The sequence below is a fragment of the Silene latifolia genome, chromosome 9 (genome assembly GCF_048544455.1).
Source record: "Silene latifolia isolate original U9 population chromosome 9, ASM4854445v1, whole genome shotgun sequence".
NCBI classification, from domain to species: Eukaryota; Viridiplantae; Streptophyta; class Magnoliopsida; order Caryophyllales; family Caryophyllaceae; genus Silene; species Silene latifolia.
In genome coordinates this window covers 167,021,262-167,093,350 of record NC_133534.1, presented here as the reverse complement: position 1 = coordinate 167,093,350, position 72,089 = coordinate 167,021,262, and the positions used below count along the sequence as shown (strand labels likewise).

The window sequence follows — 72,089 nt, the reverse complement described above, 5'->3', positions numbered from 1 at the left end:
ACCAGTAACTATATCCTCAGACTCCGTCCTGGAGAGGCCAAGACAGTCTAGATATATTCCACGCCACCCCAAATGAAATTTTGGTATAGCCGGTATGGCCTCAGCATCCCATCCTCCCAGGGCAGAAAACTCTTCCGGTAAAGGGCAGATCTCCCCCTCCGGAAAAGCAAAGACATGATTACGAGGATCCCAATAGCTAAGGCAGTGTTCTAGCAAAGCGGGTTGAAGGCGGATCTGGCGTAAGGGAAGTAATTGCGCCAGTTGAGCGGTCTTTAATTCTTGTCTCTCTGAGACAGTGAAGTCTGTCTCCCATGCTCGCATAGCACTCACTAGATTATTCATAATGATTTATGTCGTTTGCACCAGTTTGGGAAAGCAGAATAATTTTTGTTTCTTGCAGTGCAACTCCTCCTTATATATAAAGAAGTATAGGAGGAAGGAAACACCTAGGGTGAATCCCCTAGGGTCACGTTTTTTTGCCGTGTGGGCCTCGGGTCGCGCGCCTATTAGGCCCGCCCCAGGTCACACCAGTCTTTAGCACGATGCGTCGGGTTTTCGTTCATTCATCGCATCTTTTGGCGTCAGAATGGCCAATTTATTTTTTTTACCCCCAACAAGTCTATAATTGAATTTAAACTCGTGCACACTTATGGTTTTATTTTCTTTTTTTGTTTTACGGTAGCGGGCTACGCCCCCGTTGTTTACGGGTCATACAGAGTGTCTGTGTCACGTTTCATGCTCACCCATCAAGGTTCGATTTCAAAATTTCAAAATTTCAAAATTCCAAAAACTTTTTGCGAATTGTGAATAGATGATCCAAGTAGTAGAATCTTTGCGGGTCGATGGCCCAATCATTCAAAATTTTCAAATTCAATTTTCGGGTCGATGACCCAATCATTCAAAATTTCAAATTCAATTTTTAAGGGTCGATGGCCCAACATACCAAGTGATGTCAAATTCAAACCTCGGGTCGATGGCCCAATTATTCAAAATTTTCAAATTCAATTTTCGGGTCGATGACCCAGTATTTCAATGATCCAATTTCAAGATCGATGATCCAAATGTGCTTATGTGATAATTATTGCTTGTACATTTTCTGTGTTTCAAATGTAGTAGGATATGCTTCAACTGGGGGCTCTAAAGTCTTCGACTTTAGAGCCATTGCAAACTGGGGGCTCTGAAGCCGTTGGCTTCAGAGACCATTATCAAGATGTAAAGGATGATATCCACCAAGAATTCAATTCAATACAAGAGTATGAAATGGAAGAATTCCGTAGCTGAAAGCAAATGATGAAAGCGGCGGCAACCTCCTTGGAAAGTCCCGTCCCATTCGGACAAGTGCCAGCAGATGATAAATTTTGGGCAAATATCAGCAGATGATGAATTTTGGACATACGCCAGCAGATGATAAACTTTGGGCATGTGTCAGCAGTTGCCGAACTACGACGCGGGTTTGATTCCGTCAGAAACGGATACGTAGGCGCCTAAGAATAAAGCTCAATCCATCATATATGCAACTTTGTGGGTCGACGACCAACAACGATAATTTGACACAACAGAAGTAAGAGTTAATCCCCAACGAAGTTTCAGGTATGATCTCTTCTTATGGCTGGCGAGCTTATATACGCAAGTCTAATGGACTATAAACGACCCGCGGAATCCTCAGGTCGAAAGGGACCTGGGGTATACTTTGACATTCGCCTTGTCCAAGCCTCAGTCAAAGTGGGGGCTCTGTAGATACCCGTATCCGTCGATATTGGAATTTATAGAGAACCCGACAAACACTCGATGATGATAGGATACATGTATTTATTAGTTGTCATTGTCATTATTTGGGTTCGTTTTACGATGTAGAATGAGCGTTGTCGACCGAGTATTTTATTAATTTAAATGTTTTTTTAAGTGAATTCATTTTATTGCTTTATTTTGAATTTATTTTCTCAAGTTTATTTTATTGAAAATAAAATAAATAATTGATTTGAAAAATCATTTTATGAGTGTATTTGATTTGAAAAATCATTTATTTTAATGTGTTAATCGATTTGAAAAATCGATTTAAAAATCGAAAAAAGCCCGTTTTAAACACGCGTTTTGGAGCTCGATTATAGCTCGGTTTTGGAGCCCATTTTCTTTACGAGTTGGCACGAATCTCGAGTACACTAACCAACCTAATCCTCTACCCATCCAACCCCAGCTCGAACCCCCTTAACCACGGCCCAAATCCCTTCCCAAATACTCCCCAACAGCCCGCATAAAACACGAGCAGCCCCCTTGTTTTGCGTGCTAAATCCCGAGCCCAAAACCCGCTCCAAATACAACCAAAACCCATGCCCATTAACCCTAACCCATACCTTAGTATCATACCCATATTACCTTAGCTTAACCACCAAGAAAACCCCCCATACAAACCCTAAAAAACCCCACGAATAGCTGATGGGCAGCATCTATGCTAACCGAGCCCGACTGCTTATGGCTCCCTTTTACCCTACTTTAACTCCTTATAAATACCCACCCTTCACCATACATTCATTCCTCTAAGTTCTCCATATATACTACCATCACTTACAAGCTTTAAACTCCAGAAACAAACCCTAATTGCCTCCCAAAAACCCTCGACAAAACCGACATCCAAACTGAGAATCAGTTTGTGTGTCCTCTTTGAAACCCTTCGTTCTCCCTTCAAACCTCCATTAAAATTCGAGTTTCTTATTCCAAATTAACCACACAACATCCATCTACATATTAGACAAAGATTTACGAGCCAAATTGCCCTTGAGAGTACACGAATTCCCTCGAAAAACAGAGTGTTATACACTCTGTTTTTCGTGCTTTTCTGTCTGTCCAGTTCTGTTTGTGCTCGTTTTTCGTGCCCAATAACTCAAAACGACAGGGATTGTTTTAAGATCTCTGTTCTCCTCTCTTTCTAGTTTTCAAAACATCTCTTAAATCGAATTTTCACCGTGAAACGAGAGAGAAATCGCAGTTTGAAAGTTGTTGTCCAAATTTGCAAAAAACGTGTTGTTTGCTTTGTTTCTTCGTCGACGACGGCCTCTCGAGATAAAATCTACCATCGATTATGACCCAAGACGGTGTCAACGATACATGTAGGTTGAGAGTGCATCAAATCCTCCTCTTTCTCCCTTTTATTTCGTTTTTTATGTTTGTTTTCTTATAGTTCATTTTTGTTTGTTTATCATTTTTGTCTATCGATTGTTATCATTAACTATGAAACTAGTTTAGTCCGAGTATGAGTTAAAGTACCACCATGAACACCCGCGTTGACTTGAGATGGGAAAGAAACCTCTACATCAGTCGGTCGTAACCCCCCGTCTCATTTACATATCCTCGTGTTCAAGGTAGGGCATTAATAAAACGAATTCTAACTTCGCTCTTCGCTTTTGACCCCTCTTTTGTTTCGTGTGATTCGACCCACCTTAGGACCATTCACATGTTAGTATGACCTCTGATTGTTAACATATAACTCGTTTAGATGACATTAGATCAGTTTAATAACCTAATTAGACACGTTAGGGTACATCGACATAGCTTTAAAAATCAACTAACAATTCTGTAACTTAATTGAATGCATCTCTCTCTTTCACCTAATTTCTCGCTAGTATAAGAGTGCGTGATTAGCACCGTCTTATTAACACTCGATGATTTAAATTAATTAGCGAACTTGACCTAATTTGACCCCTTTAGGCCGTGTAGAATACGCGTTTACAAGGCATCTTTTCGATCGATCAACGTCGTTTCTAACTTGTTTTCTAGCCCGCTTTCGAACTTGTTTCGCAATCAATTGATCTAACTAATGAACCTGACCTAGGACCTAGGGTAGCCGTGTCTAGAGTGGCCGTTGCTTGGCCGTGTCCTTTGGTCTTTCTTGCTTCGTTTTTTATGAATCGTTTGTTCTTTATTGTTTTGTCGCTTGTAATTTATCGTTTGTTTATCGAGTTGTAATTTTCATGTTAGCTTTCTCTTATCGAGTCAAAACCTCTTCTAAAAACCTTAGTCTTGTTTAGTTAGATGGTTGTGCCCTAATGCATGTAAGAGCGTAGTAAATCGCATGTTGTTTAAAGCAACATGGCCCGATTTATGCTAGTGCATGCTTTGGTGTGTGACCCAATGTCTAATTCGATAAGATTAAGTGAAAGCACACATTACGAGGAGTGACCCAAGGCCGTGAGTCATGTAAGCCGTGGGCCACCCCCCTTGTGCACGTTTTCCTAGGCCGAATTGGCCATGTAATGCGTCATGTACAGTTTTGTGTATAGCGTTGTATTTTAGATCGAGTTGTATCTTTAATTTATCGTTGTGTCGGCATGAAATGCCTGGGTTGTAATAGGATAGATCCCAACGGCTCCCCCGTTCCCCCTAAGCCTTGTTTGCTTTGTTTTGTATGTTGTTAGATCAATCAACCCACATGCTAAATTACAACTTTGACAAAGTTAGTTTAGTTGCATCTAAATCGACATAGAAACTTCACATGTTAGGGTTTTAAAAACGATGTTTGCATATCATATATCGTAGTAGCTATGACCTTGTTTGAAATCCGACACTTGACTTAGTAGAGGCCGTTATTGACGGGCGGGGTTAGGTGTCCTTATGGGCTTCCTAACACGTACCCTCACCCCTTACTCAAGATCTATGGTTTGTGGATCCGTCTAAATACCATTGGATTACGAGAGTCATTCAAATCGAGTGATATAGGGTACAAGTCTTTATCTTTAATCACTCGTAGTCGATTGGCTTTATGCTTTTCGATGAAAGGTGTAAAGTTGACTTGAACGGTTCCAAATTCCCAAAAAACTTGGTGGCGACTCTAATTTGTCTTAATTCGATTCGAAAGAACCTCGAGTCGCAAATGCCTAGTGTGGATCCCGAGGACGCAGTTCCCGAGGGCCTTGTCCATAGGGGGAACAATCTTTACAATGAAGCGGGGTTGGTGGAGACCCATATGATCAAAATGTTGCACACGGTCCCATGGAGTTGCTATTGGTTGGAGGAGAGGGGTGTTCAACATATGAAGCTACCATTGAATGGCCCCCTTCCAAGTGGGATGAGAGCCCGGGACTTCTATTGTCCCGCCGAGGGAAACATACCCAACCCGCCCCCACAAAGAGTGCGCAAAAGAAGAGCAATTGAACCATCCCATGGCCCCCAACAAATGGAAGAAAGTGAGGTTGAGATTATAGAGGGGGGATTTCATGCTACCCCACATATTCCTTCGTCCTACCAACCGCCTCAAGACACCCCTATGTATAAGGCCGGGAGTTCCTCCACTCCGACTTTGGAACCATGGCAACATCAAATTTTCCAATACTTTGAGGATACCCGGGGGACTTTGAAGGAGATTAGTGGGAGGGTTGAGAGCTCCCATTCTTGGCAACAACAACAAGGGCCAAGATTGGAGAGTTTGGAACAATTTCGTAATGCCTTTGAAGAGCACAAACGGTTGGGAGATGAGGCCGAATTGTCTCAAAGAAGAATGCTTGAAGGGATTGTTAAAAGGTAAGAGGAGTCTTATACTTGGCAACAACAACAAGCCAAAGTTTGGGCGGAGAATCAAGCTATGTGGCAAAGCCAAAACGAGTGGCGAGAGCAAGTGAGCCACCAATTTGGGGTGCAAAACGAAAGGCGCCACCAATATCTTGAAGATTCATACCATGATGCTCAAGCCCAAGAAGATTCCTTTGGCCTCATTCAAGGCCTATTTGGCATGACTCTCCACCAACATGAACCAAATTACCAACCCACCATTAATGAAACCTAAGTTGATGAGGCCTATGTGAGGGCCAATAAAGAAAGAAAGAAAAAGAAGAGAAAGAAGAAGAGGCAACTGGGGGGCATATGAGCAAGGTGAAGGCTCGGGCCCCTCCAACTAAAACCCTTGAAGAATTTGGCACTTCTCCACATTGAGGACAATGTGAGATTTAAGTGTGGGGGAGTGAGTAAGTGTAATATATGTAAATTGCTTATTTTTGTCAATGCAAAGTTAAAAAAAAAAAAAAGAAAAAAAAAAAGAAACGAAAATCCCGGCTAGGTGAAAACCCACAAGGGCGGGCACCTAAGGCAAGATTGGGAAGGTGGCCGAGGACGAAATGAAAACCCGAAAGGGCGTTCTAGGCAAAATGAAAAATTGAGTTGCGAGCCACCATGAGAGGAAAGGAAAAGCTAAGGTGAAAACCCGAAAGGGCACCTTAGGCAAAATGAGGGATTTTCAACAAAAAAATGGAAAAATTGAAAAAGCAACACCAAAAATATGGAGGGACAAGAAGGGAGTGATAAGGAGGGTCTTGGAAGGAGGCTAGGTCTAAGATTTAATTTATTTTTGAGTCACAAAAACTTGTCCCAAATTGGTGGATTTTTGATTTAGCTACTTGTGTTGTTGATGCTTAATGGGGGTTGGCCAACCAAGTAGCACAACTCTCATTGAATGGAGTGATAAGGGGGTGATATAAGTGGAGTAATTTGATGATTTAGGAGGTTGTTTAGACCACTTTGCTATCACCTTGGGATAAGGTGAGAGTGGTCATCTCTTGATAGGTGATATAAGAAGGGCGGTTGTGATGTTAATGAGTCGGAGTTGGAGATGTGTTGTGTCTTGTTTGAGGGAGATATAAGGCGGGGGAGCGAGTGAAGAGTTTGTGTCAAATTTGAGTCAAGTTATTTTCTTTTTAATTGGTGGTTGTTTAAGAGGGAGATATAAGACGGAAGAGGAAAGGGAAGAGTGATCATTCACTCCTACACTCTCTTGTAGACTACATACTTGCTTATTTCGGGTTTTGCTCGGGACTAGCAAAAGTCTAAGTGTGGGGGAGTTTGATAGTAATGTTTTGTGTCGGTCTAAGAGGGTGATTTTATCACACTCGTGTCTTTTAGTATGGGTCGTTAAGTATGCTTTTCCTAGTATTTGGTAATCGGGTATGATGTGGTAACTTGTGTGTTTTTACCTCGGTTTTACAATTGATCTTGATGCATGGAACCCGAGGGTCAAAGAGGACCTTTCAAAGGTCAAGACAAGGCACAAGCGGCTCACATATAGCCTAAAATCCAGCTGGGAGAAGTAGGAGTGAAGATTAGAAGAAATGAGAACAATTGAAGAGGTCTAGCTCTTGGAAATTAGAAGTCCAAAAATGCGACCCCAGGCGCAGGCTGCGCAAACAGGGTGAGCAGCTGCGCACGATTGCGCAGGCAAGAACATTTTTGGCGCAGCCTGCGCAGCTCTGTTTTACGGGGCTTTCTAATCTTCTTTTGGGCTTCTTAAGTGGAAATCTTTTTAGGTTTTCGTGAAGCCCTATTTATACCCAAGAGTTTGAAGACATGAAATCATCATACACCATCCTATCATCTCATCTAATCTTATATTTAGGGTTTTAATCTTGTAATAATTGAGAGGACAATTTCCATTCAAGTTGTAAGCTTTCCTTATTGTTTTCGGTTTTGAAGACTATGGAAGGCTAAATCCTTCCTTGCTTGATGTAATTCATCCAAAGTCTCCAACTTTGGTATTGTAAGACTCTTTTAATTTCTTCTTATTTATCAATTGATCTTTCCTTATGCTTAATTCTTATGTTGAGTAGATGAATGTTAGAATTGATCACTCTTGCATCTTGTTTACCCAACTATTGCAAATTCTAGAGAAATGGTTTAATCTATCTAGGATTATTTGGAGCAAGCTTGTTGTATGTTGATTTGGTTTAAAGGATTCATGCAATAAGTAGAAAATTTCATGGCTTTTCTCATTTGTATGGTTTAATCTTGTGAGAATTGATCCTAACTTCTTGTCTTGGCACAACCCTTAATGCTCATGTTTGATTTGCACTCATGGTTTAATGAATTGTTGATTCAATTTGAAGGACATACATGGATGGTTTAATTTGTGTTAACATCTTGATTTGAAAGTAGTGGGTAGATAATAAGAGGAGAGTTATCAAAGAGTCAAACTTTACTATTGTTGGTTACTAAGGAAGAATTGCACCAAGTCCTCTTAAATATTGAACTTTCTTACTCACCAAGTGTTTGTTATATTGCTTGTTAGACAAAGATTGCAATTTTACTTTGTTTCATGTTACCAATCAACTCAAAAACCCCCCACTTTATCTATGTTTATCTATTGTTTGTCATTGTTGATAACCATTGTTTGTTTATAAACTTGTCATTAGTAGTCAATAGTTTACAATTCAAGTTTTTAGCTTAAAAGTCCTTCTCTTGGGATCGACCCTTACTTGCACTATATTGCTTTATCCATTAGAGCAATCTAGAGTATAGTTTGGCTTATAAATTGTTAATTTGGTAGTTTAATTCTAATATTTAACGACCAAGTTTTATTCTCTATCAATAGCTCTCCAGTCCGCTCGTCCTGGGATCAAGCCGCTCGGATCCTGGCAGTTTGGTACGCTCGGACCATGCTCGGGCCGCTCGGATCCTTGGACAGAGTAGTTCCTTTGTTTGGCTCCTTAACCATCCGCAAGGATTGTGTTGGCTATGCAAGGATCTTTTCATCATTGCCCATTTTACTTTATTTATCTACTTAGGCCTCTAGTGTCGATCTTCTCTTTGATGCTTGGTCATTAGATGCGATCCATTTAGCTCCATTTCACCTCATAAATGCAAGGTTAGCAATCCTTTCCTACCAAGGACACAAAACCTCAAAGAATATGCAAAATGGGAAACTAAAGATAATAAATGATCCAAATATATGCTAGAAAGCATAGGAACGAGGTTAATTCGGGACTAAATGTGCTCAAATATGAGTCACATCAATTTAGATCAAAAAGAGAGAAATATGTCAGAATGTTGGTTCACCATGATATTACGCAAGTCAGCTAAAGGTAAGGTCAGTCGGCCTGATGTGAGAAGGGTGAAGGAAAGGTCCTTCTGGTCCGCTATCCACCCTAAAATACTACTAACTTAGCTTCCGCCCTCATTAGAGTAGTCTATTGTTCATAACAGGTCTGTTCATTCCAATCTTCCGATCTAGGTCTAAATTTAACCAGTTTAATTAATTCAGTTGCATGCATTCAACCTAATAATTACAATTATATTGCTATGAAACAATTCTCACATGTAAACCTCCTAACCTAATTATCGCATCATTGCTTTACTATCATGGCTCCCCTAATCCTAGCATTAGAGAAATTAGCTACGCATAACGATAAATAAAGCAATAACGAAAGATAAAACAAGAACAAACATGGTAAAAAGAGATGTGCAAAAGAGAATTAGATTAAATAGAAAGAGAGTAAGAGAAAGATTACACAAAACGAGATCCGGAAAATAGAAAGCGAAGTAACGTCGAAAAGAATTATTCAAAGATTAGATAAAAACTGAGATAAAAGTCCCCTAAAACCTAATTAAATCGCTCCTATTTATAGGAGAGATATTTATTTAACCTAACATACGATGACAAGATATTAAAATCTTGCGTCAGATAACAAGTTACTCGATCGAGCATATTGAAGTAGCTCGATCGAACAACTTTATGCACAAACCTCTCGATCGAGTACTTAATTTACTCGATCGAGGACCTCCAATTAAGCACCTCTTGATCGAACACAGCAGCGGTTCGATCGAGGACTGTTCACCATCCAAAAGCATTCGATCGAGCATATAGGCCAGCAAAACCTCTCGATCGATGACTCCACTACTTAAGTCAGCTATGACTCGTTGATTTAGCTTCCAAGACACTTTCATGCAACCCAAGGCAGCAGTATTTCCGCTCCAATTCTTTCATCTCCTAAATGCGAGCTAATGGGACAATAAAATGCTCAATTATGCTTCTTTCAGGTCCATTCCTGCAATTAAAGCCAAACGAACCAAAGTAGACTATTCGGGGCATTTCATAGCCTAAAACTATGGGAATTACATGGAAATACGTGCATAAGAGGCTCAAAAAGACTATATGCACTTATCAATGTCAATGCATAATTCTCAGCTACGTAAATTGCAGGTAATGCAAGCTCTTTAGAGAGTTCACGAGGTTGATCAGGTCTTCTGTCTGACAACGTGCTACTTTAAGTCACTGATTCGACAAACAAGAAGCCAATAACTCTTCTCAAGCTCAAACAATGATGCAAGTTGATGCGATGAAGGGTATATGGAGTCTATATGTGACAATTGTGTCACTTTTAGGCATCTTTCTCAAAACTGTAAGAGTCGTGGAACATGTTGCCACGTTTTAGTTTCTTTAGGTAGAATAATAATCCTGTCTCAAACTAGTATAATGAAGAAACAAAGAATCATCCAAATTTTTCGTATCGTAGCCCAAATAATGTTCTTAACCCTACCCCACCTCAACAACAACAACCATATGTGTCACCCCATCGGACAAAGTAGCAATAAGTCTATCAAAAACCAACCACTTTCACCCCACCACAACAAGCTATATAATTCATCGAAACCCGAGTGAAATATCGATTATGATGCAGTCCATGATTCTCCAACTTCAGAAAATTGAGCAAGCCAATGATGCATCGATCAAGTCGTATCCTTATACAAAAATATCCCAAACGGACACTATAAATGCAGAGAGTTAAGTCAGGGTCGAATCACGAGTAAACGTGACAAACTGCTTATTAGTTATGAGTTAATTAAAGATTATTGACATGGGCGAAACTGGGTTTGGGCTTCTTGGGCTAAAGCCCGAGATACTTTCCAAAAAAACAAAAACAAAAAAAAAACACCAACACAAACACGCTGAACATCACAGGACCACAAGTGAGAACTCCAAACCTTTCACATTATTTTTCTAATTTCGACCGAAGTCACTGAACACCAGTCCACTACTGTCTTGACGGTGCCGATACTGATTTCGACCGACCACCAGTCCACCACTAACGTCGCCGGTACTAATTTCGACCACCATCGAGTCGTTGTGGTAATTTCTACTCAAATTGTTCATTATTTTTCTTTTGTAGTTCAATTATACATTTATACCTTTATACTTCTCAAATCCTCAATGGTAGATTTCCCAAAATCAAATTTGACATAATATCACATGAATCCATGATTTTATGTACTGCAATTAAATTGTTGAATTGTTGGGATCATGGTATGACCAGAATCTGGATGCTATATAAAATTATAAAGTTGCGGCCTTCATTCATAATTGGTGACTTAAACACTTAAGTAGCTTTCATTCATTTATTCTATTATAGATTTGTGGAATTGTAGTTCATTATTGATTGATTAGGGTTTAGGGTTAGATAAATGAGATTTTGATTTGCAGTTTCGGACTGTAGTTTTAGAAAGAGGAATGGTAAATGGTCACAGCTAGTAAACTAATACGGCAAAACTGCAAATGGTCAATAGTACAAAAGAGGATTAGAGGAAGGGGTTTCTCCTCAGTACTCATTAGGCAGTAGTTTCATAAAATTGAATACTCTATTACTGTCTTAGATATCAGTAGTGGATTCTTCATTTGTTTTATATCACTTTACATCTTTAACTCATATTTAATTGTTTGATTCATTATTATAACATGGTGGTGACTCTTGTGGGGTATGTATTTGATAAATTTATTGACATGAGATGAATCTTAGTGCCAAACAATTTTGTCTTTTGTATCGCTGGACTGATATTCATAATTGCATAATGTGATATAGGTACATGAAATATAATGACGGATAATCGGAATCCCAAAAGATATAAGAACTTATTCTCATTTTATAAAAGTGGTACTTCATCGATTGACCAAGAAAAAGACGAGCAATATAAAGGGGTTGATATAAGAGATGAACAAGGTGAAGGGTTTGATATAAGAGATGAACAAGATGAAAGGATTGAGATGGAAAATGAGCAAGAGGAAGAGGAAGGGGCTGAGTGTAATACTCCGTATTTATAAGTCTTGGGGTACTCTATCGAGTAGGCCTTACTCTGTCGAGTAAGGGTAAGTTGCGTTTTAGAAAAGTTCCTGACCTGTTGGGTACTCGATCGAGTAGCTGGGGTACTCGATCGAGTAGGGGGGTACTCGATCGAGTGTCCTTGGGTACTCGATCGAGTAGCCGGTTTTACGGGGAATTTTCTCGGGTTTTGTTAAATATGCGATTAAGGTATATAAGCTTTGTCGTCATTATTCTGAATCACTTTTGCAAAACCTAAATTACTGTTTAAGAGAGAAAGAAAACAAGTTCTTCATCCTAATCGCATAATTAGCAATCCCCGGAGTTTGGAAGGTCAGTTCTTAGCGTTGATTATACCGTTGAGTTCCTTACGTCGAGGGTAAGATCTGTATACCCTTTTTATTGTCTTTCCTTTGATTTGGTTAAACCCTAATTTTGGGATTGGGGGTTTTTATGATTTGTTAAGGTTAGATTGTGATTATGTGATTATGTGATAGGAGAAGGATTTGTAAAGGAGAGGTTTTGAGACATTTTGCTAGATCGTCTCGATGATTGTGTTGCTTTCGGTAGGATTTCTACTCGGTATTAGTCCCATAATGGGATGATTGTTGATGTGTTGAGATTGATTGTTTGATATAGTAATTGTATTGTGACTATTGCGATTGTGATTGTAACGTTGATAGATTCAGACGGTTGTTGATATTGTGATTGTGATTGGTTGCCTATGGTTCTCGAGATGCGTTCTCGGTTGAGTGGAGTCACTTGCGGGAGTGGCTTCACGCCTAGTTTCGCCCTTCGTGGAACCCGCCACGGAAGGGGATGTGCACATTAATGGACGGGGTTATCGCTCACTATGTGGAGCGGGGATTTAGTGGGTACGGTGCGGTCCCCCATGGCGGTGGGTCCAGTGGACGATCGATGATTGAGATGATTGGAGTTGGTTGGTTGTGTATGTGTGATGATTAAGTCGTCATTTATCTTATTGTATATATATAGTGAATTGTGTGATTAATCTTGACCCCGTTTAAATGTTTTAAAACTGTGGTGATCCATTCGGGGGTGGTGAGCGAGTTGCTTAGCGGTATATCTTGGATACGCGTGGGATCTAGCTGGGGATGGAGTCATCACATATCGGAGTCTTTAGTCTTCCATTTGTGTTTGATAGGACAGAGTTCCTTTAAGTTGGTTTATAGTTTGAGAACAGTTGTATTTTGCTTACAGTTGGTTTTGTTATGTAATCGCTAAAACTTATTTAATAAAGTATGTTTCTTCATTGTCTTATGATTATCATGCCTCGGGTAACCGAGATGGTAGCATCCTTATACCCGAGTGGTCCTGGTAAGGCACTTGGAGTATGGGGGTGTTACAAATGGTATCGAGCGACGATCCGAAACTCGTAACCAATAAATCCAATGAATATAGGGAGTCAATTAAAATGAACCCGGGGTAAAGGTTGTAGGAGCTAATGCAAAGACTTGGGAGACGTCCTAAAGTCGCGAACTCGCCCTACAATTTTGAACCGGTCACCATAGGATATATGTCGGGATCGTTATGTGCATATTGTGTGCTGTGTGTATCTATGTAGTAGTATGTTGCATGCATTGATGATGATGACGTGAATTGTATGTTGGTTGATTGTAAAGCATGAAAGTATAATGATTGATACATGTAATTTGGCATGTTATAATTATGTAAGGAAAAGTGTTTTGTCTATATATATATATATAAAGCGATGTTTAAGTATACATGTTGTTGTTGTCGTGTTGAGTAAAAGTACAGAATGTTGGGAGTGTGAATTGAACATGTGCTGGGTGAATATGTTGAACGAATATGGTGGGTAAATATGTGGTATGATGGATGAATTAGTGGAAAAAGATGAATCATCGTGGTATGATAACATGGTTCCGGATTAAGCATGTTATATAATGGAAGTTATTTTATAATGTTGTTATGCTAGTAACATGTGAATAGGGGACTTGATGTCGTGTATTTGTGATTTTGTTTACGAAAAGTGATAGAATAAAAACATGTGGGTAAGTCATAATTGGCAAGTTAGATAAATTATGTGCATGATGAATGTTGTTGTTTGGCTTTTGAAAATAGTAACATATGATTATGAATACTGGTTTTATGAGTTTTGGACTGGTTTTGTTTGCTTGGTTGTTGTTTAAGTTGTTGGAAGTAAAATCAAGTAGTTGTGTTTTTCGATTATAAAGAGGTTGTCTTTAAACTGTTATAAATTGAGATGCATAAATGATTTTGATGTGATTCCAATTGGAGGTGATAGCTTGTTCTTTTACGATTCTAACGATAGGTCACACGCCAAAAACGACCAAGAAATGAGTGAGTTATGACTATTTTACGAAAACTGGACAGTGCTGAGAATTGGGGTACTCGATCGAGTATCCTTGGTACTCGATCGAGTAAGGGGGAACTCGATCGAGTACGTTAGTTACTCGATCGAGTAGCTCTGTTGATTTGTTTTACGTGCTTCTGATCTTGACCTACTCGATCGAGTAAGTCCCTTACTCGATCGAGTGGCCTGTACTCGATCTAGTGACCCTTGTTTTGGGTCATATGCTTATCTTTTGACTTCGTTGCATATTATGTTTAATTCAAAGATGTTATTTTACTTCTTTATGCATTGTTTTACATGTATGTTGGTCTTGATACGTAAGTTACCCCATCCTATGGGGTGGTGAGTGGCACCTTTTGGTGAGCATGAGTTTGGTGGGAGGAGACGAGCTATATGTGGTTGTGATAGATAGTGGAAAAAGAAAAGAAAGATCGTTATGGCTTAATTGAGACATAGAGCATGTTTGGTGAGATGAGATGAGCGATATGTTTGTATGTTGAGTAATGTAAAAGTAAATGAATGTGGGCAAGGGATGATGTGAGTTTATGGAACGTGAGAATGAAAAGATTGAAATGAGGGACGCAAATGGTGGCAGCTTGAGATGTGTAAAGAATCATGGAGAGGGATGGTTAGGAGTCGTGTGGGTTAAGAATATACATAGTGAAAGTTCGTTTTAAAGGGGTTGAGAAGAATGGTATATAGTGAACTTTGTGGAGACATGTCGCGAGGTGGATTTGTAGACAGTGAGTGAGTTTGGAGAGATTTGGTTTATTAAGAGGTGAAACCAATGTGTGATTTCCTTGGGCAATTAACGGTATAAAAGAATTTTGATTCCTAGAGATGTAAAAAGGGAGATGTAATTGTTTGAACGTTAAACGTTGATTTTTTTTTATGGACAAATTAGTGACAAGTGTGTGTGAGTGATAGCATAATAAGAGAAGATCCATGGTAAGAAAGAGGGAGATGATATCGATATAAAATAATGGGATTTGAGTTTTGGAGCGATGAGAAGGTAATTGGTGCACTAAAGGGTTAGATAGAAGTAATAAGGAGTTGAGCTATTAAATTGGTATTATTGAGTGTAAAGAGAAAAGAAGGATAAAAGTAAGCTGAGGAAAATATTCACCGGAGTTATGTGATATAAAGGTAAGGAATCATTGAAATGTGTGATAGCGTCACGAGGATGTTAGCTAAAGGTTATATAGGAATTTCAGGACAACATGATTGATAATGAGTTTCGAGGAATTAAGGGAGCAAGAAGTTGGTGGAGTATTGGCACGATACGAGGTATTTGGTGGAGAGTTGGATGACAACACAACTAAGATAGTATTGGGAATAATGTTGAGGTAATTTTGTGGATGGGTTTGATGTTCGTTATTTGGAATGATAACCAAAGATAAGAGAAAAACCGTGTTATTTTGATATGAGTGTAAGAGGTTTGATATACGAGCAGTGGCGGTATTGTGGTGTTGTCACTAGTGGTTAAGAGTGATGGTATATTAGAAAGGTAGCAATTCTAAAGAGGTTGATTTGGTAGGGACCTGATTGTTGTGTATGATTGTGAGAGGGTATAAGATGTGGTTAGATGAGGCGGATGCTAATAGTTGAATAGTAAAGGTATGGTTATATTTGGCAGGAAGTGATGGTTGTGCGAATGGGGGAATATGTTATGAGGGGCATATGAGTTAAACTCGGGCGACAGGTAACCTTTATCGAGTGGTAACTTACGTGGTCAGGATTGACTAGTTGGTTGTGATTACGGGTCTATGATATGTGTAAATGTTTGTGTGAGGTTCTGACCTCACAAGAAGTGGTATGGTGTGATAATTATAAAGTTGTTTTATGAATGTTCTGTAATATATATGTTGGACACGGTAATTTAATTGAATGATATCCAAAAAGGTAATAATTTGATTAATTGACATGGCTAGTTATAATTTTATGTGTATTAATAACACATGTGTATTCCGTGAAATGGTAGAGATGATGTTCATGAGATGCTTATCTGTTTATTCATGTAATATGTTGCGTTGTGATTGAGTAAAGTGGATTTGAGTAAGTTTTCTTGTCCGAAAGGTTATTTAAAGTCGTATTTATGGAATTGTATGTAGTTGTGATGTCTATCGTTGTGGTTGTGGTGCCTCGGGTGGTGATCCGGGCACGATATTTAGTGTTGTGATGCGGGTATTTTCGCACTACGGTGTGGCTGTTGGTGGCGGTGTTGTGATGCCGTCACCGGTTGTGGTGGAGTAGGCGGGATGATTATGATACGAGTTTTCGAAAGTGCATACCAATTATACATAGATTGTTGTTTTGTTTCTTTGTTGTTCTTTGTGAGTTTTGGTTGAACATGTAGACAGTTGTCTTGCTTATTGATGTTTTCTTTACCAGGTTAAGTTAAGAATGAGGTAGAGTATGATATGAAATAGAGTTGAATATGTTTTCGTTGTTGTCATGGTATAATGATATTCTGTTGATGGGACACGGTTGTGAGAGGTTATTCTGATAATTTTGATCTTGTTTTTCGGATGAGACATGGTAAGGGAAAATGATTCGCGGAACATGTGTTGTAATGATCTGAAAGCGGCAGGTAGTTCATAATCTTTTGTTGAGACAGTGAGTGTAGGGTGTTGGGGGAATTAATGTCATATTAAGTTATGTATGAGTTTTGCGGTAATGAAAGAAAGAACTTGAGGATCTAGTGTGCGTGTACGTAACGAGTGCGGATCGTGAGTTATGCTTCTGGGAGATAAGTGCCTTACATAGAGAGGTATGTTGTTTGGCAGTAATAATGAAGAGTAGGTATGGTTATTTGCTACGAGTTTATGGTATAGGTTAGGTGTTATGCCGAATGAGTTGAGGAATGAGAAATGTTTATGTATGGGAGCCTTGGATATAAGAATGGTGAGTGTTTGGTTTATAGACGGTTATCTTTGACATGTGGTGGTACAGAGGATAATGAGATAGAGCTAGGATTTAGTATTAGTGAGTTACGAGGACGTAACATTTGTCTTAAGAGGAGTAGGATGCGATAAAAGAGAGTTTCATGGTGGTGCATGTTGTAATATAATTGGAAGTAGAGTGTTAGCGTAGCGTAAAGGAGGGATTTGTTTTGTGGATGATACTTATAAAAGGCCATGGCCGTGCTTGTAGTAGTGTGATGCTTTAGAGTGTGAGAATATTTTATATAGTGTTGTGAGTTGGAGGATGATGTTATGAGTCTGAGTAAACTTCGAGGACGAAGTTCCTTTTAAGGGTGGTAGAATGTAACATTCCGTTTGATGTTATGAGTATTTTGGTAGTGTATGGAGTTAGTGTTGAGAGAGATATAATGGAGTTGATACGATATCGTGAGCCATGTTGTGGAGGTAGGAATAGTTAGTTGAGTTGGTGTTACGAGTTCATGTTTGGGTTGGAGTTTTGTTTTGAGTTCTTAGTCACGTTGTTGTGTCTTGATCGAGTTAGTATGTTTGTTTTTATGTATGGGTTGAACATCGGGGACGAAGTTCTTTTTAGGAGGGAAGGCGCAATACCGTATTTATAAGTCTTGGGGTACTCTATCGAGTAGGCCTTACTCGGTCGAGTAAGGGTAAGTTGCGTTTTAGAAAAGTTCTTGACCTGTTGGGTACTCGATCGAGTAGCTGGGGTACTCGATCGAGTAGGGGGGTACTCGATCGAGTGTCCTTGGGTACTCGATCGAGTAAGCGGTTTTCTGGGAATTTTCTCGGGTTTTGTTAAATATGCGATTAAGGTATATAAGCTTTGTCGTCATTATTCTGAATCACTTTTGCAAAACCTAAATTACTGTTTAAGAGAGAAAGAAAACAAGTTCTTCATCCTAATCGCATAATTAGCAATCCCCGGAGTTTGGAAGGTCAGTTCTTAGCGTTGATTATACCGTTGAGTTCCTTACGTCGAGGGTAAGATCTGTATACCCTTTTTATTGTCTTTCCTTTGATTTGGTTAAACCCTAATTTTGGGATTGGGGGTTTTTATGATTTGTTAAGGTTAGATTGTGATTATGTGATTATGTGATAGGAGAAGGATTTGTAAAGGAGAGGTTTTGAGGCATTTGCTAGATCGTCGATGATTGTGTTGCTTTCCGGATAGGATTTCTACTCAAAGTATTAGTCCCATAATGGGATGATTGTTGATGTGTTGAGATTGATTGTTTGATATAGTAATTGTATTGTGACGGCTGCGATTGTGATTGTACACTGTTGATAGATTCAGACGGTTGTTGATATTGTGATTGTGATTGGTTGCCTATGGTTCTCGAGATGCGTTCTCGGCTGAGTGGAATCACTTGCGGGAGTGGCTTCACGCCCTAGTTTCGCCCTTCGTGGAACCCGCCACGGAAGGGGATGTGCACATTAATGGACAGGGTTATCGCTCACTATGTGGAGCGGGGATTTGGTGGGTACGGCTGCGGTCCCCCACTGGCAGGGCTGGTCCAGTGGACAGTCAGTGATTGAGATGATTGGAGTTGGTTGGTTGTGTATGTGTGACAGTTAAGCTGTCTGTTTATCTTATTGTATATATATAGTGAATTGTGTGATTAGTGCGACCCGTTTAAATGTTTTAAAACGTGGTGATCCATTCGGGGTGGTGAGCGATTCTTAGCGGTATATCTTGGATACGCGTGGGATCTAGTGGGGATGGAGTCATCACATATCGTAGTCTTTAGTCTTCATTTGTGTTTGATAGGACAGTTCCTTTAAGTTGGTTTATAGTTTGAGAACAGTTGTATTTTGCTTACAGTTGGTTTTGTTATGTAATCGCTAAAACTTATTTAATAAAGTATGTTTCTTCATTGTCTTATGATTATCATGCCTCGGGTAACCGAGATGGTAGCATCCTTATACCTGAGTGGTCCTGGTAAGGCACTTGGAGTATGGGGGTGTTACACTGAGATTGGAAATGAGCGAGAGGAAGGAGTTGGGGCTGAGATCGAAAATGAGCAAGAGGAAGAGGTTCAGATAGAAAATGAGCAAGAGGAAGAGGCTGAGATTGAACATGATCAGGCTTAAATTGAAAATGATGAACACGAAAATTACGATACTACATCACTTGAACGGGATCCCAGAATACGTCTTTCTATAGGTACATATCCTTTAAATGAGCGTGATACTGTTCGAAGAGATTATTTGGTATATGGACCTTGTCAACCTTATTTGGCAGGCTATCCAAGTACTTGGGAAGTAAGTCAGGGGCAATGATTTTGTCACAAGTGGTATAAAGAGTGGAATTGGCTTGAGTATTCACTTAAAAAAGATAAAGCATATTGTTTCCCTTGTTTCTTATTTGACGAATACCTATCCCAGCATCCACCTTTTACTGAATATGGATTTAATGGTTGGAAGAATGTGATGTCTAAAAAATCGAGCATCTTATTTCATTTAGGAGGTGTGATATCAAAACATAATGCTTCAGTACGCAAGTAGAAAAATTTGAGGAATCCTTCTAGACATATAGAGAGAGTGATTAACAGACTATCTTCAAAAGAATTAGCAAGAAACAGAGCTTGTCTTGTCGATTCTATTGAGGTTGTAAGGTTGTTAGCACGACAAGGATGTTCTTTTAGGGGTCGTGATGAATCAGCATCTTCTCTCAATGGTGGCAATTTTGACGTGGTATTGGATTCTTTCATAGGTTTGAACAATGATATAGAAACAGTAATAGACAAAGCTCCACAAAATGCCAAGTATAACTCTCCAAAGATTCAAAAGAAACTTGCAAATATTCTTGGCAACAAAGTTCGGTCTTGATTCGTGAAGGAGATTCTAAATTCCCAATTCTTGTTGATGAAGCTCTTGATGTGTCAAATACGGAGCAAATGGTCATAATTATTTGATTTGTTGATCGTGAAGGAATACTTAGAGAACGATTTTTCACAGTGGTCAGTGTTACTGGCACTTTTCTCAAACATTAAATGATAAGATAATAATGATCTTTACTCAGTAAACCTTCAATTAGAAAATATACGAGGCCAAGGGTATGATAGTACAAGCAATATGAGTGGTCAAATTAATGGTTTGCAAGCTTTGTTTCAAAGAGAATGTCCGTATGTATATTATGTGCACTGCTTTGCTCATTGGTTACAGTTGTCTTTGAATGCTGCCGCTAAAGGAGTACATGATTTATGGCAGCTTTTTTCTACTCTTACTATGATTGTAAAACTTGGACGGTTCCTCTGCTAAAAGACATCCAATATTAAAAGCTCGCAGAGAAGAAGAAATGTCAGATTTAGCGGCCGCGGGTACACTTGAGACGGGGTCGGGAAAAAATCAAGCTACCACTTTGCAAAGAGCAGGAACTACTCATTGGGGTTCACATTTGCACTCTATTTCAAGTCTTCTTAATTGTTCAAAGCTACCCAATCAACTATCGATGATTTTTATTTGAATGGAGTAGACAAAGTGCAAGAAGAAGTTAAGGCAATCGGTAAGGCTTTGAAAAAATTTGATTTTGTGTATTGTTTACATATGATGCATGATATCATGCGTACTACTGATTTTTCATGTCAAACATTGCAAAAAATGGACATTGACATACTAAATGCTATAGACTCTGTTTCAATTGTAAAAGCAAAAGTTCAAGATATGAGAGACAAAGGTTGGGATAATTTAATCGAGAAGATTACATCATTTTGCTGTGATCATGCTATTTCTTTGCCAGATATGACCGCTCCTTTCAAGAAAGGTAGAAGGGATTGTGAAAAGGATATCACAAATGAATGTTATTACTGATTTAACATATTTTATCGTGTGATAGACTTTCAGTTGTCAGAACTTGATAGCAGATTTACGGAAAATTCTAAGGAGATTCTTACTTGTGATGCTTCATTTGATCCACGTCACAATTTTCGAGCATTCAAGCGTGAAGATGTGTGCAAACTTGCAGAGAAGTATTATCCTCAAGACGTTTCTTCAAATGATAGACGTGCTCTTGATTTAGAGTGTGGGTTCTTTGTTGCAATGTTAAAAAAGATTCAAAATTTAAAAATACAACTTCAGTATCTGATTTGTGTCGCCGGATGTTTGAGTTCGATAAGAATTGATTTTATCCTATAATTTATCGATTAATTTGTCTTATCTTGACTCTTCCGGTTTCAACAGCTACACGGAGAGAGCATTTTCAAGTATGACATCGTCAAAAGCAAACTCAGAAATAAGATGAATGATGAATTTCTGGATGAATTGATGGTGCTTTACATTGAAAGGACATTTGCAGATAGTATTAACAATGATGATATAGTATCCGAATTTGAACTCAGTGGATCTCGTAGAGTAAAATTTAGTTAGTTATGTAACTTACGTGGTGTAGGGCGTGTGTGCCCCCATGTTTTTTTTTTTTTTTTGTGGCTCCTAATGTATACGAATAGTTAAAATTTCTAGATAAAATATAAAATTTTATAATTTTAATTTTAGCCCGAGGTACTTGCAATTTCTGGTTCCGCCCCTATTATTGAGTCAAAAGGTTGATTTGAATTAGTTTGTAGTAACTAAAGCGATTGCAAATAAGACGGTCTCAAATGTATAAAACAAGTTTAGGGATTCCGGTTCACAATGAATATCAATCAATTAGAGGATTTTGGGTCAATTAACTAACATAAACGGACTACCTAAGACTATATGTCCGGTTGATATTATATATCCGGCCTTTAGATCTGCACTTAGCATGCGATCGCTGTAACTAAAGGTCATCCTACCTAATTATTGTAAGCTTTTTTTTTTTATCATGCAAAAAAAATTAATTGAAGCGTTAGGTTGTTTCCCAACGTGTCAAACAGCATGCATGCAAAGACACATGCCAAACCCTTCCCTGCATTCATCTTCCCTATCTTGTAACCCTCTTCCACGTACCCACCACACTCTTGAAATATATACAGCAAGATTTCTGTGATCAAACTCAAAAACCAATAAATTATACACAAAAACATATACTAATTTACTCTTAGCTTGTAAAGCAAAAAGTTATGGCGGATCAACACTACACAAGGCAACAACAACAACAATCACCCTTGACTCAAAAACTCTTCTCCTCCGCTCCAACATCCCGACAAACGGTCAAGTTCGTAACGGCGTCAACTATTGGAACTGTCCTGCTAGTCTTATCCGGTCTCACCTTAACTGGAACCATCATATCCGTTATAATGGCGACTCCATTATTAGTATTGTTCAGTCCTATCCTGGTTCCGGCAGTGATCACAGCCTTCCTAATCGCATCGGGATTTGTGTTCTCCGGGGGGTGTGGGGTAGCAGCCTTGTCGGTGTTGTCCTGGATCTACCAGTATGTGACAGGTAAAAACCCGCCTGGGGCGGAGCAGCTTGACGAGGCGAGGATGAGGATAGCAAACGCGGCCCGGGATGTTAAGGACAGAGCTAAGGAGAACATGCCCTATGGACAGCATAGGATCCAGGATGTTACTACTGGATATGGTGGTGGACATGTGACGTACCAGTCTTAATTTGATTGATTTTATGTCATGTGTTAAATGTGTTGTGGTTTGTGGTGGAATAATAGTGTGTGCATGTGCTTTGATTGATATTACGTCTTTGATATTATCAATTTATTATCTTTGTGTATATTACCACCTAGTTTACTTCCCCCGCTTGGTCTGCTCTTTTTTCACGGAAATGCGACCATCATCTCATCTACTCAAATGCCTCGGTGGTCGTTTGGAGTATTGTGTAACATCCTTGAGGCTTTATTCCAATAAATCATCTACACAGATGCCTTGATGGTCATTCTCAGTTATCAGTCTTATAGATGTCATGGATATGAAGCTCGTGCTCAATCTACGGTACTCCAGTACTATGTTGCAATTTCGTGACATTATCTCTCATCTTTCGGTGTCCATTTCTAGGAAACACTACTTTTCTGTTTTACTTGTGTCATTATGAGTATAAGTATGCCTCAGAAAGCCGTACTACTTACTGTTACGTAGAATATTTTCTTTCCAATTGTCTAGAAAAAGAAATCGTGCAAATAGAAGCTTGTTAGATCCACTAATTTCAGGTTAGATAAATGCATCAGGAAAAGTAATACAACGGCCAAAAACCTGGACCACATATGTATGTACCTATTATTATATACAAAAGAGGACTAGTGTACTACACAAAAGAATGGCCTTTACCCTAACTCCTAATATTTCCCTTTTTCACCCTTCTGTAGTTTTTTTTTTTTCCTGTGTTTTGTTTCACTCATCTACGCCCAAGAGCAGCATAAAAACACCTAATACTCGGGCATGAAACAATTTAAAGATACTGATACTACAACTTAAGATTGCCAAAACACGTCAAAGTCAGTACTATACAAAGAGCGATCTTGAATCTCCAAATTCGCGACATGCCAGTTGATCAGTCTAGACTGAAGACATTTACAAAAAAGTAGTCCAGCCGGAAAAATCCACCATTCACTTTCATCCCTACACAGAGCCAGCCAAAAGGTAACTACTTGCACACACAGTGATTAGAAAATGTATAGCGAGTCTTATGAGACGGTTCCACAAGTTGGACCAATTCACATTCTTATGAATTTTTAATTTAAATATCTAATTGGATTGGTATCCAATGTGAAACCGTCTCTAATAAGCTTTTGTGATGGAGTCATGTGGTCAAAAGGGTCGCTTACATGCCCCATGGCTGCAAATAAGGTGATGTTTTGCTTCGAGATGCCTGGGACTTGAAATGGACATAACCACAAATGAATGCTACTGCCTGTTTTCCACAAACATCGAAAATCAGAACACAATATTAAGGGTCAGAGGTCACTAAAGTCACCAAACGGAGAAATACGAACACAAAAAGCACAAAACATAATTTGCTGAATCCACTTGATGACAAGCCAAGAACAAGTCGTAAACCTTGCTGGGAATTTTCTAGAGAATGGCCGCCAAATACAGTAAAAGCATCCTTTCTTATTTCAAGGCCATTTCTATTGCAACTTAGACTACCTAAGGTTGAAGAAATGGAAATTCAACAATAGCAATTGATTGTGCAAGTCTAACTGAGGCACTTACCAATCAATCAGGCGCCTTAGGTGCGATTTTGCACAGTGCCTAGCTCATAAGAGCAGCATCATGCAAATTCCATATTTTCCTTGTTCTACTTTTATTATACGCTTTCCTTTGCCTAATTATACCTAACTTTTATTTCCTTACTCTTTAAAATTCGAAAAGAGATATTTTGCACAAATTTTATTTTTTGAAAAAACAGTATACTTAGTAAGGTATACCGAAAGAAAATGGTGGGGGTGGGAGAGGGAGAGGGGGAGAGGTTGTCACTCACAACGTTGACCACTGATGTAATGTTCCATAGAGCATACAAACGAGCAAGACCGGCAGATCGTCGAGGACCATGACTGAACAAAGCATTAATCCCAGCTGGAAATGGCAGAAGGATGCCCAGTGGTAAAATAAAAAGGACAAGAAAGACATCAACCATTGATACAGAATACAGCTGGAGCAACGTAAGAAGCACCAGACTGAAATCCCCTAACAGCACTATTGAAATGACCAAACCAACAAGATCCTACAAGAGGGAAAAAGAATCAGGTTGAGAACGGCATTAGTAACTGCCTAAAAATTCTGAATTACATTCTACATTAACATACTTGAACTCAACGATCTTAAATGATTACGAGAAGTCAATACCTGATGCCCAACAGGCTTCGTATTATGAAGAATAAGTGAAAAGGGAAAGAAAAAATCTCTCCTTTCTTCAAGACTTTGTATGTTGCTAATTGCCAGAATAGTTCCATATGGCCTCTTCTGCCTTGAGAAATACTCACCTTTTATATCAAATTGGTCTAAGAGAGGCTCTTCCCACTGAAAATCTGATGAATTTCCCCTGTTGAAACCGTTCAAGATACCGGAGAAAGATATTCAGTTTATTTGCAGGATAGAAAATCAACCATAAGTGTAAATAGAGCTGGCAAGTCTAACCCAACCCGAATGAACTAGACCAAACCCAACTCAACAGGACCGAAAATGTCGCAAAATGAAACCGATTCGACCCAATAATGACCCATAACCCAACAAAACCTCATCACAGTAGACCCAAAGTCGAACCCAACTTGAGATGACCCATAACCCGAGCCAATTTGATACCTGTTTCAACCCAACCCGACCCGACCCGCAAGATAACCCGAAATTGATCCCCCAAAGCTGACCCGAAAATAACCCGACGTTGACGAAAAGTCAAGACGATTAAGACCAAAAGACGTCTTGGAAAAACTAAAGAATTTTTGTTAGAAAAAATATTAAAATCCTCCAGAAAATTCCAGCGATGAGCCAAACAAGGTGTTGCTGACGCAAACGCGGCTTGACCCGACAATTTATTTGAATGATCAGGTCCGGTAATGACCCGACCCATCAAGGACTCAAACCTGAGCTAAGAATTGACCTGACTAACATGACCTAAAAGCGACCCGAATCCTACCCGGATGCAGTCATGCCAAGATACTAATCCATGGCTGAATTGCAATTGCTCTAATTTGGGAAAAATGACGAGTCACGCGGAAATAATTTTTTGATAAATTAATTGTACAAATTTTATTCAGTAACTACATACGAAGTATATTGGAGGGTTTAATGGTCAAAGTTGGCTATGGTTGACCACCCAGTGGTGACAATAAATTTGGGATGAAGGTTGTACAATGAATTAACAAGATGGAGTTATACCTGAAAGGTTGATCAGCCTGCACTCTCCCATTTTGACATTCAGTAGGTGAAGAAGGTTCAGTGTTCCTATCAACGGTGTAGACCGACAAACCATACTGATGATACCCAAAAGCAGTGACTTGAAAACAAGCCAGATCAACACGTAGCCCATAATTCCTTAAAGCCGGATTGGCATGACTTTCAAGCCATCTGAGAACATGCCGGAATGATTTCCTTAGATATCCACGCCGAGCCAGTCGTAGATGAGCATTTACACCAGCAACGAGCCGATACCAAGTGGTAGGTGGAACCGACTAAAGACAAACAGAAGGATAAAGTCAGCCAAATTAAGTCAACATCTTTTTCTCTGATAATTCATTATCTGAAGGGCTGATTTGATTTCTTAGGGACTAATACCTGACTCATAAGGCTAGTAAGGATATTATCACTGTGAAGAGTAAGGGGTGCCATATAACTTCCATCGCCACCAAAAAGCACACCCAAAGGAAACCTTTGATGCAGACGCAGAGGAAGATCGCTCCTTTTTTCATCACCGCCAAGGAAAAAGTCCACGTATGCCAGCATCAAGTCAGGAGTAGCAGCAACCTATAGTGACAGAACGGAATCCTCGGAACTCCAGAAAATAACAAAAGGAGTACATAAAAGTTGATAGAAATTGGCAAACACTACTGCATAGAGTACATTTATCATTCACAAATGTAACAAATAACAATTGAAAAACAAGAACTAAAAGCATCCATCAGCAGCAGCTTATCAACAAAAGGCACAACCGCTCAAGGGGAAATGAGGGCTTGTGGAGTGAAGGCACAAAAAGCACACCTATTATAACAAGGCACAATATTTTTGCAAGCAAATTTGTATTCTCAAAATAAAATTGGGCAACTTATACCCCTTTTGTAGGATTTTAAAAAGGGCCATCATATCAAATAAGTATAGGGAAAATGAGGCAAAGGGAAGCACATAATAAAAGACTACTGAGTATTGGAGATTGGTGTGCCTGAGGCGTGTTTAGCAAACTAAGATTGGTGTGGGCGGACTTTTTGAGAACAAAGAATGTAGGCACGCTTTTGAAACTAAGATCAGCAGAAGAAAAGGGACGTTTCCTCATACTAAACCAAAATGTGTATCAAGTATCTGCAAAAGATCACGTCTTTCTCACACCACACAAACTTTTTGAGACAACAGAAAAAAAGGTGAGCACAAAACTTACCTTGATTCCTTCATAAAGAGCACGTGAACGACAAGAACGTAAGCATGCATGATCATACTCTGACCGAACAAACTCACGAAGTCTCTGCAACTTCATTCGGCGGCGCCATTGCAGCCACGACCATGCCAATGGATATGCTAGTACAGAAAGTATACTGCAGACTGATCCCTCCCACCACTGGTATGTAGCTAGAAGGTTAACCTCGTCGACAAATCTATTAAAAGCTCCCTCATACCTGTAAATATGAAGTAGGTAAATTTAATATCCTCAAAGGAGCAAAAATAATATGGCTGAACACTGAAATTTTTATATCCACAGTTTCAGGCACAAATAAAAGAAGGGATCATTGAAAATGATACATACACAATATCTTTTAACTGTTCAGGGGGAGAGTGAGGGAGATGCCATGGTTCACTGAATGTATTTGGGCCCATAAAATACATCCTGTGAACATGGCTTTGAGACTCTTCAGCTCTATTCGTTTCCAGAACCTACAAGACAAGGCGACATGGCAATGTTTCAGAAGGATTATTTTTCTTCGGTTACATTTGTTTCTGCTATGACTTGATTAAACAAGGAATACTAATACAACAATAAATCACTTGATTGCCAACAACAGTCCCATATAAGTTACTATTATATATATCTATAGACCCCATAAATTGGAATGGCGTCAAACCAAAATATCATCCCACCTAGCACAGTGTCACCTCCCACTTGCCACTCCCCGCAAAAGAAAAACTACAACCTCCAACCATCTCACTCTACTGATAGAAGGCTAAAAAGTCTTTTTATCAGAGAATTGGAAAATGAATAAGCACCTCATTGAGTGACTCTAGAAAAGGGAAGGAGTGATCTATCTGTGAACCATGTTGCGTGGGGGCCGGCCCAGGTAGCTCATCTGCACCCACAAATCTCATACGTGCCACACTGAGCACAAGTGCCAATAGTATGAGGAGACCCAACAAAAGAAGACAAAACAACCAAGGTCCACCAAATGTATAAATTAACTCTTCAAGAGCTGTATAACAATGTGGCATATGATATCTGTCTGAAATGCATTTGTATGGACATGGAGCTTCAGTGACACCACCTGTCAAGAGGGATAATCAGATAATTAAGCTACCATCCTTTTAAAAGGATAATTAGAAGAGCAAGGTCAGAGACTAATATGCACTGGCCAATTGCCAGAAGGTCGAAAATTCATCCAGCAATAAATGAAGACATGCAAACAAATGAAACAATCAATGAAGAAATAACAGTTTACCAAAGTCAAGGATGCTGATTTAGTTTTAAACTACATGTAGCTTACAGAGCACAGCATCATAACTACATCAAGAATCATGTCAAAATATATTCTCACCTCTCACGATAATATAAGCAGCACGGTGAGGAAGCTCCAACGACGGACAAGATTTACAAAGGGATTCATCCGATCCAACAACATTTTTATATGTGCCAGAAGGGCATTCCTACAAAGCAAAACACTCAACATCAACAGTAGCAAAACCAGTGTAAAAAGCACACAAAAGGCTGTTTAAAAATTCCTATTAGTAAAATTACGTCAAGAGTCACATGGATCATAGCAAATTCATAATCTACGAATCATAATAGATTTTGCTTAATTCCATTTAATTTCAAAGAACAAGGTTTCTTTGGTTCCATCGCAAAGAATAACACTCAACTAATGTAAATGAACATGAAACACCTATATTAAACCAAATGAATGCCTTGTTTGCTGCCACCCGTCCCAAAGAATTACTCGTTACGGAGAAGGAGGGAGAATTAACAGACAAAAGATAATTATGAATAACGAAATGTAAAAACAACTATGCAACATTGGCAACAGTGATGGTTTTTAGGGGCAATATAATCAAACAAGGAGAGAAATATATTGATAGAATATTTTGTGTTGTATTTTCTATATCAAAACAAGCTAATACATTAGCTATTTATACTAGATGGAAGACCTATAACTTCCACAAGGCTTTAAGGAAGAAGACTAAAACACTTGTAACTCTAGTGACATTTACCATGACACTTACAAAACCTCCATGTAGTAATGTAGGAAGTTTCTCATTGTAATTAGTTTGTAACCTTAGTCCACTAATTGTCATAATTCAACACTCCTCCTTGACAATTAATTCTGACATTCCTAGGCGGTACCTCAGTTCTTCAAACTTTTGCTTAGGTAATGCCTTAGTGAAAATATCAGCAAGTTGATCTTGTGTAGGACAATACTCGAGGTTGATTTCACCTTCTCTTTGTGTGTCTCTCACAAAATGGTACTTAATCTTGAAGTGATTGGTCCTCTTATGGCACACTAGATTTTTTGCAATGGCAATAGCTGATTGGTTATCACAAAGTAACTTGGTTGGAGTAAATTGCTCCTTTCCCATATCTTTGAGAACTTTCCGCAACCAGATCGCTTGATTTACAGCTGCACATGCTGCTATGTATTCTGCTTCTGCGGTAGATTGAGCAACATTATCTTGCTTTTGTGACTGCCATGAAAATATTCCACTTCCTAGAGTATATGCATATCCGGATGTACTTCTCATGTCATCAATAGAACCACCCCAATCACTATCAGTATACCCGACAAGTTCAGAGTTTTGAGTTGGTTTGTACCAAAGACCCAAATGTGTACTTCCTCGAATGTACCTTAAAACTCTCTTCGCAGTGATGTAGTGAAGTTGACTCGGGTTTTGCATAAACCTTGATAAAAGACTTGCCGAGAACATTAGATCAGGTCTTGAAGCTGTTAGATAAAGCAAACATCCAACTATACCTCTATAAGTGGTAGGGTCTGCCTTTTCAGCCCCATCATCCTTAGAAAGCTTCTCATTTACTCCAAGTGGTGTTGACATAGCCTTGCAACTATCCATCTTGAATCTCTTAAGAATAGCTTCTGCATATTTCTTTTGTGAAATAAAGATACCTTCCGATGCTTGCTTAACTTCTAAACCGAGGAAAAAACTCATCAAGCCTAGATCAGTCATCTCAAATTCCTTTTTCATATTCTTCTTGAATTCACTAATCATAGCTTGATTGTTTCCGGTTATAACCAAGTCGTCAACATATAGAGAAAGGATCATCAAGTCTGATTTTGTTTTCTTCACATATAAGGTTGGCTCACTTGGACTTCTTTCAAAACCAAACTTTAATAAATACTCATCAATTCGACTGTACCAGGCTCGTGGAGCTTGCTTCAGCCCATAAAGGGCTTTCTTGAGCCTATAAACTTGATTTTCCTTCCCTTTTATGACATATCCTTCTGGTTGGTCAACATATATCTCTTCTTGGAGATAACCATTCAAGAATCTTGACTTTACATCCATTTGATAGATGTTCCACTTATGTTGAGGGCCCAAAGCAATTAAGGTTCGTATTGTATCATGTCTTGCAACAGGGGCAAACGTCTCGGTGTAGTCGCACCATCTTTGTTGAGAATAACCTTTCACGACGAGCCTTGCTTTGTACTTTTGAACTGAACCATTTGGATTGAATTTGGTTCTAAAGACCCACTTGACTCCAACAACATCCTTATGTTTTGGTCTTCCTGTGAGATCCCAAGTATGATTCTTTTCAATCATCTTAAGCTCCTCCTCCATTGCATCTCTCCATTCTTGATATTTAGAGGCTTCATGATAGTTGTTAGGTTCATAAACCGCAACAAAACATGATTCAAATGGATTCTCTTGTATTGCAACATTATTGTCATACAAATCAGCTACAAGTCTTTTACCTCTCGGTCCCGTAGCATTTTGAGAATCTGGAGAAGATTCAACTTCATTCCTGGAAGAACTTGCTTGATCTCTGTATAACTCTCTCGGAGTTGAAGGTGAATTTTGTGGTGTTCTAGGAGAATTTGGTGGAGACACATGTTCAAAAACATCCTCTTGTTGATTTTGGCCTTGTGAATTTTCATCTTCCTGCATAAAATTCCAAGGTGTTGATTGTTGTTTCACCACCTTCTCTTCTTCCCAATTCCAGTAGGAATTTTCATCAACTTCAATGTCTCTACTAATCACTAATTTTTGAGTCTTCAAGTTTAGAAGTCGATAACCTTTAGATTGAGAGCTATAACCCAAAAAGATGCCTTGTTCGACCTTCTCTTGCAACTTGTGTCTATTTTTTCGGGAACATGTATGTAACACAAAGAGCCAAATACTCTAAGGTGTTTCACAAAGAGGCTTGTGATCTGTCCATGCTTCAAAAGGTGTTTTATCTCACATGACCTTGGTTGGACACCTATTAAGAAGATATCTGTTTGTGTTTGACCTCACCCAAAATCTTTTAGGCATTTTCTTCTCAAATAGCATGCATCGCGTCATCTCCATAATGATTCTATTTTTCCTTTCAGACACACCATTTTGTTGTGGTGTATAACCAACGGTAAGCTGATGTGTTATACCTTCATCTTCACAAAATTTATCAAACTCGTTTGATGTATATTCCGTGCCTCTGTCGGATCTGATTCTTTTCATGCTACAACCACTTTGGTTTCGGCCATAGCCTTGAACTTCTTGAAAACGGTGGGAACTTCGAGCGTTCTCGAAGAAAGTAGACCCATGTCATTCTTGTAAGATCATCAATAAAAAGAATGAAATACCTATTTCTCTCATCAGTTAGTGTTCGCATGGGGCCACAAACATCAGTATGCACTAACTCGAGTTTCTCTTTAGCTCTCCATGCTTGATCTTGTGGAAAAGAATCTCTATGCATTTTCCCCAATTGACAACCTTCACACACGTCTTTTTCAAGATTCACAAAAGGCAAATCTCTTAGCATATCCTTTTTGTGGAGAGTTTGTAAAGCATGAAAGTTGTAATGACCAAGCCTTTTATGCCATAGCCAAGAGTCATTATCTTCTACTCGGGCAACAATTTCTTTTGGGTACGTCCATGAAAGAGGAAAACTTGTGTTCTTCATTTCAATTCGAGCAATCTCCTTTCCATGATGATCATAAATGTTACATGTATTTCCTTCAAAGTTGACATTATAACCATTTTGCATCATCTGGGGGACACTTAGCAAATTTGTGACAAGATTAGGAACTAACAAGACATTGCTAATGTAGCGCGTTCCTTTCTTTGTTTGAACGGCTATAGTTCCTTTGCCTTTTGCCTCTATAATGGAACCATCGCCCATCCTTACCGGAGTCTTCAATGAAGTATCAATATGAGTGAATATACTTTCATTGTTTGTCATGTGATTTGTGCAACCACTATCAACTAGCCACACATCTTTATTGTTTTTCGTCGAGGCTTGACCAGCAACAAATAGATGATCTTCAAAGATTCCGCTTTCGGAAACATTAGCCTTTGCTTGTTGATCTTTAGACCAACAATCTTTTTGTTCATGTCCAAACTTTTTACAAATATCACATGGTGTTTTATCTTTGTTCCAACAATTTTTCTCCATGTGATTAGTCTTTTTGCAGATTCCACAAGGTGGAAATCTTCCTTTCTTTTCGGTACCATTAGTACTCGACTTGTCTTTGGACATTTGCTTATTTTTGTTATTTTTGAAATTTTGGAACTTTTGTTTATGTTTTGCTTGAAAAGCTCCTTCCGATGAACCTTCGTTTCTACCGGACACCTTTGACTCATGGGCTTGTAAAGACCCAAATAATTCTTGCGGAGACAATGTATCAACATCTTTTGACTCTTCTACAGCGGTAACAATGAAATTGAATTTGTTGTCGAGACTACAAAGAGTTTTGTTGACTATCCTCTTGTCGGAAATATCGTCGCCATAAATTTTCATTTGGTTTCTTTGTATCAATGATTCGAGACGTATACTCCTTCATTGATTCAGAGGGTTTCATTTTCAAGTTTTCAAAATCTCTTCTCAAGTTTTGGAGTTTAATAGCTCTTACTTTTTGTGAGCCTTGAAACTCCACCTTAAGAATGTCCCATATTTCTTTTGCCGAAGTTGCATTGACGATCCTTGGAAAAATCGCCTCTCCAATTGCAGGATGTAAGTATGCAATTGCTCTTGCATTCTTCGTCGTCTTCTCTTTTACTACCTTTTGTTCATCGGTGATATCTTTTGTTCAATTTGTTGATTCGGGTAGTTTAAACCCTTGTTCGATAATCTCCCATAAATCTAGAGCAGTTAACAAAGCCTTCATCTTGATACACCAATAATCATAATTTTCACCTACGAAAATTGGTGCGGAAGGCATTGCTGAACTTGATGAAGCCATGCTTCTGTATATACGTTTTTTTTTTTTTTTTTTTTTTTTATGTGGGTGTTTTTGATTTTTGGTCCCGAAAGATCAAAAAATGCTCTGATGCCACCTGATGGTTTTTAGGGGCAATATAATCAAACAAGGAGAGAAATATATTGATAGAATATTTTGTGTTGTATTTTCTATATCAAAACAAGCTAATACATTAGCTATTTATACTAGATGGAAGACCTATAACTTCCACAAGGCTTTAAGGAAGAAGACTAAAACTCCCTCTACATTAAACCTATGACTTGTAACTCTAGTGACATTTACCATGACACTTACAAAACCTCCATGTAGTAATGTAGGAAGTTTCTCATTGTAATTAGTTTGTAACCTTAGTCCACTAATTGTCATAATTCAACAAACAGTCTTCTGGATCATCCAAAAAGGAAAATGACCAGTATCCAGATACCTGATCATATCAGACATACGTGAAAAACACGGTTGAAGAAAAAGCACAAATATCATGAAGATAAAACCGAATTATTAACCCAAAAACCCTAAGAAATTATAAAAGCGGCCCTTATTGATCCCTTTGGCTTACAAGTTACACCAGACACTAAACAGCATCCCAAAAAAATAAGATTTAAGCCTTTAAGGTATATTGTTAATGAGGCAAATTCTAGGTTTGTATAAGACTTTTGTTTCCCTTCCCCTCCAATCAAAGAATTGCTTAGATAAGGAGAATGCTTATGTTTATTAAAGCCTTCCTTTGAACAAGAAATACAAATTAATTGGCATTTGAAACTATAGCTTTAAAGTCAGAGAGAACTCACCTTGCAGAAGGTGCCATAGAGACCCTTGGGACAAGATTTTCCAGTTACGGTTCCGTTTTCTCCAGCACCGCCTTCAGCACCTCCAAGACCTCCCCTGTGTCAAAACAATAGTACATTGATAAGTCACCGTGAGGCCGTATCCTCTGATACAAGCATGGTACATGAGACTGCAAACTCTGAACACACCCCAAGCTAATATTTATAAATCATGCCAAGAGCAAGTAAAAGCTGGGCAGTATTAGCATGAGAAGCTAAATGCAAAATATTACCACAAACGGACAAGCTAGCAAAGTAGGTTATTGGTTTAAATTTTACAAGGACGCACTAAGAAACTCATTATTTTCATGTAAACACGGCAAAATTTAAACCAAATTTCAAACTATCACAGAGCATACAAGGCAACAATAACATGTTCAACAGTAAAGAGACTAAAGACCCCATCAAAGCTTGCAAGCCAGATACAAACCTAGCAAGGATGCTTCCTTTCACACTCGCAATTGGCTGATAAAGATCTCCTGTTGGAATGTTTGACCAGTGAAAATGTACCCTGCCACCAGCACCACCACCACCTCCAAGTGGGCCACCATTCCCACCAAAACTAGAAAGGCTTGCACTGTCGCCAACCATCAACGTTGTCAAAAACAAAAGAACCGTGCCACCAGAACCCCCGCCAAGCCCTCCACTTTGATTCCTGAAAATGGCATAAGCTTCGTGACCATCTTGGTAGCTTTCTCCATCTACTCTCACTGAACCCTCAACAGACAAGCTTGACAAAGGATGTTCTACCGAGCCGATTACTACAGAAACAAAAGAGAGCAAAAAGAATTAGTGAAAGTTCCAATCAAACCATTTTGGGAACATCACGGAAGGAGCATTCAAAATTATCTTAGGCAAGAAACAAATGCCCAAGAAATGTCATTAAGAGAAGAAATAAAAGGAAAAAACAATTAACTTCGGTTAAATTTAGATTAACTATTCGGAGTCCAGAAATTTACTAGCATCAAACAACAATGAAATAATAGGAAGTATGAAATCGCAAGCATTACAACGTGAAGGCGAAGGTAGTATGTCAAAGCAATAACCCAAGGCTTAAAATCCACACCATCACCATGTACACATGGTGGTCAAATGGATCAGATCTAAATACTGTCAGAAGCAGATTACCATTACTGAAAACAGAACAAGATAAGAGTAGCAATTAACATATGTGATACATCAAAGAGAACATTTTCTATTAGAGCTAACGTGATAATATAACATTTCACAGACAAGAGTTTTCCTATAATGCCTTATATTACTTACCAACAATTCCCCCACCAGCAGTGACTCCGGCTATGCTGTCATTTCCACTTCCACTGCCAAGTTCACAAGGCAGGTCTTTATTTCCATATGACACACCACCCTCAGCACAAGTACCATCATAGCATCCAGCCCCACCACTGCCACCATGTCCACCACCACCACTCAGCCCATTACTCAAGACTTTTCCTTTGCCAATCCCACCAATACACCCTGTACAAATGCAGAACAAAAAGCACAGATAAATAATACATGTTTAAAATGAACTGATTACATATCTAGCACCCAGAGATTGTCCAGCGAAGGGGTGATGATTGCTAGCAACACCGTCCTTTACACGACGATTTTCCTACTTGACTTTCTGTGGTCTCCAGGACGACACTTTGACCCTATATTTTAGCATTTATATATTTATTTTTTGGTTGAATATATAATTTTCTGAAAGATTCTTATATAAATATTTTAGCATTATATTATAATTTTTTATATTTTTCAATATATTTGTCTAATACGTAACAAACACATACCCAAGCCAGATGCAGTTATTGCTCCTGAAGGCAAGACATCTATAGTCCTGGCTCTATGAAAATGAACAACTGATCCTGTTACCAAGCCTTCAATAATAACATCTTCAACTCTGCAAATCTGTTGTAAGCCTCCAAGTGAGTAATCAATTTACTTATACAAATCAAGGGACATATGTTTCCCACAAGGTCTACCTGAAGAGTGAAGGACAACGAAGAATTGACATTGCAATCTTCAGGAGGATGCAGTAATTCTCCAGGACACTCAGGACGATCACAGTAAAGCCTTGAAGACCTACATGATAGAAATAGGAATTAAAGTCTGATTCTGTATCAAAATTCAAAATGGTATAACAGTGTAGCTTAAACTTATATTTGCATGCAGCCAAACTTACATATTAGCTTTATCTGCACTCTCAAGAGGACCACGCAATATTGAACCAGGCCCAATCTGTTTAGAAAAAATAAAATTGAAACTAAATTAAATATACGCCAACCAAAATTTATCATCTAAGTAGCACGGACGGAAACAATAAAAACCTTCAAAACTCAGTGAGTCACGAAAGTTAAATAAGATCATTTGGATATTATTATGCATGCATGCATGGCCAAAACTAAGTAATTATCGGTTCAGGTAAGAGTTAACATGGCAACTACAATCAATGATAAACATCACCGGCTGAACAGTTTACTAGAGAGGCTGCAAACGTGTACAACCTAGGACCGCGACTATATGATAAACCCATGATCAACAAGTACAATAACAATGATAATTATGATTATTATATGTACGAATCAAATTCCATCCTACACCAGTATTTTTTTCCCCTTTCCCTGCACATTGACCACACTAATGCCATATCTTCTCCAATCTCAAGGATTACAAATCGTTTTCAATTCCCTTTATCCACACTAATGCAATTTCACCATTGAAATTAGATGATACCCATTTGTTGGAAACTTGAAATTGCACGGATATGCTATTCAAACATTTTTTTACATCAGGAAAGAAGTACAAAAACATGTTAACTTTTGCTTCAAATCATATTTAGCCCATTTAACTTGGTGGGCTCGGACCCTCTTAATTGTTTTTTTTTTTTTTTAAAAAAATATTTGTCCAAACTCGTTAAAAATGCGGGACAAGCCTAATGGGGTGGGGGCCTGGGGGGGTTGACCCGTGTTTCCATGAACAACCCTAGTATAAATTGTCAAATCTTATAATCTTATCCAATTTTTGTAAGTTTCAATCAATTGACTGTATCGTGTACTCGTATTAAATTTGGGGCATATTTGGTACTCCGTCGTCCGTCCCAATCATTTGTTTACCACATGATGGAAATAAAGCCAAAACTTTTGGCATTTTCTAGGCAAATTGTCAGGTGATTTGGTGTGTATTTGACACGTCTAAAGCTTAAGACACATAGTGTCCGTCTATGAGAATTTGTGTTTTAGTTATATGTTACGATGTATTTATTGTGTATTAATTTCAAAAGTTTAATGATAGGCATGCATTACAAACTTAGCTATGTAAACAAAGCTAGTGGAATTCAACCAAGACTAATGAAGCCCATTGCATCATTCATAATCCAATTTTTGCATAAACTCAGTATATACCCACTTTAAAACCCTAATCAAACATTTCCACGGCCATACTCATTTTCTCCACCACCGCCTTACTCATTTTCTCCTTTCTCTGCTTGTAGTATATCTCCTTCTGTTTACATACCTTCTCCTTCTACCGCAACACCGCCTCCATACTCTTTCCACCACTTCCTCCATTTCACTCGGTAATATTATTTCATTATCCGCTACCTCATTCTATAAAATTGGGCGATGACGCATTACGGTGCTAAGACTCATATATTTATGTTTATTTAACTTCAGTCGACCTGATTTTTTGTTTCGATAAAGTTTCGAAAAAAACTAATTAAAGTTTCAATGGTCAATTTTTATTTTATTTTTTATTTTAGATAGATTGTATTGAGTTTATGTTTTTTATTTGCTAAAATAAGGGTAAATCAATATTTTTTTATAACATTTCGAAGAGTCTTTTAAAATGATGATATTCTAATTATGTAGATTTGTCTAAATTCTCATTTTGTGCAGGTTTAAGCTTCTAATTTTTTTGCCTTCATTTTTACTTAATTTTTCTAATAATTTTTTTCTCTTTAGGTAGTTCGAAGGATCATTTCAATTATATGAAGTTTGTGTAGTACTGTTCCGTTTTTCAAATATAAGTGATTAAGAATTTTCTTAATTGTGTTTTTTTAGTTGTTTTTATGCAATTTGATTAATTAGTTCCTATTAGTAAGATTTGCTTTCCATATTTTACTGATTTTTTAATCAGAAAAGGCGGGTATTATATACACCCACTTTATATAGTCCACTCTACCCCTTATCCACTCATCTTATCCACTCACAAAATCACAACACAATCCACACAAACATGAGAGAAGAGAAAAGAGAGAAATTAGAAGAAAGGAGATTTTGTCCCTCCGCCTCGAGATTGTAAGGTAAGACCGTCTTACACTAGTTTATATATTAATTAATTTACACCGTTGACCAGCCACGACCTTGACCCACCCTAGACCCGCCGTTGACCACCTCATGACCGTGTATTTGGAGGTTTGACCGAGAGATTTAAGTGTGTTGTTGTGAACCGGTTTTAGGGCAGGGGTTTTACCCTTCATTTATGACCGACCTAGGGTGGCTTTGGGGGTGGCTCAAGTCGTGGGTTGCTGGTGGTTGTAGTGGTGGTCATGGCGGTCAGAGGTGGCGGTGGTGTGGTGGCGTTTTTGGGTGTTTAAAATGGGTATAGGTTAGGCGAGTTAGGGTGTTGTTGAGTTGTTATTGTTGGTGTCGTGTTTGGTCGTTAGGCTCGATTTGGTTTGGTGGGGGTTGTCGGTGCTGGGCAGGCCGTGGCCAGGTAGGGTGGTGGCCGTCTTGGTGGCGTTTGGTGCGTGTTTGTGGTGAGTGGTTGTATTATTGTTGGGCCGTTATTGTTGTTGTGGTTGTCGCTGTTTTGGGGAGTGGTGTGAGGCAGCGGCTGGCCACCGTGGCCAGGGGTGGTGAGGAGGTGGTCCACGGTGGTGGTGGACTAGAGTGTGGTCGTGGTTAGGAGTGTTGGAGGGGGGGGTCTCCGTGGCCAAGCACACGGTTAAACCGTGTGTTGGTGAGTGTCCGAGTGAAACTTTACTTTTAAGACGGGTGTTAATTATTGTATAGTGGGTCATGAGTCGGGTTTTGACCATGTTTAGCGGGGGATGTGAGTCGGTATTTGAATTTAATTATATTAAATTATATAATTATAATTTAATTAGATTAGTTAGTAATCAAATGTATTTAATTATTTTATTTAGGTAACGGTTTTGTGGAAGACTATTATTATTCGGATTGCTTATGGAGTATGCTAAAAGGTAGGTTAATCCTATTCAGTTATATTTGAATGGTCATGTGAGTCGTATTTTAGTGGTCATTGCATTATAACGTGTCGTCATAAATTGATATGTTACTAGAAATGCATAATAACATGATATTGGTTAAGACGACTTGATGAGTAGGTAATTGGCATATTGTGTGGTATCTTGCATTTATTATATTTGCCATGTGTATTGGAGGATATGACGGTTGTGATTGTTTGGTTGTTGTTGAGGAGACGGAAGGCGGTTGGGAGACCGTCTTCCGCTTGAGTCGCCTCTTGGAGCTTTCCACTCCAAGAGGGATGTGCACATTAATGACTTGACTACGGAGGGACTCGTGTAGCCGAGACACGACGTCTGGCAAGAGGATCCGGTTGGCTACTAGACCCCGGTACGTCTGGGCCGGTACCTGGTACCTGTTTGTTGGTACCATACTACCATGATATTTCCGATCATATGGGGAGTAGGTTAAGTACAGGTTATCTTTGATAGCACGTGGGAGACGGGACGAGCCTTGATGACATCCGAGTCGAGTATAGTTGGCTAGAAGAGTATAGTTGTCATGAGTTGTACTTTCCTTCGTTTATTAGTTCATGGTTTGTAATCACTAAACTTGTTATTTATACAAAGAGTTTCTTAATTGTAATTTCGATTTCATTTACTCGGGAAACCGAGATGGTAACATCTCCCAATTACCTTGGCCGGGTAAGAAGGGGGTGTTACACTAAATCAATTATGTCATTAAATTAATTAATGAGGAAATCAGATCATCATATAAGGAACTCAGAGAGAGAAAAATAAAACCATGAACGTGGGAACAACCAAGTAACTCCTCTTTGAAAAATTGACTTTCAACCACAAAGCGAGAGCGACACCTCGGCTCTGTGGTTGTTGCTTTAATAAATAAGGATTGTAAGCTAAAACGGGATCGGATGTACAAATACTTATGCGTGTGCTCATTTAGTAGATAGAGGTGGATTCCACATGAACCTGGCGGCTACTACTTATTTAGAAAAGTGTGAAGCTAAACAATAGTCGGTCTGGCTCAATTGGGAATAGAAAAAGCGTCCATGGTAAATTTTTTATTTAAAAAAAGAAGAAATACTTTAAAGCCATACTTACATGGATACCATAAAATAGAGAGAGCACCAAACGCTGAGCCTCAATCACGTCACCAGGACCTGTCAAATTTAATAAACCTTGCCCGTGTACTCCCAAGTTAGCATTAGAACGTATGGAGGATGATTCCTGAGAGATATGTGACATAACTATTTTATTTTCACTAACACTAAAGACTTTTGAGTACCAAAAATATCTCAGCCTGCGAAGAAAATACCCTTAAAACCAGTAGATTACTGGCCTCAAGCAAGGATGTAGCAACTTCTCCCCCACCATCTACTAACAGCTGGGAATTCCACATCAAAAAAATTTTCACAGACATACGAAGTGCCCCATACACCTGTAATCAATAAAACCAACAAAAAGTTTGAACATATGAATGCCACAGAGGCATAGAAATTACAAGAATTTTCTTCTACAGCAGAAAACTTATAATAAAGTAAAAAACAGTTTAGTACATTATACAGAGTAAACAACCAAAAGATCTTATTAACCAAGTAGAGATCCACAAAATCTAAAGCTACCTCCATCCCATATAAAATATCCCCTTTTGACCTGATAATCAACTTAGACCATTAATCTCTACAAAAATATGTACGGGGTGCAATGTCAAATATGTCAAGTTTGATTCAGCAAAACAGCTTTTATCATATTATCTATGTGAAAACTTTATGACAATTGTATGTTGCCAAGAAAATAAGGGTCAAAGTTGACTACTGAAGTCAAAGGGAAATAAATAAATTAAATGAAGGGAATAGCAAACCGCCAAGTGTAACAAGCAATTTAGAAGCACAAAAAAAATAGTGAAACAACTATAGATTATACAGGAGCCGATGTACACGGATGCGACAGGTCAGGCGCATGCTATAAGAGGATATCAAACCTAACAAAAGAGGAGGAAATCTCTAGCTGCATGCACACATATGAGGCCAAAACATCTTGGATCATTTATATCACATTATGACACTTATCATTTGCCTCTTCATAAGAAGAACCTCTTTTTCAGGTCAAGCAAGAGCTGTTAAGGACCAACATACCCAGCCAACAAAGAGCTGCTAACAACCAAAGTACCAGAAATAACAGTCTTTAGTGCCTCCTTTAATGCAAGTAATTTACACAAAATTACTTTCTAAACCCTTGATGTAAGACAATTGTCCAGAAGGTTTACTTCGTATCTTTTTAAGTAAATATGGAAGAATTTGAAATAAAAGTGCCATGACATTATCAGGACCGCAGAATTCAATGCTAGAAATACCTAAAAAGTAAAAAAACACAAAGGGGATCAATAAAATTCTAAATAGCACCATTTTGAGCAAAAACTAAGTTACAAATATAACAGGCCAAGTACATCAAGGTTCAACTGCACAATAAAAATATAAATCAACAACAGAACGTGTGGAGCATATAAAAAAAATAAAAAATAAAATAAAATAGCAAAAATAAAAGACAGACATTTCGTCGTGTCATGTTAAAAAGAAAACTAAGAAACGCAAAAAGAAAAACCTTGATCACTGAATCACTCATCAACAGTTCCTCCGCCAGCAACTCAAACTCTGAAGAAGCTATATGCGCCAGCCCAAAGCTCAATTCTCCACCAGCCTCCAGTTTAATTTGGCCTTGAACCTGCAAAGTAATTACTGAATAATTTACACACAAATGATGCATGAGCTGCAATCTGATAGTCACACTATAATGAGAAGCATGACGTATACTTTACCAACAATCAGCATAATGCAGAATGAAGGATGAGATAAAGTTACCCTATAAGGGAAACCCAGAATAGGGGCATAGAATATAAATGAAACCCAAATCCAATGTTTTCAATCTTAATACACCATTTTTATCATCAAAGCTTGTACTTATCACATTTACCAAATCTCCAGAATTCTAAAAGCTTTACTGACCTGCACCCGACTCCAAAACAACGGAACCGAAGCCTTAGCTTGGTTTCGTACATATACATTTGTCCAAAGCGGCTGATTAGGGAACTCCATTAGGATGGTGTATGAGTCTGTGGAACGATTATGGTTACTAATAATAAGGCTGCGAGGAACAGCATCATAAAGAGTCCCAGCACCACCAGCATTGTCGGAACATCCATAACTAGATCCCCCTGCACGCAGTAATATCATAGGCTAAAAAGTCATCAAAAATGTATGTACGATAAATCTAATCTGAAAGTACTAGAAAGGCCGTTTCTCATACGAGTTGGAAAGCTACACAAAACAACCAAATGGAAGAGATGACAGGATTAAAATTGCTAATATGTACAGATAATCAAAGTGGCGATGAATAACCAAAATCAACTCTTCCATTTGTTTGGATGGAGGAATTTGGAGGGAAAGGGAGATATAAAATTTTCTAAGACAGATCAACATGAGAAAGAAAATTTTCATTGGTCCTTTCCCCTCTTCTCCCCCTCCTCTTTACCTTACCTCCCCTCCCCTCGTTTTTATCCAAACAAAGGGTAGGAGATATCAAAGACTAGATCTGGTACTGATTATCAACATAAAAAGGTATCTCAGCTGCTTGAAAGAATCAAGGTAGCAACTTTCAAACTATAATCAAGAAAATGCAAAGCATCTTCAACAAAAATGTTAAAAAAAAGTTGTAAAGATAAAAAAATACTGCTGAACATAATAGTGAAACACAGCTGAAAAGCTGCAAAGGAGCAAAACATGTGTGACAATTGCTTAATTCATCAGCCTGATTCTCAAAATAGAAGTGATATCCTATTACAGGACAACCACTAGTGATATTTAACTTTGAGGTTACTCTCCCCAATTTTGCTTTAACAGAGAGAATGCTAAAGACAAGATGACCAAGAACAAAATCCAGATCTGCATACAGTATGTCTTCTCAAGTAGCATCTAGCATACAACAACAACAACATCAGAGCCTTAATCCCAAAATGATTTGGGGTCGGCTGACATGAATCATCTTTTCGAACTGTCCATGGGTGAACGCACGCCTCAAAATGCGAATAAAAAAAGGAAAGATGAAAAACAAAAAGGAAGAACGAAAATGTAATGGAAAGTCAAGGTGAACTTAGGGGTTTTAAAATCGAATTCCGTCTTTCTTTTATAAAAACTTAAAATTTAAATCGAGAGAAAAGATTAAAACGATTTTTAAAAACCGAAATAGAGTTAAGGATCCGGAATGAACCAGGTAAAATCTATAAGAAAGTGGTTGGTGAAAAAGTGTAATAAAGGAGGGAAAAATAAATAAATTAATTTCTTTAAATTAAATAAAAAACACTAAATCTGTCAAAAAAATCAAATACTAAAAATCCACATGTATCTTATCCCTCCATTGTGCCCTTTCCGTCACCATACTCTCCTCAAGCCCCAGAACTCTCATATCGTGCTCTATCACTCTCAACCATGTCTGTCTCGGTCTTCCTCTGCCTCTAGGAACCTTTTCTGTTCTCCAAGTCTCCAGCCTCCTAACTGGTGCATCCATAGATCTCCTTCTCACATGGCCAAACCATCTTAGTCGGTTTTCCATCATCTTGTCCTCTATTGGCGCCACTTTTACCTTTTCCCTAATCACCTCATTCCTTAACCGATCTTTCCTTGTATGTCCGCACATCCACCTCAACATGCGCATCTCCGCCACACTTTTTGAATGTGACAATGCTTCACGGCCCAACACTCGGAGCCGTAAAGTAGGGCAGGCCTAATTGTCGTGCGATAAAATTTTCCCTTTAATCTAGCATACGGGGATAAAAACAAAAAGTAAACTCCCTGTGCAATTCTTTTTTTACACCCTATCATAGAACATAGGCATGCATATAGCTTCTGCTGGTAGTTCGATTGTCATAATAATGCATAAGATTTCCAAATATCAAATAAAACTTATAAGTTATACAATATCGTAATTCCCCAGAGTCTAAATCAATTGTCTCCAAACTGAAATCAGCACCCTTTTGTCGAAAACCTAAGGGATGGCCACATAGCAGGCGCATAACCCAAGTCAAATGTCCGAGGTAGTAGTACTAGCACTAATACAACATAAGCGCTTGTTCATTACCGTAAGTAATAACTTACAAAAGTTGCCAGACTTGTCTGTACTACCAATTACAATTAATTACTCGATATCAATTCTGATAGAGTTGTCTAATAAAGAATGATACACTGCTAATATGGAACTACAAACCACTATTTCTCCCATAGTCCCATTTGCACCTCGTCAGAATAGCCACAAATTCAAAAAGATATGCAGAATAAGACAACTGAAGAAAGTAGAAAATAAATGAATAAGATTCTCAGACATCAAACAAACTTAAAAGATAAAAATGAACTACACAAAGAAAAAGAGAAACAAATTAATAACAGCCAAATAAAAGATATTCTCACCATGCGAGAGAATTTGTGGCTCATCATGCCAGCTGAAAACATCAACAGAGACTCTCCCTCCCCCTCCACCACCGAAACCATTTCCTCCACAAGCACTTACTTTACCACCACCAGACCTATTAATGAGCAATAATGCCCATGATGAAAATAGAAATAGCACAAAGTTACTTTCCAATTCATCAAAGTGCATAAGCAGCCTCTTAAATATTAACAGTGTCATTATAATAATAGTTGTATTAATTATCATTACACATAAAGTAACAACAAACAATCCCATTACTTTGTAAACTTGTGATATAAGATCATTATAGGGGCCTCCTCAAAAATGCCTACAGCCTTAGCATATTAAACATAAATATTCAAAAAAAATAAAACATTACTCCAATACCACAAAGGCTCCCGCCTAAGGCAAGGTAAGGGGTTGGATGTAGGTAGCCTTACCTCACATAACCTCAAATAACTTACAATCACAATGAGGTGGATAATTGCATCGAATGATTGCTACTTCATAAATAAAAACTGAACTATTCCATGGTAACCAAAAGCCAAACAATAGGACATCTTTGGCTCCTTAAATATGGAAGCAACTCCATATACTCCCTCCCATTCATGGAGGAAAATGAAAATAGAGAGATGATGTAGGGTCACAGGTCATAAGCACCGCAAATTATAGACAAATAGTCAACTGTGGAAGATCAGTAAGAAGGGGAGGAAGTATAAAACAGTAAAAAAAACTGCAATTATTCACCACTTATACACCAACTTACAACATGACGGCGAAAATAAAATTTACTAAATTGACAATGGGAACACCCTATCACTGAAAAAAAGAAATGAGAAGGACAAAGTTGCTCATCAGAAATCACATCAATCAGTGGCAGTCTTAAGTCTTAACCATAATGAATCGCAGCTACCACGCAAGAAATAATATGAGATATCGTTGAGTGGAAGCATATCAGAATGAAGCAGAATATATCATTGCTCAAGTCAATATAGAAAATGTCAGAACTCAGGAGACCAGAGACTGTAAACCCACAAGCCAGTACTCATTGGTTCCTCTCTATTAAAATGAGGAAAGACAGAAGATGAGCAAGTCTGGGCATGTCATCATTCATGCGAACTAGTTAGCCAAGTATTAATATAATATGTAACCTTTTTTGGCAAAACTAAGCAGTATGACGGAATGTGATAAACCTATTGCAAAAAGATAGAATTACAAAGCAACAAGTGGCCCGTAACACTATAATTATGCAGGCCAATAGCCACACAATTTCTGCATAAATCTACCCACTTGCTTTAATATAAAAGGTGTGGGGGACGGGGGGTACCAAGGCGGCAGAGACCTGTAGCGATAAGGAGCAATACTCGAGGAGAAGACATGGTCGTCTTAGGTACAAGACGCACTGTTTTCTCTAACAAATTTGCATTCTCAGCACAAATTTTGTGCAACAATACCTTTTTTGGATTTTAAAGAGGGTCAACATGAAAAAGATTAAAAACTTGGGATGATGTGGAAAAAGAATGGCATAAATAATAGAAGTAGAAGAAAAAATACATGCCAATTGCATAGCAGTGTGCACCCACTAGGTGCACCTTATCTACAAGGCGCAATTAAGGGAAGGCACATCGAGGTGCTTTGGGTACATGCATAAAATCAAGCAACAAACAATCATGAAGATCTTGGACTAGCTTGCCAAATCATGCCATTAGATATATACAACTCATCTACGGACTAATGGTAACAACTGGAGATACCAAAGGGAAAATTTGCAGATTTTCATAAGCCACAAAACATGGACAGTTGGACTACTGACAAGTATTGGACTCCTATGAATGCAGATTTATGTTACAGCTAGTGAAACGCATGTGAATAATGAAGTCCAGCTGTTAGATAAGGGAAATTTACATAACAAGAGCCAAGCTTCAAGCCTTCAAACCAAGGGAAGGATCACTAAACGGCAAAGTTCAAAGTTAAGACAATATTGCAAACAGAATAGTCTCTAGCTAATTAGGCAGATTAAAACAATCTCCTGGCTAATGAACTCCCGCCGACAATCTTTGGCAGTAACTCTTGATAAAAAGGCATCCCACCAACATTTCCCAGCTTATCCTTTAGTAAGGGCAAATTAACAATGTAAACTAATATATACACCGGCTACATCTTATATATATATATATATATATATATATATATATATAAAACTGGGTTGAAACGCTGTGGATGCGCCACATGTCAACCCAGCATTAAATACAAGTATTAATTACAGCCGGACATTAATATAAACATAATAAATGCTATATAAATCTCAGTAAAATATTAATTAGAGTTTAATAAATGTATTATAAAATTACAAATAACAATTACGGTGATTTATTTTAAATTTATATGAAAATAAATTTTGATAAAATTTTTAAACTGTAAATCATTACCTTTATTGCGAAAAATACTTTAAATTGAGTATACTTTCCATTATATTTATTGAAATATTTTGATATATATAGATGACTAAATGAGTGTCTCACAATGCGTTACATTTACTTAAAGAAAAAATATATTGAGAAAGTTATAATACTTAGATCATTAAATCCATCAAGAAAAATATATTTGGAAGAGTCATTGTATTTATTAAAAACAAAACTTAAAATAACTACTAAGAGATAAGTTTTTATGATGTGATAATGAAAAAATTATATTAGACAAGTGATAATGTGATAACGAGTGAGATATTTGAAAAAGTTATGAAAAACTTCATGAAAATACATTTGAGATTTAAGAGGTTTTAAATAATGTGATAACAAGTGGAGATTTGTACTTGAATAATGGCTTTTTGGACTTTTTCGAGTAGGTTAAGATGAGGTTTTAAGGCGACTTGATACCTATCGTAGAATAAAGTTAATATTTTGCTACTGATTTCTAATTATTGATTATGTTGATAATGATTATGAAAAAAGGTCATTATATTGGTACTGTTTATCAATTAACTCTATTTTATATAGCTGTTTTAAAAAAAAAGTGCAATTTTTTTTATAAATATGTTGTTTGACACATAGCATATGCAAGACATACACAACCAAAACATTCAAATAAGTTGAGCTTTAACCCTATATGTTTGATACATAAACATCAGACTTTATACATTAAAAATTGAAAAATGCATCAAATTATATTCACATCGTTTTGAACAAATATTAATTGATTTGGAACATAACGTATCGTGAAATGATCTAACTTGAGAACTATATGTTGAATTAAACCTAACAAAATAAGATTTAAGAAGGTTAATTTATTTTTATTTATAAGTAAAGATACTAAATGTCATATATGAATTATATTATTTTTCTTCAATTATAATAATAAAATTTTAAAACAGGTCGCGCGAAGCGCGGGATACTACCTAGTTTAATGGTATATACAAGTCTCTAGCCTACTAGAGCTATAAATGCAATAGACTAGATATTTTGTCCCATCTATTAGTACCCCCGCGACTTAATGGGCCCTAAGTTCTGACCATAGAAAAACATGTTGCAGAAGAATTAAGATTCACTGGATAACTTAGATGTTGTTCCCAAGTAATGCAATACCAAGAAAATCGTCATTCAACTAGTCAATCAACTCATAAGCGACTTCAGATTACTGTAATTTAATGGAAATTTAGGGCAGATTCCAGATATAGATGGAATTACTCAACTTGCAATAAACATAAACATACACCAAAACAAGTGAGCAAATCTAACAAAGCAAGTCATGTAAAATGGTTACGGATAATCAGAGAGTAAAATTCCAGAAGAAAGCATACAATGAAATACTCAAATGCAATCAAAGCAGCAAGGCAAAACTTAAACGAGGTTGAAATTAATCGGATAAAAAAGGAGCCAGAACAATTACATCTTATATGCCTTGATGTGAACACTCCCACCGGAGCCGCCTCCACCTTTATTCCCACCTTCACCACCATCCGCCAATATACTCCCGTTCACCAAAAGATATCCCGGCACATGAAGTCTAACCCAGCCCCCGCCTCCCCCACCATAATCCACCTCCTTACTGGTTGAGCCGCCTTTACTACCGTAACAGCATGGCTTATCCAAGGTGGACCATGAGTAGGTATCCCCGCCCCAAACATCCTCAGGCAACTTAGAGTCATTGAACAAGCAAGACGCCCCTCTCCCCCCATAGCCTCCACCAGAGCCATCCAAACCCCGGGGTGAGCCACTAGTCTGAGGCGGGGGATCACCAGCCAATCCGGTAGTATTAATGAGTGAACCCGAACCCAAAGTGGCATTCAAAGCGTACAAATCAAAGGCAGCCGCTATAATAGTGGAATTCTGGCCTAAACTAAAGTTACCAGTAATATTAATGGCAATTTGACAGCCAGGATTGTAAGAACAGTTGATTTTTACGTTAGGGAGGATATAAAAATTGCCCATCCCACGTATATACACACTATCAGTAAGATTTAAATCAGATACTATTTGACAAGTAGTGTCTAAGGAACCAACACCATCGAGATCTCCTTCGCATGATACGGTAGGAGGATGAGGAGGTGGTGGTGGCGGCGACGGTGGCGAATAATCATGGTGAAATAAGCTCATAACCTCTGAAGTCACCAAGTTAGATTCATCGTCATTGGCGTCCAAAATTGAATGAATCATGGATTGAGGTAACGATGGCGAAGAAAATGCAGGATTAAAGCAGAGAAAAAAGAAGAAAAGTAAGAAAAAACTGGCCATAACAGTAAAAAAAAAAAAAAAAAGGAGGAAGGTTAGGGTTAGGGTTAGGGTTAGTGTTAGAAGAATGGCGAAATCGGGGAGGAAATCCTGATGAAATTAGAGAGCATGGATGGATTAAGGAATGAAAAGGGGGAAGAAGAAGGAACCCTAGAAAATTAAAATGGTGGTATTCCGTACTATGTAAGATAGATTAATTGATTGATTATGATGTTGATAGATATTGATATTGATGTATGATTATATAATTTTATATTTTAAGTATGAAACTGGTATGTGACATTATGTATTTCAACTGTCTTTGTAACTTTGTTACACAATTTCTACACTCAAAAAGGATAAACAATTACAGTTTTGACGAGGAAGAAGAGAGGAACAAGAGAGGATATGCTTTACAACTCCTCCTACAGTATACACGAAGTACTATAATACACTAAACACCATTGGATACGAAAGATGGTAGAGTACACCAGCGTATGAGGCCTTATACGCCACCAATAAAAAGGCTTTATTTGTCAATTTTGAAGAAAATTGTTCTATAAGACCAATATTTAGATAAGACTAACCCAATAGCATAAGGCCCAACAAAATTACTTAATAAAAATATAAAATAATGCTTTTATTTTAATAACCTAATATTTTAAATTAATAACTTACATATTTAAATATGTTAGTTTTCATTATAAAGTGTAAAGTTATCAAAATAAAATCAAAAATTTAATATATAATTGTTTTTGCTTGGGTTTTTCTCCTATTGGGTCAGTCCTATGCTATAAAACGGTCTATAGGAGAGTTGCTAATTTCAATCCTCTATTTACTAAATGAATAGGCGAACTCCAACTTTTCCCGCCTAAAAATATTTTTTAGAATAGTGCTTGCTATTTTTAGCATATATTATATGCGTAGACATGATAAGTTATAAATGGATATAATCTTTTGTATTTAAATATTTATAACATTTAATATTTTACATTCTGCATAAATTTATCTCCGATCTTTTAAGGATAAGGAATTTTTTTTTTGAAGAACTTATTTATAAAACTTATTGACTTTTTATGATAAGAAGTTGTGGCTAAAATATGGTATTTAGTAAATATTTGTTAAAATTCATTGACTTTTTATGATAAAAATTTGCAGTTAAAAAATATGTTATTAGTAAATATTTGTAAATTAACATCATTAATTTCTCGGTAAAAAAAAAACAAAAAAAAACTCATTTGATTACTTCTTACGATTTAAATTTTTATTTATTTCTCCAATTGAAATACATTAAGGAGAAACATGAAAAATAAGTGAATTGTCAATTTAAATTCTATAAATAATACATTAAAAAGTAAAACTCTATAAATACCGTGCATATATGCACGGGGTCTATATTAGTAACTCTATAAATACCGCGCATTCATCGCGCGGGATCTAAACTAGTTAATCCTTTAATTAGCTTGATTCCTTCATTAATTACACCTCTAATAATTGTTTCTCGATAATTACATATTTTACATCTACCCTATTAGTTAAAATTACTTTTCGTATAATTTTTTATTTAACTCTAATTTATTACTAATACGGTACCTTTTATTATTTTTAGTATTTATGTATACCTTTAATATTTCGTATATTTCTACTCAAACCCTATACGTACACACTCCTGTATACGATACTTCAACTTCTACGATTTAATATACGTACACACCCCTGTATTCATTTTTTTATACAGTACGATTTAATATACGTATACATTCCTTATTCGTATGTTTATGTATTTACGGTAGTACTTAATTTGCGTTTAATTTTTTTAATTAATTTTTTTCAATTAATTTTTTTTCGTATAATACCTTCTATTTTGTCTTATATTTAAATTTCTTTAAAATTTAATTTTTTTTATTAAAATTTTATATTTTAACTTAAATTAAATTGTTTTATGATTAATTTTCGTTGTACTTTTTTTTGCTTATTTGGGTATGAATAAGTTATGTTTTGTTTTATACACATTGTTTTAAAATTTAAATTAATTTGATTAATATTTTATTTGTTTAATTTATATTTGCTAATATCCACGACGGAAAGTGAAAAGCGCCTTATATATATATATATATATATATATATATATATATATATATATATATATATATATATATATATATATATATATATATATATATATATATAGAATTAGGATCACATGAGTCCACCTTATCTTTTTGAGTCCGTGAGTCCATGATACAATACCACACGTTATATTAAACAATATCACAGCTTATACTCAAAAAAAAAATTCGTGATATTGTTTTATAATATAATATCACCCATTATGCTACACAATATCACACGTTATACTAAACAATATCACAGCTGAAAAAAAAAATTAAAAAAAAAAATCGAAAAAATAAATCGTGATATTGTTTTGTAATACAATATCACACGTTATACTAAACAATATCACAGCTTACACAAAAAAAAAATCGAAAAAAAAAATTGAAAAAAAAAATTTCGAAAAAAAAAATTCGAAAAAAAATTGTAAAAAGAAATTTTTGAAAAAAAAAAATTTGAAAAAAAAAATTGAAAATAAAAATTTCGAAAAAAAAAAATCGTGATATTGTTTTGTATAGTGCATGATATTGTTTTATGGACTCATGGACTCAAATATATAGGTGGACTCACCGGATCTTGCCTATATATATATATAGAGAGAGAGAGAGAGAGAGATTGAATCATGTGAGGCACCCTTCTTAGGGTGAGGCGGCTGGACACCTTCTAAACCATTCAAATTAATTACAATCTACGCATAAGATTGCGACACGTCAACTATGTAAAATAAACCCAAAACATTAAATTAAAGTTTCATTTCCTAGCACAACTTCTTCTCCCTCCTTTGCAACTTCTCTCTACTCATTGTCTTTCTCCGCCATCCTAGCTCCGATTTTCGCACAATTTTCAGGTATTTATCTCCGTTAATCACAATAAAGTATACTAATTTCTTTTAATGTTCATATTATTTTCCTGATTTTAATCATTGTTCTTAACGTTTTTGTGTAATTCCTCTTCCTTATGATTTCAATTATTATTATTTATTGAGAAATCTTGTACTCTCTCCATTCAACTCCACTTTGCAACTATGCTTTTTGCGCGGGTATTAAGAAACGGATTAAAAAAACTATTAAAAGTACATAGGGAAAGGGAATGGTGGGGTTAAAGATATTTAAAAAATATAAAGGTGAGTTTTATGGTGGATTTGTGTGGGGGTATGAATGGCATTTTTTGTAAATATAGATTTTCAATAAGGATAGAAATGTCTTTTACATGTCCAAATAAGGAAACCTGTAAAGTGGAGTTGAATGGACGGAAATAGAATACTTGTAAAGTGGAGTTGAATGGAGGGAGTATATTATATTAATTCGGATTGCATTTGTGAATTGTACTGCTCCATAAATTGCTTGAATGCATAAAGTATGTAAAGATGATAATCATTCGATGTTGATTTTGCTTAAATTTGAGTTTTCTATGTTAATCGGATTCGAATTCAGTATACTTCGGCATTGTTCAATGAATAAGATCAGTTAATATCTTATGCTAGCTTATGATGAGTATGCCGTCCTTTGTGGAGCAATAGTTATGTGTCGCATTATTCTGCTGCTTCTATTCGTCCCATTTCAATATGTTTGTCCACAATATTTCAGGAAAACTTTGATAAACGATATAACGTATTGAGATGCAATGAATGGATGGAATATTGAATCGACATATGTTTCTTAGCTACTTGGATAATTTTAGGCAATTAAAGTGATAGTTGATCGCTAAACCCTTCGCTTTTGTCTTGAATTTATTGTTTAAAACATCCGGAATATTGTCTAACATAGCCTCTTCTAATTCCGTTCTTCAATGTGCCTTCGTCTTAGATAGTAGAATTTTTCTCTTTATGATGTACATTTACCCAAACAAGCAAAAAATAAACTCTTGATTAGAAAATTTTACAAGAAAACTTTAGAGAAGCAGACATTGGTTACATATTACAATTATCTGCCCCTTTCTTATAACTATTTAAGTTTCTTTTTTCGCTTGTTATTATCAAATGGATATTTTTAATAACTAATTTGTTTGCTAGCTGGTTGATACCATTTAATATGAAATTTATCACAATTTGTTGGTCTTTTTATGATGGTCCTTGATAGTCCTCCATAAACATGAAGCAAGTTTTTTTTTTTAATGATGATTTATGGTGTGTTGATGACATCCGTTGTGCTAGTTTGGTGTGAGCTTGTGAGTTATTTTTCCTATAGTCTATGAGTTCTTAGAAAAGTTGTTGAACAGGTGCCATCACTCATGCTGCTATCACTCGTAAAAGACAGAGGTGGTTGACAATAGGTCAAAAGCGATTTTGCTGAGGATGATTCCGCTAATGAGAATGAGGATGACAATAGTGTTGAAGAGGATTAGATGATAGTTGACACTGAGATGAGGTATGTGATAGTAGAATGTTAGTTTAATATCCAACATTTTACTTGGCGTAGTCAAAGCTAAAGTTCGATTTATACATGAGAAGGCTTGAGGCTCTACTGTGATATGTAATGTGTAGTCCCAAATGGTAAACTAGAACAGTAGAACACCTCCACCTAATTTGATTCACGTACTTATCCTGAGAAATTCATTGCATACACATGGTGTTATTATCCTTACTAGTTATAATGTCTAAGGTTCACAAGAAGCATGGTCAGATTCACAAAAACCAGATCCAAGTTTCACAAAATCATGTCTAATGTTCACAAAATCAGATTGAGGTTTCACAAAATAAGGTCTGACTTCACAAAATTGGGTCTCATGTATGTGGATTTTGATAAAAGTCTGATGCATGCCAGTTGCTTGACGAAATGTGTATGTGAAGTAGCAGTTAGTTGATACAACCATTTGAGTATTCATATTAAGATTGAGTATAATTAGATCTATTGTTCACAATAACGAAATATGTGTGTTTTAGTCGAGAAAACACTATCTATACTAATACCGAGCAATGATCTAAAGGTTCAAGTGGATCTACTGGACAAGGAAAGAGATTTTTACTTCGGAAAAGGTTCACAAAATTAGGTCTAGGATTCACAACATCATATCCAATGTTCACAAAATTAGGTCCTGGATTCAAGATTCACAAAATTAGATCAATGGTACACAAAATTAGATCAATGGTTCACACAATTAGGTTCAACTTCATTTGTGATTATTTGTGTCTTGTGTTATTGTAAATGTTTATAAAGTTATGTTTTCACATGTACATCAAATCACTAGTGTGTTAGGTTTGCTATTTGTTAATACATAAATCATTCTTGACTTATATCATCTATTAGCTCAAAAGGTAGAGCATTGTGCTATAGCGCAAGATGTGAGTTCGAATCTCATATAGATGAACAATATAATTATAGGATTTTTATATACATTGTTAATGTCAATGCCAATGTATTTAAAACTTGCGTGTCTTCCATCGTCATCATCCTCACACGTACATCATTCTCTATTCTCTACTTCTTCCACTTCTTCCTCTCCTTCCAATGTATCCCCTGTGAAGAGTTAAACCTTAAATTAGATACTTTTTTGGAAAAATTATAATTTCTACGAATATACATAATTACTATTAAAAAGGGACATAAAGAATGAGATTGCTATGTGAAAATTCACGTAAAACAAGCTTTAGGATTCAAAAATTATAGTTTCACAAAACAAGCTTTAGGATTCACAAAATAGGGCATAAGATTCACAAAATAAGAAAAGGAGGAAAATAGGTGATTTCGACCATTTATGACCAAGTTTCACAACATTGTCTTCCAACATTCACAATATAAGCTCTCAGATTCACAAAATAAGGTTTAGGATTCACAAAATAAGAAAAAGAGCAAAATCGGTGATTTCGACCATTTTATGACGCAATTTCACAATATTGCCTTTTAGTTTCACAAAACAAGCTCTAGGATTCACAAAATAAGGTATAAGATTCACAAAATAAGACCAGGAGAAAAATAGGTGATTTTGATCATTTATAACCAAGTTTCAAAATATTGTCTTCTAGTTTTACAAAACAAGTTTTAGGATTCACAAAATAGGGCATAAGATTCACAAAATAAGAAAAGGAGGAAAACAAAATAGGTGATTTTGATCATTTATAACCATTTTATGACCCAATTTCACAATATTGCCTTTTAGTTTCACAAAACAAGCTCTATGATTTACAAAATAAGGTATAAGATTTACAAAATAAGACAAGGAGAAAAATAGGTGATTTCGACCATTTATAACCAAGTTTCAAAATATTGTCTTCTATTTTCACAAAACAAGCTTTAGGATTCACAAAATAGGGCATAAGATTCACAAAATAAGAAAAGGAGGAAAACAAAATAGGTGATTTTGATCATTTATAACCATTTTATGACCCAATTTCACAATATTGCCTTTTAGTTTCACAAAATAAGCTCTAAGATTCACAAAATAAAGTATAAGATTCACAAAATAAGACATGGAGAAAAATAGGTGATTTTGATCATTTATAACCAAGCCTTGAGATTCAGTGAATAAGGTATGGGATTCACAAAATAAGCTTTGAGATTCACCAAATAAGGAAAAGAGCAAAAACGTGATTTTAACCACTTATGATGACCAAGTTTCACAAAACAAGCTCTAAGATTCACTGAACAAGGTCTGAGATTCACAAAACAAAGTCTGAGATTCACCTAATAAAGAAAAGAGCAAAATAGGTGATTTTAACCACTTATGATGATCAAGTTTCACAAAACAAGTCTTGAGATTCACTGAATAAGGTATGAGATTCACAAAATAAGGTCTGAGATTCACCAAATAAGGAAAAGAGCAAAAAACGTGATTTTAAACACTTATGATGACCAAGTTTCACAAAACAAGCTCTAAGATTCACTGAACAAGGTCTGAGATTCACAAAACAATGTTTGAGATTCACCTAATAAAGAAAAGAGCAAAAAACTTGATTTTAACCACTTATGATGACCAAGTTTCACAAAACAAGCTCTAAGATTCACTGAACAAGGTCTGAGATTCACAAAACAAAGTCTGAGATTCACCTAATAAAGAAAAGAGCAAAATAGGTGATTTTAACCACTTATTATCTCTACTTTACATCTTATGATTCTTTGATTATCATCAACACAGTGGACGCAACCACACTTATATACAATTTAGTCACACTAACTTGGGAACAATGTACATACTTCAAACTATGGGACACTTCCATCAAAAAGGTAAATATTGTACAAAAAATTACACAAAACTTTCACACTTAAGACTACCAGATTTTGAAGGCCAGAACTTTTCACTAGCTTCACTGGCTCGTGACGTGATGGTTACTTACAAAGAGAGCCCAAAAAGACCAAGACACACTTGTATTAGTCATGTAGTTACAATGTGTAGTAATTTCTATGGCTTGAATGAATGTAGTTGTGAACTGATACATCCCATAAATGAGGCGCAAACTGACCATAGATAGCGAAGGAATTACACTGGAAAGTCAGGCTTGGATATGACAGGTATACATCAATCATCATCCTCGAGATCACTGAAAGATATATCTTCATCAATCCCGACAGGGATAACTTTTCCATTTTTGACCAAGCAATCGTCTTCAGGCCAATCATCGTCGTCATCGTCATCGTCAAACTGCAAAGTTGTTCTTATAATTTGTGTTTTCAAATGGCCATATAAGTTCACAAAAGAAGCTCTGTGATTCACAAAATAGACTTCGAGATTCACAACATCAAAACAAAGACCTGAAGTTCGATTATCATCAAAATTTCACAAATTAAAACTGAAATAGAAAACAATAATTAGAGCTTCAATAAAAGAAAATACTTGTTTCACAAACACTATTATCATCAACCATTGTTTTATCTACAATCTCCATGGCAATTTGAGCTGCAAAAATCGTCAAAAATTATGTAATAAGTAGTACAAAATCGCTAGGTAAAGGAAATCGCGCAATCTGCATCAATTTCGAACATTATATTTACAAAATCGCTCAATTTGATGAAATTCGAACCAAATCTTCTGAAATTATCGCACAATATCATCATAACTGCAATTGTTGATCAATTTGCTCAAATACCTGTTTTCTTGTTGTAGCTTGTTGATCAAAACACGATATTGTTGTAGCCGTGTTGATCGGCAAATCGCTGCAATTGGAATTTACGAACAATCGCTGCTATTGATTAGGTTATGGAGGAGATTTGGGAAAGATGGCTGCAAGTATAAGAAGAACTGTAGCTTGATGATGAAGAAACTTTGAGTGCCGTGTTTTTTAATATTTGGGATATAATAAAGTCAGTGGGCCAAATTTTGAGCCCAAATTTGAAGCGCGCAACATTCACGATCCGCCCTAACATGAATGAATTTGATGAGACAGCGCCTCGCCGTAATGAGGTGCCTCAGGATCCAGCCTCTATATATATATATATATATATATATATATATATATATATATATATATATATATATATATATATATATATATATATATATATATAGAGTGGATCCGTGAGGCACCTCATTACAAGCGAAAGGCTGCTTGACTCACCAAAATGATACATATTGAGCGGATTGTGATATATTGCGCTACTGGGCTTAGATCAAAATTGAACCAATTACATTATTACAAACACACACAACGTTCTTTCTTCATCATCAAAACACCATCTTCATCATCAAGCTACAACTCCTCTCAGCCATCTTTCCCAAATCTATCTCCATAACCTAATCAATTGAAGCAATTGTTCGTAGATTGCAGCGATTTTCCGATCAATTGTAGCGATTTTCCAATCAGTTTGATCTATTCCAGCGTTTTTTCGATCAATTTGATCAATTCCGGCGTTTTTTCGATCAATTTGATCAATTGAGCGATTTTCAGATCAATTGTAGCGATTTTCCAATTGAATGACCTACCTGCATCCACAAATTCCATCAGTACGTTGTCTTTTGATTTTGATTTTGGAAACCACACTGAAAAGTCTTGCATTTTCCATTACTCCTTAGTAAACTGGGCATGATAATAAATTCCAGCTCCTAAACCTTCCCTGACTTTTTCTCACTCTTTTCATCTAGTTTCTTCTTTATGGTAGAATGCCCTTATAACTACTGCTACACATAATTTGCTCTCGCACGAGTATGTCTTCGCCTCATTTCTCAGTATGATGTTCATATTGTCAATCTTTATGTAGGTTCGGTTACACAAACAATTGATTGTGAATGGAAATTATGCTAGTCAAGAGATGGTACAGGAGGTTCTGGAAATGCCAACACTACAGTTTGTACCTCATGTTGGTTATGTCAGCCTCTTTCCATTTATGAGAAAACTTATTCCACCTGTAAGTTAATCGTCTACTTTGTTGCTCTGAAATTAGAGGGTTAGGTGCTCACGGGTTAATCTGTCATGAGATTAGATGCGTCCTTTATAAATTTTGACATTCAGTTTTGCTAGCTCTGCTTTCATGAACTACTAGTTTGACACCCGTGCGTTGCAATTTTGACACCTGATGAGGCCTAGAAAGTCACAGATTTTGTCACAAAATTCCATCAGTACGTTGACGCAAATCACCACACTTTTTTTTTTTTGTTATGAGTCATAGAAATAACCTCTCTGTATCGTCTTCAGGCCTAGTATAAATAAATAGCCACCTAAACGCCAGTAATGGGAGCCATTAGGGTAATGTTGTCTTTGTTGCTACTGTCGTCGTTGAGATAGCCATGTCTGATTTTTGTTATGGAATTTTGTAGTTGGATGCATATTATCAACCTAGAAAAAGCTGGAGAAACATGTATGTAAACGTTGCAGGAAGAGGAATACCTTTGTACGGTGCTGGTGCGGGCTTTGAGCTAACGAACAATGGCAAAGGTGTTCCGTTAGTGCTGGAGTTTATGTTGTGGACGCAAGGACATGTGGTGGGCAAACTGGTAAACACTAAGCATCGACGATTTGTTAGATGTTTTCTCAACATAACCTCTAACACGCAGTTTGCAAAGTTTACAGGTGACTCTTGTGCATAGGTAGGTTGTACCGAGTTATGTCAATTTAGTTACTATGTTGCTTTCTCATTTGTGTTTGCCGTGATTAATTGAAGTTCGGCAAATTCAGTGTTCAGCCGTGTGCTCAATATTAATTGTGCCCTTAATGTTTAATTATTAATGATCTTAAGCAAAAGCCACTACTTAGCCAGCATCCAGCATAAGGAAATGACTAAATGAGCAGCTTCGCCTCCAATGACACTAAACTTGTTTTGTGAATCTCGGTCCTTATGTTGTGAATCCTATAGCTTGTTTTGTGAACCTGTAAGATAATTTTCTAAAACTTGGTCATTATAGGTGTTAGGAATCACCTATTTTGTTCTTTGCCTTATTTTGTGAATCTCAGTCCTTGTGTTGTGAATCCTAGAGCTTGTTTTGTGAACTTGTAAGATCATTTTCTAGAACTTGGTCACTATAAGTGTTAGGAATCACCTATTTTGCTCTTTGCCTTATTTTTGTGAATCTCAGTCCTTGTGTTGTGAATCCTAGAGCTTGTTTTGTGAACCTCTAAGAGCATTTTCTAAAACTTGGTTACCATAAGTGTTAGGAATCACCTATTTTGCTCTTTGCCTTATTTTGTGAATCTCAATTCTTGTTTTGTGAATCTCAGACCTTGTTCAGTGAATCTTAGGGCTTGTTTTGTGAAACTTGGTCATTATAAGTGGTTAAAGTCGCCTATTTTGCCCTTTTCCTTATTTGGTGAATCTCAGACCTCGTTTTGTGAATCTCAGACCTTATTCTGTTAATCTAAAACCTTATTATGTGAATGTCAAACCTTATTCTGTTAATCTTAGAGCTTAATTTGTGAACTTAGAAGCTAATATTCTTAAATTTTGTTATAAGTGATAAGAGATAACCTGTTTTGCTCTTCTCCTGATTTTGTGAATCTCGGTCCTTATGTTGTGAATCCTATAGCTTGTTTTGTGAACCTGTAAGATAATTTTCTAAAACTTGGTCATATAGGTGTTAGGAATCACCTATTTTGTTCTTTGCCTTATTTTGTGAATCTCAATCCTTATGTTGTGAATCCTAGAGCTTGTTTTGTGAACTTGTAAGATAATTTTCTAGAACTTGATCACCATAAGTGTTAGGAATCTCAGTCCTTGTGTTGTGAATCACATAGAATGAGGGCATTCTATGTTTGAGGTTTTACAGCTTAGTTTCTATTTCAGGAACTTCATAGTAGAATTTTTTGCTGTTACTTTTTAGCTTTTTTCCTTATTTGGTGAATCTCAGACCTTATTTTGTGAATCTCAGACCTTATTCAGTGAATCTAAGAGCTTGTTTTGTGAAACTTGGTCATCATAAGTGGTTAAAATCACCTTTTTTGCTCTTTTCCTTATTTGGTGAATCTCAGACCTTATTTTGTGAATCTCATACTTTATTCAGTGAATCTTAGGGCTTATTTTGTGAAACTTGATCATCATAAGTGGTAAAATCACCTAATTTGCTCTTTTCTTTATTCAGTGAATCTCATACTTTGTTTTGTGAATCTCAGACCTTATTCAGTGAATCTTTGTAGATACCTCATTTCTGCACCTCCCGCAAACCATCCGGTGATGATTGGGCCGCATGTTTGATACGCGGAACGATTTGTGACAGTTCGTAAGATTATCGTCAAGTGATTGCTCAAATATTAAATGTCTACCTCTTAGATGTCATCTACGTCCCGATACGGTCGTTTTGGCAGTAATTAGAGTACATTCGGAGTCCGGGTCAAAAACCGTCTCCATTTTCTGATAATCGTTAAATCCCGAGTCGGAATATTCTGGAATGTTCCGGATATTTCTATTCCATATTTCACAAATTTTATCTTTTGGCAAATAATATCCCGTAATATTCATAAGATCATCGAATTATTTCCGTCCTACCATAACTCAAACGCGGAAATCTTTCTTCAGCAGGAGGAAACCTCCTGGGAATAGACGCAGCAGGCGCTGCGCCTCTTCCAAGAGTCGCAGTGGCTGAGGCGCCTCTTCCCAGGCCCTTCTTTGCATGCCTTACGTATCTTTTTCATATCTTTCCGAGATTCACTACCAAAGAGTCTCCGAAACCCTATTTCCTCCGTGTGATTAGTATAAATAGGAGCCTTCGCTCCTCATATTTCTCACGCGAGTGTCCGCCCTTCTCTTCTCCCTTTGCATTCTAGACTTTGTTCTTACTTATTGGCGCCTACGTGCTTGAACTTTCGACCACGTAAGCTCGGATCTTTCCGGGTACCAGCCTCTCCGTTGCATGACCGACCAATTTGACCAACTATACTTAATCAACTTAAATTAATCAATCGTTTTCCTCTTACGAGGGCACTCTCTTTGCATTCGCGTCGAGCATCACTAATCGATATCTTAGTTCTTCTCGTTCCGTCAACATGTAAGTCTGAGGGTGTATAATCCTTATTTATTTATTGTATTTACTTTTCGTATCATCAATTGTAAGGTTTATGTCGAAAATACCGTTAAAATCGATTTCTAAAACCCTTTGTTAAAATCTGTTTTTTGCGGATTTCCGATAAGTAACAAGTCGAGAAAGGACGCAGAATCGCCGCGCCTCTTGAAGGAGCGCAGATTCGCTTTGCACCTCTTCGTGAGGCTGCCGTAGTTCCTGCTTCCTTTCTTCTTCGTTTGTCCTCTGTAATTCGTATTCAAATCTTTCTTTTGCTTATTCGCTTGTTAATTCTTCGTCTTAATATCGTAATAGTTCCACATATGTTATAATCACCGTTATTCTCATGTTTAAATTGTCATAAATCCGACTTAAATCCTAAATAATCCAATATTTGCGGGTTTTCGTCATTAAATTCAAACCCGGATTTTAGAGATTGGTTTATTCCTATTGAGTTTCGGAATTAATCATTGATACGAGTTTAATGTTTATTCGCATATTTCGCATATTCGTTGTATATCCGTCGTATTTAGTCTAATTGACTTATTTCAATAGAGGACTCATTAATATTTTCGTCGTAATTTCATGTAAATAATCCGTTTAATTTCGTCTCATCCATGTTTATCGCTTTTATGACCATCATTCACATGTAATTAACCTATTAATCACTTTCATCCGAGTAAATATTCTAATCCATCATTAAATTCATCAATTCAAATTAACGATTTGCAGTTCCGGCTTCACAGCCAGAACTCACCCTTGGAACAGACGCAAAGAATCGCCTTTGCGCCTCTTCCGAGGGCGCGATCTTCTTTGCGCGCTGTTCGAGATGATTTCGCCCCCGAACTCCGTTTCTGCCTTGACTTAGTTTAATTAGCTTACGTATTAACCAACTATTATCCGTATTATCACGCTAATTCCTGTTCGTTAGTTTATTTAATTCTTTCTTTTATTCTTTTATTCTTTTTCTCAAATTATCCGTTTTAAAAGGTATTTTCGACATAAATCGCCTAATCCTTTGTAATTAATGTAATTTTCATTATTGTGATTCATAATTGTTGTATTTCTTTCTTCATTTGTATGTTTTCACATGTAAACGAGCATTAAATCCTACTTCGACCCAATTGTGTGCTAATTACGTGTTTCACCGACTTAGTATTAAATTCTCACATGCTAGGATTAATCTAATGGATGTTGCATTGCATGCATATAGCCGACGATATATCGAGTACGAATAACTTCCCTAATCATTAGTAGAGGCCGCTATCGAGGCGGGCGGGATTAGGTGTTCGATCAAAAGAGCTTCCTAATACGTACCCTCACCCCTTACTCCAGATCTCCGTGAGCACCCGTGTTCATTGGCATCCACGAGAGTCATTCTAGACATAGAATGCTAAGGGTAACGATTGCTTAGTGTTCATGTCACTACTTTGTGTCTTGACATAACACGAGGTATTCGAACGGTTCCAATTTCCCATAAAAATTGGTGGCGACTCCATACAAAATGCAAACGCTTGTTTTTCGACCTTCACCAAGCGCCCCCGTGGGCGGCCCGCTGTCCACAGTTTGGCGACTCCGCTGGGGATATACACTTACGTGTAGCTAAGGGTGGAACTTGAACAAGGTTAGGGAATAGTTTGTACAAGACAATTGTCGGTTTTCATAACTCGGTATTCCTAGACCGTTTTATTCGGCCTTCCTAGGCCCAACCCAACCCATTCGACCAATCGTCCCGTCTAAACGGTCCTAATTCTTATTTGGGCCTAAGGATGGATAGCGATTGACGTCATCCATACCATGATGCTTACTCTTGTTTGTATCAAGGGCCTTCACTACTTGAGGAAATGGACTAGGAATCGGCCTTACTCTTGTTTGGCACGAGCCTCTCCACAGACTTCGGGTTTGATGGTTCGGTATGGCAACCCACCCTTTAAACCAAAACCCTTTTAAATGCACTCAGCATCCCGTTATAATGCTTGTATAAATGTGTAAACCTTACGTGATCACCATTTCTAAACAAATCATGGCGAATTTTCAAAAATCAAAACCCAATTTCAAAACAAAATTTCGAAAAAAGAGGCCTTCAATTAGCGCAAAATCCGGTCAAAACTCTGTCCGTTTGTCGTGTCAAAGTTCGGGCCACAAGCGCATTTCAAAACCTCACTTCGAGTCCACTCCTACAACTACACTACAGTTGATTAGGACACACATTTTCAAAGACCTTGTCTTTCTTCAAAACTCACTCAACACAAGTGGCACACACCCACTTCACGAGTCAAAACTTTTCCTCTTTTAGCAAGTGTGATAGAATGGTCGATCGTGTTTTGATTCGTCGCCGATCTCTTATCCAGTTTCCAAGATGCCCGGATCAAGTGATGAAACGAATCTCCAACAAATTCAAGATAGTAATGATCGAATCCTAGCCGCGCTAGCCCAAATGCAAGTTACCCAAAACCAAACCTATGACCGCCTTGAACTCATCGAAGGCCGTATCTTTGATGTAGAGGGAAGGTTGCCTCCCCTTAAAAGTGAAGTACTACGTTACTCCGATGACGAGTCTAGGGATGAGAATCCTATCATAGGGACGACTCCAGCTGAGAAAAGACTCCAATACCTAGAGGAGCAATTGATGTACCTTAAAGGGGATGACATTTATAGGGAAAACAATCGCAAGTATGAAGCCGTCAATTCCAAATTGCCAACCAAATTTAGCATGACGGATATCCCTAAGTTCAAAGGACATGAGAACCCTTTGAACCACATCCGTGCCTTCAAGGATTACATGTCTATCAAAGGCATCAAACCCGAGATGTTCTTAAGGATCTTTCCTTCATCTCTCGACACCATCCCGAAGCAATGGTTCTACACTTTAGATCACAAGAAGGTCGCTACTTGGGAAGACGCCGCAATCGAGTTCTCTAAACAATATGCGGATAATGCCGAGATCCAAGTTAACATGCGTACTCTAGAGGTTCTTACCCAAAATGACAAAGAAGGATTCACCGACTTCCTAAGTAGGTGGAGGAAGACTAGTACTCAACTAGTTGAACGCCCGGATGAGGCTACTCTTGTGGAAAAGTTTGTGGATAATCTCAAGCCCATATATGCCAACCATTTGAGATATCAAAACATCAAGACTTTCAAGGACTTAACCGTATTAGGGACACGAATTGAAGATGACATCCGTAAAGGACTCTTGTCCAAAACGGTAGGTCGAGGATATCAAGGGTCCACGAGTCGTTCGTACGGCTCTACTAGCAAAACCGACGAATCTAAGAAAACTACTCCACCAAGGAAATTCACAAACCTTGGGGATACGTACTCCAACGCTCTAAAAAGGTTAATGAAGCAAGGTAAACTCCAACCCATTGGACCTACTCCCTAACCCGAAAAGAAGTCCAAGTTTTGGGATGAAAATTCATACTGTGAATACCATAGGGGCAAAGGGCATGACACAGAAAAATGCTACAAGTTGAAACACGTGCTTCAAGATATGATTGAAGATGGTCGACTTCCAATTCCACCAGGAGGTAAGCCCAACAACACTCAGAATCCTCTTGGAGTTCTAGTGATTACAAGTGACGAATCTACCTTAGATTGCTCACACCTCATTTCTCCCACCGAAAATGAAATTCATGCAATTGAGAAAGAAAGGCTCTACTCTACTATCTCCCCCACCATTTCCGACTTCATCACATGGGCAAGGAATGTAGATAGACAAGTGTGGGAACTAGAAAACATGGTAACGGCCTTGCGCAATCCCAACGCAATACCTAAAGAACGCGTACCATTGATCTTCTCTCAAAATGCCACTATGCAAGAAGTAGTCACCGTGGTTGATAAACTAGTCGATCAAATCATACGACTAGAAAGTGATATCATGAGAATGAAGGAACTAGCTGCAGTTAATGGGGTTTGGGCCGATGATGATGAGGACGAGTATCTCATTGAAAACTCCCTAGTCAAGGAAATAGTCCAAAATGGTGAAGACCAAGATGTGGATCACCTAACTCGTTCGGGTCGCCCATATCAAAGCACTACTCAAAACGGTCCAACCAACGTCATTACACCAAATGACAACGAAGATGACCCCGCTGATCATTTGCTCAAGCAATTACAGAAAACCAAGGTTGATCTTTCAGTCTGGCAACTAGTGGCAAGCTCATTTCCACATCGCCAAGCTTTACTGCAAGCTTTGGCCAAATTGAATGTAGCACATAACTCTACTCCTGAAGATATAGTCAACTTGGTCTTCCAAGAATCACCTAAGCTAAGTAATCCTATTACTTTCTCGGATGAAGACTTGCCACCTTTTGGCGCTAGTCATAACCTTGCTCTATACATCACTGTCATTTGTCTAAAGAAAAATGTGCCAATGACCTTGGTAGATGATGGCTCCGCGGTCAACGTCATACCCCTCAAAACGGCATACAAACTAGGCATGAAAGAGTCGGATTGGACTCCTACAAATCAAGGTGTTCGTGCATATGACGGTACGCGACGAAAAGTGGTAGGACTTGCTAACCTAACCATAGCCACAGGACCAATCGAACGGAAGGTTAATTTCCAAATAGTGGACATCGAAGCTTCATTCAACATACTTTTGGGAAGGCCTTGGATTCATGCTTCCAAAGCGGTAACATCCACCCTTCATCAAAAGATCAAGATCCCACTAAATGGCAAAGTAGTGACGATCACTTCGTCACCCATCAAGGCAATAATCGAGAAGCAATCAAACAATCAAGTCCTTGCGGATCCCATATACGAACTTGGGGGCTTCCAAAGTGTAAGCGTCATAGAAAGTGAGTTGGCACCCTTATACTATAATCCCTACTCCAACTTGGTGGTCAACCACATACACAAATCTCAGGGATACTTCCCTGGAATGCCTTTGAACCCAATTCGGAAGAATACCTTCGCACCATACAAGGAAGGCAACTCAACAAGAATACCACTTGGTTTAGGGTACAAACCCACAAAAGAGGAAGTTCTCGAAATGCTCGCCCAAGTCCAAAACCGCAAGCACGTAGGAGTCCAAATGAGGCCATATCTCCCCACTTTAAATGGATACTTTGTTCAAGAAGGAAGTTCAGAACTCTTTCACGGATTTCCCGAACCTTGGCATTATCTTGAGAGGAAGCTAGCCGGAATCGAGATCTTTCACGATTGCTACTTCATTCCTCCAGAAACGGTTCCTACCGTCAAAACCCGTCAAGCACCTTGCTTAGACGAACAAGCTGTTAGCCTATTGTTTGGAGAAGATCGATTCATTAGGGCCGCGCAGGATGAGATCATTACTATGATACTTCAGGACGATCGCTTCAATCCCACGCGTTGATCACGTAAATCGACAAAAAGCAAGCAGAAAGGGTGGAGAAAATCTATCAAATGGACCAACAACCAAGGAAGACTCTTCAAGCTCACCACTGGAGAAGGAGAGATGTTCAAAGGAGAACCAGAAGACGACGAGTTCGAGTCGGAGTCGGAGTCGGAGTCAGAGTCGGAGTCTAGAGAAGTCATTAGAGAGTCTACTCCTGTTGTCATCCCCACTCCCTTCGTTTCTCCTAGCTTAGCCTCGAGTAGTCACGGTAGTTCGGGAAATGCCCCATTATCGTCCCTTTGCCATGTGACCATGGATCGGTTGGCTTCTTTGTTTCAACTTTACTCAAATCTTAATATGAATAAATCGGGTTCTGCTTACTCTTTGTGTTATCTTGAGTGCAATTCTATTTACGATGATGCGAGGATGACCAAGACCCGGACTTGACCGAAATACCTCCTTACGTAGCCAAAGAAATACTACAGGAAGGGGAAGGGGGACCTGTAATAGAGGACACCGAACCCATCAATGTAGGAACCGAACTAGAACCCAAAGAACTTAGGATAGGGACTACCTTGAGCTCAACCGAAAGGGCCGATTTCATAGACCTCCTAAATGAATTCAAAGACATTTTCGCTTGGTCCTACAAAGACATGCCGGGGATCGACAGGGATATTTCCGAACATAGGATTCCGATTAAGCCAGGTTTCAAACCTGTGAAACAGAAGCTTCGACGAATGAGAACAGAATGGGCTCTAAAGATTAAGGAAGAAGTTGACAAGCAATTCAAAGCCGGGTTCATCAAAGTTTCCGAATATTCGATTTGGGTAGCTAACATAGTACCCGTGCCCAAAAAGGATGGGAGAATCCGTATACGTGTTGATTTTAGGGACTTGAACAAAGCGAGTCCGAAAGATGACTTCCCTCTACCTCACATTGACATATTGGTAGACAATACTGCAGACCACGCATTACTATCCTTCATGGATGGATATGCGGGTTATAACCAAATCAAGATGGCCATGGAAGATATGCACAAGACCGCATTCGTCACCCAATGGGGAACATATTGCTATACGGTAATGCCATTCGGATTGATCAACGCCGGAGCTACATACCAACGCACCGCAACTACACTCCTACATGACATGATGCACAAAGAAGTTGAGGTATATGTAGATGACATGATCGTCAAATCCAAGGAAAGAGAGGGACATATTGCAAACCTTCGCAAGTTCTTCGCAAGGCTACGAAAGTACAACATGAGACTCAACCCCCAGAAATGCACATTTGGGGTAACATCTGGGAAACTCCTGGGATATGTCGTTAGCCAACGCGGTATAGAAATAGATCCTTCAAAAATCAAAGCTCTGATCGAAATGCCACAACCTCAAACAGAAAAAAGAAGTCGAGGATTCTGGGAAAAGTACAATACATAAGTCGATTCATATCGAAACTTACGATGATTTGTGAGCCTATCTTCAAGAAACTCAAGAAAACAGACCACACCATGTGGGATGATGATTGTCAAAAGGCGTTTGACCGAATTAAGGAGATATTGGCTAAACCACCAGTGCTCATGCCACCGCAACGAGATCAACCTCTTGGTTTATATCTCACAGTAACGGAAACCGCCATGGGTGCCATGTTGGCTCAAACCGTAGGAAGCGAAGAAAGAGCTATTTACTATCTAAGTAAGAAGTTCTTGGAATATGAGTGCAAATACTCACAACTCGAAAAGACATGCCTCGCTCTTGTGTGGGCAACGAAGAAGCTACGTCACTACATGCTTAGCTACTCCGTCAAGATATACTCCAAAATGGATCCAGTCAAATACCTCTTCGAGAAACCCGTCCTCAACGGACGCCGGCAAGATGGACTCGATGCTCTCGAATTCGACCTTAAATATGTGCCATCGAAAGTTATAAAAGGTCGCGCCGTCGCCGAATTCTTCGCGGAAAATCCTATCAACGACGCACAAACCATAGATACTTGGTCATTTCCAGACGAGGATATACTTCAAACAGATGTAGACTCCTGGGACCTATACTTTGATGGAGCATCCAACTTAAGAGGATTCGGAATAGGAGTGTTGCTCATTTCTCCTGAAGGTGAGCATACACCGATTGCTGTCAAACTCGACTTCGAGGTGACAAACAACGCTGCAGAATACGAAGCTTGCCTCATTGGACTACAAGCGGTAGTAAGCTTAGGCATCAAAAACCTCCGAGTACATGGGGACTCATCACTGATCATCAACCAAGTTACAGGATCCTGGAAAATCCGAAGCGAAAGCCTCGCACCATATCAGGCTAGGATAGACCAAGTCGCTCAATTCTTTGATCATGTAACATACCTACACCTACCTCGGGAGGAAAATCAATTTGCAGACGCTCTTGCAAAACTCACATCCTTGATTAATATGCCAGATCACATGATGGACATGCCTTTGTGCATCGAACGACGGTCAGAGCCGGCTTACGTCCATCAAATCACCGACGAAGAGGAAATCGCACAGGAACCCTGGTTCCAAGCAATCCTGAATTTCAAGCTTAATGGTACCTATCCGCCGGATATGGACAAAAGGGGACAACGTGCTATACGCCTATTAGCTTCCCAATACATTCTGATGCAAGGAGAATTATACAAAAGAACACCTCTTGGTGTAGTCCTGCGATGCCTTGATCATTCACAGGCACGAAAGGTAATGGAAGAAGTCCACGACGGAGAATGCGGTCCTCACATGAGTGGGCCCATGATGGCAAAGAAAATCACACGTTTGGGATATTATTGGACCACAATGGAATCCGATTGCATCAAATACGTGAGACACTACCACAATTGTCAAATCTTCAGGAATGTACAACATGTCCCTCCTTCGTTGCTATACACGATGACATCTCCTTGGCCATTCTCTGCATGGGGAATCGACATAATCGGGAAAATAACCCCAGCCGGAACAGGAGGTCACTGTTTCATTCTAGTGGCGATTGACTATTTCACCAAATGGGTAGAAGCGGCTTCCTACACCGGTCTTACGGCTAAAAATGTGGCAAAATTCATACAAAACAACATCATCTGTCGATATGGTTGCCCACATGAGATCATTAGCGATAACGGATCACACTTCCAAGCCGAAACCGAGCAATTGCTAGCCAAATACAAGATTAAGCATCACCACTCTTCGCCCTATAGACCACAGACTAACGGCGCGGTAGAGGCGGCAAATAAAAATGTTGTCACGATTCTCAAGAAAATGATCGACAACTACAGAGATTGGCCAAGCAAGATACCTTTCGCCTTATGGGGGTACCGTACATCTGTTAGAATGCCCACTGGGGCTACTCCTTTCTATTTGACCTACGGCATGGAAGCTGTACAACCAGTCGAGCTAGAGATACCGTCCCTGCGTATTCTACTAGAAAGTCAAATCCCGGAGGCCGATTGGAAGAGGGATAGGTATGAAGAACTCATCCTCCTGGATGAACGTAGGCTACGCGCCTTACATAATGTCCAAACATATCAAGCCCGTATCAAACGAGCTTTCAACAAAAGGGTTAGGCCAAGAAACATCAAAGAAGGAGACTTAGTACTCAAATCGGTTAGAGCTCTTTTACCTGTCGACCCAAGGGGAAAATTCAAACCTAATTGGGCCGGACCATTTCTAGTCAAATCCATACTCCCAGGGGGTGCGGTTAGAATCACAGACCTAGATGGGAATGAGTTTTCAAACCCCACAAACCTCGACCAATTGAAACGGTACTATGCCTAGAATAGGACAAAAACGCGCCTCGCGTAAACCCATGTGTCGCTCTTGTGGCACTAAATAAACGGCCCCCGGCCAAGCTGAAATAAGCTAAATGTCACTGTGCTCTTGCATTTTGACAAGTTTGTCATCCTCATATCATCAAATAAACTAAATTCGCACCTCCAGAGTAAGCAAAAGCTCATGCTTATTTTCTATGTTCATTACAAGCTCTTGCTTCGAACAATTATTCTTTTACATTTACTCAAACTACGCGCAAGGGTTTGATTTCGCTTTTTAAGTGAATACGTAGGCAATCCTTCACGGGATTCAACCCATTATATCTAAAATGTAAATAGAAGGACATTTGCATTGCATTTGAAATTCGACAAGAATAATAAAGTAGAAAATCTTAACGGTTTCATAACCATATAACCTTTTATTCGTTTCCAAAATAATAATAGTACGTTACATAATAAAAATAGAATAGGCTAGGATTCTAAAAATCCCACCTTTTTATTACAACAACAATAATAATAATCAAATAATAAATAAAGGGACTCGGGCTATTCCTCCATCTTCCCCTTGCCCTTGTCATTTTTGTCATATTTCCCGTCACGACCTCGAGCTGGGCGCTCTTGCACCACTTCAGACCTAATCACCAACGGTCTTTCTCGAGGCCTGACTCTTCCATTCTTGCCAACCACCTTTTCTGCGACAGGAGTAGTCTTTGATTTCTTTGAAGGATGAATGACCTGAAACCCGGCTTCTTCTTCTCCCTCTGTCAGATGCTTCTCCTTCTCTTTCTCTCCCTCGCGCACCTTGTAATCAACAGGTTCGCGTTTCCTCAGTCTCTCGCGCTCTTCCGGAGTTGCAGCCTTTCTCCACCGCAGATAAGAATCCGACACCCACAAAGCATTGGCGGAGAAGCTCAGGAACCACATGTTTCTTTGGGCCCACTTAATAGCCCACTCTCTTCGGCTCTCTGTAGTAAGCGCCAATGTTGTCAGGATCGGGA

The 72,089-nt window shown here is 37.9% G+C and overlaps 2 protein-coding genes across 2 annotated transcripts; one reads left to right on the top strand and one right to left on the bottom strand.

The window, feature by feature from the left end:
• Nucleotides 1-22,177: 22,177 nt before the first annotated feature.
• On the top strand, nucleotides 22,178-22,669 carry LOC141601859 (oleosin L-like). Its single transcript, XM_074422165.1, has one exon. The coding sequence runs from the start codon at nucleotides 22,178-22,180 to the stop codon at nucleotides 22,667-22,669; it is 492 nt and encodes a 163-aa protein (XP_074278266.1).
• Nucleotides 22,670-23,204: 535 nt separating this feature from the next.
• LOC141600187 (uncharacterized) lies at nucleotides 23,205-49,970 on the bottom strand. The gene is made up of 22 exons (XM_074420367.1): nucleotides 48,721-49,970; nucleotides 44,835-44,950; nucleotides 42,381-42,589; nucleotides 41,980-42,099; nucleotides 40,694-40,816; nucleotides 40,480-40,605; nucleotides 36,334-36,389; nucleotides 36,134-36,233; nucleotides 35,942-36,059; nucleotides 35,418-35,627; nucleotides 34,582-34,912; nucleotides 34,116-34,209; nucleotides 28,459-28,567; nucleotides 27,917-28,188; nucleotides 27,459-27,586; nucleotides 27,096-27,330; nucleotides 26,282-26,470; nucleotides 25,886-26,178; nucleotides 24,857-25,052; nucleotides 24,492-24,734; nucleotides 23,836-23,921; nucleotides 23,205-23,629 (listed from the first exon to the last, which is right to left on the bottom strand). The coding sequence occupies exons 1-22, from the start codon at nucleotides 49,563-49,565 to the stop codon at nucleotides 23,482-23,484; spliced, it is 4,347 nt and encodes a 1,448-aa protein (XP_074276468.1). The 5' UTR covers nucleotides 49,566-49,970; the 3' UTR covers nucleotides 23,205-23,481.
• Nucleotides 49,971-72,089: the final 22,119 nt, after the last annotated feature.

Excerpts from the sequence above, each read along its gene's own strand:
- LOC141601859 (XM_074422165.1), top strand. The coding sequence starts at position 22,178 with ATGGCGGATCAACACTACACAAGGCAACAACAACAACAATCACCCTTG.
- LOC141600187 (XM_074420367.1), bottom strand. The coding sequence starts at position 49,565 with ATGGCCAGTTTTTTCTTACTTTTCTTCTTTTTTCTCTGCTTTAATCCT. Across the intron at positions 44,951-48,720 it reads CACATCAAGGCATATAAGAT|GTCTGGTGGTGGTAAAGTAA; the intron begins GTAATTGTTCTG and ends GCTCATTAATAG. Across the intron at positions 28,189-28,458 it reads TGCTTATATTATCGTGAGAG|GTGGTGTCACTGAAGCTCCA; the intron begins GTGAGAATATAT and ends CCCTCTTGACAG.